Source organism: Numenius arquata, chromosome 1 (genome assembly GCF_964106895.1).
Source record: "Numenius arquata chromosome 1, bNumArq3.hap1.1, whole genome shotgun sequence".
Classification (NCBI taxonomy): Eukaryota; Metazoa; Chordata; class Aves; order Charadriiformes; family Scolopacidae; genus Numenius; species Numenius arquata.
In genome coordinates this window covers 108,994,039-109,060,866 of record NC_133576.1, presented here as the reverse complement: position 1 = coordinate 109,060,866, position 66,828 = coordinate 108,994,039, and the positions used below count along the sequence as shown (strand labels likewise).

The following is a 66,828-nucleotide window of genomic DNA, read 5'->3' as shown; positions in this document are numbered from 1 at the left end:
AATAGAGACACAAGGAGGCCATGCTTTTTCCCACATAAAGAGCAGTCATCAGTAGGAGGCAATATTAACCACAGGAGTGAACCAAGAGAGGGGGTTACTGCATGAGACTTTCACAAAGCTCAGATGCAAACAGTCCACTGGGCTGCCAGGAGCTCTGCCACTAACTATGGGACAGAGGGGTGGCCACCCTTGATCCCTTGATTCTCGAATTTCTTCTGCTGTATTTGTAATGAACAAATTCAAAGTAGTGCAGGACATAATCTATCCCTCATATACCACCCTCCTGGTTTAGAAACAACATGATAGCTTTAGTTGCTGCAAAATACCACCTGAAGAAAGTCTACCTATCTTCAGTGCTCTACTCCTGGAGAGAAAGTTGAAAGCATATTGCAAGATATTACACCAAAGGCAGTCTTTACAAGACATTATAAGGCAGCCTTAGAGACTTCTGTAGAATAAGTTTCAGACTAAATTGCAGAGAAGAGAAAACAAGGACATATTTTACTTATCCGGAGCAACCTTTTATGGAAGGGTTTTAAACTTTGTGGGGTATTAGGGCTGCATATATTCCATGGAATATGCCATATATGTTACATTCAAGCAGAAAATGCTACTTAGAATTATTTAGAATTGCAAACAGCTGCAGGTCTAGAGCAGCAGCAGCCTGAGTGTGGTCCCAAAGGCTGTCATTTCATTTAGAGGCTGGGAGTGGGGAGAATTTCAATCACAGTTTTTATGTTCTGCAACAGCCTTTTTAGCTTCAGCTAAGGCCTGGCACTGCAGCTCGTGCTGTCGTACAGCGACTCATGGGGGGTTGTGTTAAGCCCTCACAAACATTTTCTTGCCAAAAGGGAGAAGGTAGGTTACAGGAGCTCTTTTTTGTACATATTCCTTTTTTCCAAGTATATAGGAAAAGGAAATCCCTCCAATTTCTAAGGGTATGCTTAATAGCAAATAAACGTCTAGAAGAACACCACTTCCAGGGCTGCAGCTCCATGGCTGTTAGGCAGTACTGAGCTCAGACACATCCAGCCACCTGAGGACTGTGAACACAGCGCTTACTAAAAGGAAAACTGAGGTCCATGCATATAACCACAGGTCTCCAGGATCCGTGGCAAGTGGAAAGCAACTCTTGGCAGCAACCCTAATCTTGGTTTACTCATGACTAAAGCAATGATGGTAAGCACCCCAGGAACTGCAAACACCATCCACCAGATGCATCTTGGTGACTTTCCTCCTTCGTATGTGTGCCCCTCCATCCCTTTCACGTTGTGATCCCTGGGGATGCTCTTCCCAGGACATTGCTCTGTGTTAGAGGGGAAAACTCAGGAAAGCATTTGGTATCTGAGGGTTAAAGCACAGCAGAGCACAAATTGCTGCATTAGTTAGTCCTGGTTGCTCTCAGGCATCCTGGGAGTCTGTCTCCCTTTGCCTCTATTAGCAGATCACCTCAATGTCACACAGGCAATGACATCTTGGCCTTTTTGTTCCTTCACGCTTTTCCCTCTCCAGCTCTTTTTGGCTATTTGCCTCTTCCAGGGGGGTGACCTCTGGAAAACACTAATTAAAGTGGGAATGAGAGTCATGCAGAAACATGTCTAATGGGATTGAAATCCAGTGTCCTAACCATGCACACAGCCATTGCGGTTTTAACAGTGAAATTTTTCTGATTTATCTATCAGATACAACATGGACAAGAAAGAGGAGCTGCAGCAAAATTTCCTTCATGGTAACATTTGAAGGCAGAGTTTATAGTACTACATGTTTGTGTCTTCAGAATCTCCTAATACTATTAGGAGAAGGAGGGGATTGACTCTGTGGGGCAGCTCTCACTGTGGCAGTCCAAGGGTGGTGGCTGGCAAGGCGGCAACATGGGACTTCCCTGGGACCAATGAGAGGGACACTGCTGGGGGTGATCTTGGGGGCAAGAGGGGGCCAGGTCCCTCAGGGAAGTCCTCCCATCCCTGGTGCTGACACGCTGCAGGGAGGGAGGGGATGGCTGGGTTTTAGCGTTGGCCAGGTGGACACACAAGCTTGGGTAGCTCCCCAAGGGCTTTTAATTCCCTCTGTGGCCCCAAACCCCAGGCCAAAGCTATGCAGATCTAGTAACCACACCAAGCTGGTTTCAGAGCACTCACTTTGCAGACTGCTTCTTCAGAGCTGCTTAAAAAATTAACAGTAAGAATAGCCATGGTGGACTTAGCCCAACCTACGTTGGGTAGACTGTCAGATGCTGGCCACGTGACTGCACTGCTGCCTCTTTTTGAGGGGATAACTGGTGCCAGGAGATGCAAATACCCACAAAGTCAAGCAGCCAGGACAAATCCAGCCCTATGGTGCACAAGTGTAGGAGCACCCCTGGGCCATCTGACCAGACACCAAGGAGGAGAGGTGACTTCAAGAGGTTCAATGAGGGAGGGGCATGGCTAACACAGAGATAGATCCTGCTGAGTGATGGAGCTGCTGCTCAGACTAAGGAAGGTGGACATGTACCTGTGGGGGTCTCTTGCTTGGGGATTTCTTGTGTTTGATCCAAAGACTGCCTTGAGGGACTTAACAAGGGTAGTTGTTGCGTTCCGAGTGGTGTCACAGCTATACTGCTCTACCATGAACTCCACTATCAAGCTCCAGCAAGCAAAGGGTCTTCTCTTCCATGAGCCGATGCCGATGTGATAACTCATCACCTGTCCTCTCCCCATCATGGCTGGGCTCAGACAAATTTCTTCCTGACCCTAAGATGGTGATGGGTGTCAACCCTGCACAGGCCAGCAAGATCTAAAGATGGATCCTAAGAAACATAAAGGAGTAGCTGCAAAACTGCACTTGGCTGGTTCTTAGAGCCGGGCCACCAGGAGGACTGATGAGCTGCAGCTGCTCTTCCAGGGCTCACACAGATTAAGACATATCAAAAAGTATTTGTTGATGTACATCAAGCGCTTTGTAGCAGCTCAGGTATTGGCATATGTAGGGAGGGAGGCTCCTCGAGAGAGACAGACAGGAAAGGACAGAGAGAAGATGTAATTTGCCCTGAGACTGGGAAGTTGTCAAATTCCTGCTGTACACAAGTGGCTACAACCCTGTGAAGTGAAGCAAGTGATGGCAATGTTAAGCAGCTGAGAGTCTGGGCCAGTCACTTCTTTTTTTTTTTTTTTCTTTTTCTTCCTCTAAAGTCTGTTTATGAGAATTGCTTTTGAATATTTATGTTTGGGTTACTTATTTGGAAGAAGTCACAGCTGCAGCTGCTCCTGCTGAAGTGACAAACAGCCTGTGCTGCTGTCTCCTAGAGACCTTAAGTTCCCACAGTAAAAGAAAGACTTTTTTTTTTTGTTTTTAAATAAGGCTTGATTTGCCACACTGATTAAAAATGGGTATAATTTCAAAGAGCAGTGGGATTTATTACTGGTTTAAAATCCAGTGTAAGAAAACAGTTCATTGGAACCACGAGGAAAGAACACGGGATGATGGAGAAAGGGCTTTTGCCTGTTGTGGTTATGGCTACTGCGGCAGGACCCAGCAGTGGCTGCTGTGAAAAGATCGACTCTGCACAGGTAATACCTCAGTCTTCACGTCAGGATAGAAAAGAACAGAAATGCCACATTTGGGTGAATTGTTGTTGAGCGTCACCATTTCCCATTTGGCTTCCAGAGCTGGAAGAATCAGGAAGACACATTTCATGCAACAACTGGTGCCCCTGGACTTGCATTTCTCACTGACTCCAGGTAACAAGACACAGAATGACAGAATCACAGAATGATATGGGGTTGGAAGGGACCTCTGGAGATCATCTAGTCCAACCCCCCTGCCAAAGCAGGTCCACCTAGAGCAGGTTGCACAGGAATGTGTCCAGGCGGGTTTTGAATGTCTCCAGAGACGGAGACTCCACCACCTTCACCATCTTCATTAGTGAGCACAAGAGAAAAATCTAAAGTTGCTGGCCAGAAGACACTGCATAACTTTTTTTTTTTCCCAGCATATAAAACGCTGCACACAATTCATAATGACAGAAAATTATACGTATGTGTCTTATTGGAGAATTAGATAATCATCCAATTAGAAACTATATGCACTGTATGCAGGTGGGGTGGCTGAAGTTAAGGATACACGGACAGGAAGTTTTCACAGATTCTGATTTTTAAAGCTCTATTACTCTTAAATCGACATACAATTGATAATTGGCTGGACAGAAATAATAAAGTTTACATTTCAGGAACAAAACAAGTCTCCAAGTACAAGTAGCCCCAGACTCCTGGAGCATTTTGGAACTTTTATGGAGAAAACCCCCTTTCCTACTGAACAGAAACATATCAATGTTTCATCTCAGTGTTTCTTCCAAGCTATTTCAACAATGTCACTTCAGTGCTATCAACGTGACACCATCAAACCCTTCAATAAAATGCATTTCTATTGCTGCTCATTATTTGGGAAACACACTTCATCCAGAAAAGCCAACCACATTCTAACAAAATTTGCTGGATCAAACATCATGGTAGCTCAGTATTTCGTCCTGAATATGGATGCAAAGAAATCAGAAAGTTGTATTGCCTTTAATTGTTCCTTGGTAATACAGCTGACTCAACAGGGCTTGTGTTGGTGTGGGTTTTTCTGTTATTAACATATAATAGTCTTTAAAACTCCTCTGAAACACTTATCACTTGCCCACCACGAAAGTCTTCTTTTTATCGGCTTCACTATGAATTGTCTTCCACACTTACTTGACATTTCAGAAGAAGGGGACCCTCCTCTTGAACAGAAATTTTTAACATCGGTATTAATAAAGGATGTCTATGCCTGCACAAAATAAAGGCAAGCACTTTAAAATCTAGGCTGATCGGCTTTTCACATCCAGGAAAACCTCCCTGAATTTTTTTTTTTGTTTTTTTTTTTTTAATTTTTTTTTAACAAAACAAGAGTTTCCTGATGTGCCTGGAGTCGATACGCCGGGACGCAGGCTGGCAGCGCAGAATAGCAATAGAATCCATTAAATCTGCGTCGGGAGCCGGTTACCAGAAATGTTACATAGTAATTACAGCGAGGGTTTTCTATGAAATAAATTCTGGTTTTTCAAATGAGATTCTGAAAAATCACTCACTAACATTTCTGCAGAAATGCTTTACAGCTCGTCCAAATTGTAGAGGACAGCTCATCTTTTCCCACAAAAGCTCACAGAGCTTGTAATTTACTGAGTTGCTGCTGGTTCTAATGACTGTTCGAGGGAACGGGTTGGCATCGCTAAGAGGAGATTAGTTTGTGTATTAACGCAATTCAAAAGTTCACTCCATTTACACAAAGTAATGAAAAGCTTAATTTGAACTCTCAACAATTCCGCTTCCCTCCCCCCCGCAACATCTCAAGTTAGTAACATGGATTTCATCGCGTCTTAGAGAGGCCACTTCATGAACGGGGGAAAAAAAAAAAAACAAAACGATTAAGCAGATGAGAGAAAACGAGTCCCCAACTCGCATCGAGGCTTCACTAATCAGAACTGCATGTCCCGCTTAGGGACCACAAAAGGGGTGCCCGAGCTCCCCGTTACAACAGCTCTCCTCCCCTGGAATGCCACCCTGGAGCCTCCACTCAGACACGTCCTCGGAGAGGGCAGGAGAGAGCGATGGGGCCAGGCAGGTGTTACGGTTTGAGAAACCCACAACAATTTACTGGCGTTTAGACAATTATTCTATCACCTGATGATCCCTCCCCACGCAGGAAGGGAAATCGGGGAAAAAACAAGGAAACCCAAGGACTGAAATATAAACAGATTTAATAGAATAAGACCAGATAACTAACATTAATAACACTAAAGAACCAATATTGATCCCAATACCAACACAGGATGTACAAGGATTATACTCGGCCAATTCTATCAGCAGGAAGCTGTGCACTCCCAGCAGGGAACAGCAAATGCGCTGCTGCTCCAGGAGGAAGGGAAGGGCTCAGGGGTCTGGCGCCAGGGCAAGGAGTTTTCAGGATGACAGCCATCAAGGGAAAGAGAGAACAACTTAGCAAACTTTCTAATTTATATTGAATGTGACCTTGATGGTATAAAATAATCCTGTTGACCAGTTTGGGTCAAGTGCCCTGGTCTCGCTCCTCCTCATCCCTGCACCTGGCAAGGCTTGAAAACACCAAAACCTTGAAGCGCACATACCACAGCTGGCTATAAAGTAAATATTTTCACAAATTCAGACATTAGAGTCTTCTAAAAGTATAGTTTTCCCAGGCATTAATAGAGAAATTAGTCTTGTGTTGCTCAAACCAGAACAGCGGGGTGACATCTGCGACATCTGATGACTGGTCCTCAATTTGGAGGAGGAGGGACCAAAGAACGAAAATGAAAACGAAGCACTTAACAACATCAAAATCCTAATACAAGCAGCCCTTGTCCCTGCAAAAACTTGGCTGAACAAGCGAGGACTGCATGATGGACCCGGGAGATCAGCTCTGTCAGCATAAGGCGACACCTGATATAATGAATTGATTTCTCAAGGCAGTAGGGTTTCCAGAAGCGGGCATGAAGATCATTTTTTGTCAAGCGTGAACATTTAACTAGTCACGCGATGCTCACCCTGTCACTGCTTTAGTTGCCTAAAAAAAAAAAATCCCATACATTCCTAATACTGCCTTTCCAATCCAGAAATCTACATTTGCTGAATTGCTAGACAGATGTTATTTAACCCCCAGCTGCAGAGGAGCGCCCCAAAAAAGGGAAGGACACAACTCGGAAGGTAGAAACCTAGCGAGACACTGCTATATTTAGTGATGGTTTTTAATCAGAGTTAGGTTGATGGTTGGACTAGATGATCTTAAAGGCCCCTTCCAACCTAGACAATTCTATGATTGTATTTGCTATGCTACAAAAAAGCACGAGGCTTGAACAGAAGTCTGTTTTAGGGGAGGAAAAATAAAACAGCCCTCGTATAAACCCTCCTCTCGCCTCAGAGACAAAAGGTTCAGAAACTCAGACGTGATTAAAAAGCCAAACACAACACAAAAGCCGTCCCTCTCACTCCTGAAGGTAGCAGATAAATTACAAATAAAGGCAAAAAAAATTGTCTATTTTTTTTTAAAAAAAGGCGGTATCTAAATATATTGTATGTAAACATTCATTTCCGATACTGAACATTCTCCAAGACTTCTCAGCACGCGGAGGCTGTGCCCTGGGCTCACGCACATGTGCAATAAAATAATAGCAAGTTTTTAGCCATTTGTTTCTGGGGCTCGTTGGGTTCCTGCTCCATTAACAAGAACCAACCCAGACACCGTCTGTAACGGTAGCCTTTTTTCAAATTACAGTGAACCCCGGGGTATTTAATATGCAAAATGTGTCCTTGGGATGCTTCCCCACAAGTTGCCAGCATCTCATATAAAAAATTATTTTCATACGTAGATACTTTCAGTAACTCCTCAAAAAGGATCCCAAACATTACTTGACAGAAAAAGGATGAAAGCACAAGTCTAATTATTTATAAGTAACACAACTCTCCCTTCAACTGCTCCAAACACACACACACAGAGAAGAGTTAAAGAACTCTTAACCATGGATGTAGATTTTTTAAAAATATCAGATTTATTTCCTTTTTGACACCAAAGAGCTGTTCTGCCCTGCAAATTAACTGACAAAAATAAGCTTTATTTTGCTTTGATTTTCACATTGTATTTGCTTAAAAAAGATGGATTTTCTGATTATGAGCCCTGCAAATTGAAACTCAAATTAGATTTTCTCTTCTTGTATACTACCATCTTATAATTAGATCAGCAAATCTTGAGGTTTTATTACTTCTGCTACCACTAGCTCTTTCTGCTATAGTGCAGAGATTATACTGCATACATATAAACCTGTATTTATGTACAGACACAGAATCATAGAAATAAAAGCACTGGGCGACATAAGAGCCGCCAGTTGAGTTTATGCTCCCCAGCAGGAACTCCAGCCACAAAACGTCCTGCCCACGAGTCCAAAGGGAATTTTCCACGGCCTTCAGGTCAGGCTCAGCAAAAAATACCTTAAGCATGGCAGGAGAAGGATGGGAAACTGCCAACTCCATCGCAAGATCAAATCTAGAGCTCCTTAAAATAATACCTATTTAAATTAATTATTTTCATGTCAACTATACTTACATATATAAATGTTTTAAAGTAGCAAATTTATATTATTTCTTTTTTTTTTTTTATACCAGGATTTCCCTTTAACGGTTTAGTTTTAGTACAGATGCTCCTTCCTAGCTGAGTATTTACAGACAAGGAAAAATAGGTAAACATCAGGGTATTTATTTTGCATACAAATATTTACAGAAAAATACTTAAAAAATTAAGTATTCAAAGTTTAATTGACTTCAAAAAAAGCTTCATGCTTTTATGCTATAAAAACATATTGCCTTTACTGTGCTCAAATTTACTATTCAGATCTCTGGATTTTCTTATAAGAGCTTTCTTTTGTGCTTCGTCAAATCGATTGACTTTGAGATCCTGGTCTCGGTCAAATGGCCTTCTTTCTTGAGGTTTGTTCTTTTCTTCGGACGCTTTGCTCTTTAGCTTTTTCTGATGTATGTCCATGAGAGATTCTGACCTCTTTGACTCCTGGAAAAAGAGGAAGAAGGAAGAGGATATAGAAGTATTACAAAATATCAACAACGTACAGAAAATCCAAATGGAAAGATGGGAATTGGGAAGGCTAAAAAACCCAGAAAAAGATGATACTAAGACAGCTTAGTAACTGGAAAATAGAACAATAACTTTAGCATATACAGAGCAGAAAGTGTGTGTAATCTTGTCTACATGGAATAAAATACTAATAATTCACAATTGATGTTAGAGACACCAATAATGTTGTTGAATCTCCGCACACATGAGATTAATCATAAAAATAATGCAAAAGAAATATAAAAGTCGCTCTGCTATTATTAGCAGAGACAAATGAAGACAACAAGTTAAGAGAAATATCTCAAAGTACAGGCCCAGTTTCTTCTACACTTGCCCTAAACATCTGGTTTTGGTCACTGCTAGGGGCAGGGACAAGCCCGTTCAATCTTACTCTCATGCACTACTGTGTTTTTAACGTCTGCTTTTAACTTTTCAGTATTTGAATCATCTGTTGCAAGCCCACGGGACAAAGTCACAGGTTTGAGCTAGAGCATGTTTTGCCAAGTCAAGGCCTTTACTTGTATTTACTGAAGAGCATGATCCAGCCCAAATACAACATAAAACTTTTGCTGATTTCACAGAGCAGCTTTAGTTCTCACAAGATTATGTGGCCCCCCCTTCACCCAGATAAAGTGTATTTCTGTATCCTTAAGTAGTCAACTTCTCAGCCTCTCAAATCATTACAAATCAGCCAAAAGACCAGTCCAAATCAATTCTTTGATCAGAAAGTGCTGCTCTATTTTCTCACGTCTAGCAACACAAGATCTTTATTCTAAAGGTTCATTTTCCTTCACTCCCTGTGGATACGCTTACTTCATCACACACACAAATAATAATTCATACTTGACATAAGAAATGATTCTCATGGAAACCAGAAAATGGACAGTAACTTATTCATGGTGTAACTGCAGCAGGGTTGACAGAATTGCACCAGGGAATGTATATGGCATCAGCACTGAACGAATTAACTCTAAGAAATTATCTTAAGAACTAAAGCTCCCGTTCTATGAAAGTATCCTTGATAAAGGTGTCCTGGTTTGAAGTAAAACCGAACCAATTTTCTGTTCTGTGACTTTACATCCTAGCTAGGCCTCCTCTAACTCTCTGAAATTAATGGCATATTGTGGAGAAAACTCATTCTCAGAATGTTAAGATCAATGTTTGTGCTCCATGCCAAGGAATGGTATGCAGAGAGGCCCTTGCTTATACTTATTGCCATAACAACCAAGGTCAGCCAATTTCATTATTTGCCCTCTTAGAGGGTCGGAAACGGAAAAAACGTAGAGGGGTCACATCTGTAGGGAGGGGCGGACAGGACAGGTGACCCAAACCTGACCAACTGGGGTATTCCATCCCATCTGCCCCATGCTCAGTATAAAGGCTGAGGGATCAAAGGGTCAGCCCCTTCCGCGATGGCCGACGTCCAGAGAGGACTCTGTCTGTTCATCTGCCTTTGATCCCGACCCGTGTGTTCCTGACTCCAGAGCTGGGATCCAGTTCCCATTTGTCACTGACTCCAGTCTGGGACTTCCTCAGTGCCTGCCGGTGATGAGACTCTCATCCTGGGAGCTTGATACGGTTTTGTATATATTGTATCTATTTCATTATTTTCTTTTTTATTTTTATTTTAATATTAATTTTTCATTAAAGTAGTTTAGTTCATTCTAAACTTCTGAATCTCCTTATCTCTTTCTCCTCCTCTCTCCTCTTTTAGGGGGGGAGAAGGTGGGGGGAAGGGCCATCTGTCGGTCTGGTTTTGGTAAATTAGGCCGAAACCATGACAAAAAGGTCAGTGGAGAAAGAAATAGGGAAGAATAGAGGAAAAAAAAAACTTTAAAAGAAAAAAAACAAACTAACCACCTGAAAATTAGAAAAGAGCTGATTTAAAAAAACAACAACCAAACAACAACAAAAAAAAACCCACACAACAAAACAACCCAAGAAACACTGTTATTAAACAAGATGTCTTCTTCAGTTTTTTTTTTTTTTGGAGAACTCCATTAACCTTAGAAACAGTAAAAGGCCAGTATATGTTATATTCTGGCAGTGGTACAGCGCAAAACGCGTAGCTTTACATCACAATTATTTTACTACATTCATAATGACAGTAGAAACAGACAATACAGAAGAAATTTAAGAGAGTACGCTAATAGCTCTGGATTTGGAAGCCTCTAAGAGGGACACGTGATTTAATGATCTACAAATAAATTATTAAAAGTGCCAGATAAACTTCAATTATGTAATATAAGCCAAGGCTGCGATTCTCAAGTCAATTATACTCTCAAGAGACAAGACTGCCTTCCGTAAGACTTCAGGCCATAAATCAGGGAAGAAGTGGAACACACAGCTGTAAGGCAGGCAGCAGTCCGTATGCTCTGGCGGACAGGGACGGCAGACAGAAAAGCGAGGGGGGATTTGACACGGAGTTTGGATTTCTAGTAATCAACATCTGTCTGTGAAAATTATCTCCTTCTGCAGAGATTGAGGAAAACTTAATGTAATAATGCTGTTGTAATGTTAGTGCAGTTAGTGTAATCAATGACATAATGCAATTAATGCATCCATCTGCTTAGCCCACCAAGTTTCTTTTGTATTAATGTGCATGTTGTCCTAAGAGTTAAACCTTACTGTTTTATTCTTGGGATGTTGGTAATTTGGTGAAGCAAGCTAATACTTGGATTAAGGTTGTCTACTCCCAGCAACCATATCTTGATATAAGGATGATTTAAGGAAAATACCACCTAAGATTGAGACAATATATAGAAACCCCAATTCTGTCACATTGTTTTCAGCAGAAGCTTGGGGACCCAATCCTGCTCTTGTTGAAGTCAATGGTGAATGTTCTAATGACTTAATCGGCAGTAGGTTTGGGCACTAAAAGGGAAGACTGTAGTGGCATCACCATGGAAACCAGCAGCACTAGAAATGAGAACCAAAAGAAAAGAGTGAAGAATTAAAGGAAATGCGGGAGGAGGAAGTATTTTGCTTACATTGTATGAAGTCACCTGCTCAACAAGTCTCTTGTCTCTCCCAGATAATACAATTTCTTCATTATCCTTACTGGTTGACTTTTTTGTCTCTTCTCTTTCCTGATGAGTAGAAGCAAATAACATGCTATAGTAATCAGAATGTCTGGAGTAAAAAGTAAGGAAATCTATATTTACTTTAATTAAATCTGAAGAGTTGAGGCCACGATAAAGGCCACCTGGTATTTTTTGCTCAGCTTGATAGAACAAGAAACTGGACACACTGTAATTGGAAATTCAATGAGCTGATACATAGTACCTGACTACTGCAGAAGGGAGAGAGAATAAATGAATATCGATGTTACTTTAAAATCATTATTTCCTTGCCTTTACCTCTAAGCCTGAAAGAATAAGTTCTGGTAACAAAGAAAAATCTGGAAAAGAACCCCTCATTGAACAGCTCAGGGTATCTTTACTTTGTTTCCACACAATATCAACAACATACATGCTGCCTGCAGGTGTACGTGAAAGAATAAATGCTCACCTTGGCTTTTCTCTCTCTGTCAGCTGGAGTATCTGTCCAAATAGATCTATCGCCTGATTTGTCATCAGCTCTTCTCTTGAATGTTCTTGGGCCAAATCCAAAGCTTTTCAATTCAGGTGGAAGCTCTGTCATCCACGACTCCCTGGTAACTTGCTTGGGTGCATCCTTTACAAAAGAAATAAGAGGGTGGAGGGAGAGTGAAAAAAGCGTAATCAAAAACTGCTGCCTGAATCTCTTAGCTTCCTGCAGAACTCATGGATTTTTCTTTGTTTTAACAATTGCAAATACTTAGCACCCCAACTAGAACTGCAACTGGATTCACACAAAAACAGGCAAAGAAAAACACAAATACACTCTGGCAGCAAAACACTAGAAATTAAGAAAACCAACTTACGCTGTCTGCTGAAGTAAGTTTTTCCTTCATTCTCTGAGCTCTGCGTTCAAATTCTTCAGTCACATCAGACTCCACTGGTCCTTTTGCAGGCATTGGGCCTATAAAATCATCTTCTTCCTCACTACTATCCATTACCTTCCAAAAATAAAACATTTCTGTCAACCATAGTGCTAAGACCATCAAGAAACACTTTAGCTTCATAGGATTAGAATGCTTTTGTCTAGAAAAGCATACAAACCTAACACAATGCACCTGCCAGCCAGACAACAAAAACCTGGCTTAAAACTCCAGATTAGACCTCTTCTAGCACTTTAACATGGATACTTAGTCTCTGTGTTTCCAAAAGCAGCATCTCTTCTCTGAGGCAAAACCACTGGTAAACACAGAGGCGATACACAAATTGCGTATCATTACATTGCTCTGCATGCAGCTATAGGTAAAACGGAACCACACAAGCACACATCTTTGATACTTTGGGCTTTGCCATCACCAACATTTGGATGCACCTCTGGAATAAGGATCGCAATTTTGCCCTGCAAGGAGAACCCTCTCAAGCTCAGATTCTGTACGGATGCTGGGAAGATTACCATGCAAGGTAGGGGACAGTGGCATGCATGGTATTATCATAGAATCATAGAATGGTTAGAGTTGGAAGGGACCTTAAAGATCATCGAGTTCCAACCCCCCTGCCATGGGCAGGGACACCTCCACTAGAGCAGGTTGCTCAAAGCCCCATCCAGCCTGGCCTTAAACACTTCCAGGGATGGGGCATCCACAACTTCTCTGGGCAACCTGTTCCAGTGCCTCACCACCCTCACAGTTAAGAATTTCCTCCTAACATCTAATCTAAATCTCCCCTCTTCCAATTTAAAACCATTACCCCTTGTCCTGTCACTACACTTCCTGACAAAGAGTCCCTCTCCGGCTCTCCTGTAGGCTCCCTTCAGATATTGGAAGGCTGCTATGAGGTCTCCCCGGAGCCTTCTCTTCTCCAGGCTGAACAAGCCCAGCTCTCTCGGCCTGTCTTCATAGGGGAGGTGCTCCATCCCTCTGATTACACCCTGTATTACACTCTGTATTACACCCCAAGCTGTATAGCATCTGCCAGGCTGTTCTCATGGTTCTGTCATTCGCTTCTCCGATCCCTTTTGACATTGCATTCTAAGCATTTATTTGGAGAACAGCTCAAAAAAATAAGTTAATAAGAATCTTTGTGGATGCCAAGGGTTGTACAGAAATCTCATGGGTTCCTCCAAGTTAATACAGTACAAATGTGGATGGAGAAAGAACTAGACAGAAAACGGTGATGCCAAAATGCCCTGGAAGCAAAGCCAAGGTGCCCAGTATCTACAGTAGTGAAAAGATTTAGCTACAGCCTGAACATGAGTGACAAAGCAACGGGAGCAGGAAGACAACAAGGCTGCATGTTCAGGAAGCACAGAGCATTACTTGAGAATATAAGGTGGTAGCAAAGAAGTTTCAAATGAAGGATGAAGAAGTCAGGGGGGAATGGCTTGTTTTTGTCATGCCAAACTTTGGTTACCACGCGGACATCCTAGAACCAAGACATGACACCATTGGAGAAGGTAAGGGGTCAAGAGCCATAAGCAGTGGAAAAACAGTATCAGGAGCCTTCTGTGTAAAATAAGGTGTCCAAGGCAGAGGTGACTCAGTGGAGAATACAAGAATAGAGCACAGAACCTCACTATAAGAGTCACCTGAAGGGGGCATGGTGAATGGAGGACGAGTGAAAGGGGGAGGAGAGCACAAAAGGTATCCTGCTACACTGAGTTCAAGCCTAATAACTTCAGGCTATGAGCAGGGGGACGCTGTAGAGGGATTTGGGCTAAGGAAGACAGCAGGTGTGAAATAAGCCACTTTACTCCTATGTGTGCCATTTGCTACAGAAACTGGAGTGATTTAATGACACTGCTCCAAGCTAGCTGAGCCAGCTGGCCCTGTCTGCCTTTAGGAGTCAGCAAAGGTATGACCACCAGGGAAGGCAAGCTTCAGGTAAGAGACAGCAAGAGACACAGCTACGTGTGGCTGTGGAGACCACAACGTGCAAGAAAAGGCTTAGCACATTTAATGGCTACAGGACCAGTTGCACGAAATGGGTCTGAAAGACTGAGGAGAGTGAGAAATAGCTGGTCATTTATAAACACAAACACTGCGATTAGGTAACACCAGTTTCCCTCATCATTTTTCTCAAAAACGTTTACGTAGTCAAGCTTTCACTAATTATCTACCACTGTAAATAGAGAACGGAGTGACTACATTCTCTCTCTCTCTCTTTTAAAGAAGGAGCTGGTGGGGAAAAGGAATAACCATCTTGAGAAACCAAGGTAGTAAACCACTTCCCTCTCTCTGTGTACAAACAAATTGAAAATGCAAAGATATAAGACTTTATTAATAAACTGCAGTGTAAAATAGTTGAGGATGAAAGACAAATTCCACACTGAGTTTTAATTGAAGAAGCATGTCTCATTTCCTTTCTCATTAGTCTTAAGTTCAATTCACTCCATTACCACCTGCCTCAAAGAAGACGAAATTAAACAAACATTAAAAAATACTGCCTTCAAGTTTAAAGGGGAAAATCAATATAAAGTGAAGAATCAGCATGGAATAAGCTGCTGTCAAAAATGTACCAGAGTACAAAATATTTAAATAAATTAAAACAAAATAAACAAAAAAATTACTCATCATATTCAAAGGATTAAAAAAAAGAGAGTATTACTAGGAAGAGGAAAAAAAAAAAAGCAAAGATCTGTAATGGCTGTAACAAAGCTCATGCTAGAAGATCTATTTAGGAGAAAAGAGGTTTTTTTGTTTGTAAAATATATAAGGAGACCAGTTTTGACATCCCTGCCTTGAGAGATTTGTCATTATAATAAATTGCTTAATCGTTATTTGGAGTTGTAAGACGATGAGTATCTTAAAAATGTCAGACAATCACTCTTCATGAAGGATTATGACAACACGCACTGTAGGAGGATGGAGAATGATATACTTCATGACTACTAATCATAAAAGTGAGGTTCCAGGGCAGCCTCTGCCTCATTCCTTCCTAGAATGTCCCATAGTGTCTGAGAGTTAAACTTAAAAATGTAAGTATTTTAGAAACAAACAGAGTAACTGTGGAAACACAACTTAATTCTCACAAGGAATTAATATTTTGTTTATCATAGCATGACAGTGATTCAATTGCCTAAGCTCTGGTATCCAGCACTATTTTTGATGTCTTAGGGTATCCTGGCTGGCTTAAGAGGTGCTGCTCAAGAAGGATGGTTCTCTAGGGTGCTACTCCCTGTCTGCCAGCCCCCTGCAGAACATTCAGATCCCTCAGAATGGTACTAGAGGCCCACATTTAGGGAGCTGAATCTTCCCCATACATCTAGCTGTATTTTGTCACACATCTTATCCCTGGATGTTCTTTCACAGAATCACAGAATCTTCTAGGTTGGAAGGGACCTTCAAGATCATCTTGTCCGATCATCAACCTAACTGACAAAAATAAACACCCACAAAACAACAAAATGCAACACCATCACTAAACCATGTCCCCCAGCACCACGTCAACCTGTCTTTTGAACACTTCCAGGGATGGTGCCTCAACCACCTCCCTGGGCAGCCCATTCCAATGTCTGATAACCCTTTCAGTGAAAAAATTTTTCCTAATATCCAGCCTGAACCTCCCCTGGCGCAATTTGAGGCCGTTTCCTCTAGTCCTGTCGCCTGTGACTTGGGAGAAGAGACCGACCCCCACCTCCCTACACCCTCCTTTCAGGCAGTTGTAGAGAGCGAGAAGGTCTCCCCTCAGCCTCCTTTTCTCCAGGCTGAATAACCCTAGTTCCCTCAGCCTCTCCTCATAAGACTTGTGCTCCAGACCCCTCACCAGCCTTGTTGCTCTTCTCTGGACCCATTCCAGCACCTCGATGTCTTTTTTGTGGTAGGGGGCCCAAAACTGGACACAGTACTCGAGGTGGGGCCTCACCAGTGCTGAGTACAGGGGGACGATCACCTCTCGAGTCCTACTCGCCACGCTGTTCCTGATACAGGCCAGGATGCTGTTGGCCTTCTTGGCCACCTGGGCACACTGCTGGCTCATGTTCAGCCGGCTGTCCACCAACACCCCCAGGTCCTTTTCTGCCAGGCAGCTCTCCAGCCACTCTGCCCCAAGCCTGTAGAGCTGCCTGGGGTTGTTGTGACCCAAGTGGAGGACCCGGCACTTCGCCTTGTTGAACCTCATCCTGTTGGTCTCAGCCCATCGATCCAACCTGTCCAGATCCCTCTGCAAAGCCTTTCTACTCTCCAACAGGTCGACCTGCCACCCAACTTAAGTGTCGTCTGCGGACTTACTGAGGGTGCGCTCAATCCCCTTGTCCAGATCATTGATAAGGATGTTAAAGAGAACGGGTCCCAGTACCGAGCCCTGGGAGACACCACTCGTGACCGGACGCCAACTGGATTTAACACCATTCACCACCACTCTCTGGGCCCGGCCCTCCAGCCAGTTTTTAACCCAGCGGAGGGTACTCCCATCCAAGCCATGGGCAGCCAGTTTCTCCAGGAGGATACTGTGGGAGATTGTATCAAAGGCTTTACTAAAGTCCAGGTAAACAACATCCACAGCCTTTCCCTCATCCACCAAGCGGGTCACTTTGTCACAGAAGGAGATCAGGTTTGTCAAGCAGGACCTGCCCCTCATGAACCCGTGCTGGCTGGGCCTGATCACCTGGGCATCCTTCATGCGCTGCATAATGGCACGCAGGATGATCTGTTCCACGACCTTCCCAGGCACCGAGGTCAGACTGACAGGCCTGTAGTTCCCCAGATCATCCTTCCAACCCTTCTTGTGGATTGGCATCACATTTGCTAGATGCCAGTCAGCTGGGACCTCCCCAGTTTGCCAGGACTGCTGGCAAATGATGGAGAGTGGCTCCGCAAGCACTTCCGCCAGCTCCCTCAGTACCCTCAGGTGGATCTCACTGGTCCCATAGACCTGTTTGTATCTAGGTGTTGGAGCAGGTCCCTCACCACCTCCCTTTGGATTATGGGGGCTTCATTCTGCTCCCCGCCCCTGTCTGCTAGTTCAGGGGTCTGGAGACTTAGGGAACCCCCTACTCTACTACTAAAGACTGAGGCAAAGAAGGCATTCAGGACTTCAGCCTTCTCCTCATCCTTTGTCACTACATTACCTCCCTTATCCAATAGAGGATGGAGGCTCTCCCGAGTCCTCTTCTTGCTATTAATATATTTATAGAAGTTCTTTTTATTGTTTTTAACATCCAAGGCCAGGTTGAGTTCTAGCTGGGCTTTGGCCTTTCTAATCTTTTCCCTACATAACTTTACTATACCTTTGTAATCTTCCTGAGTGGCCTGCCCCTTTTTCCAAAGGCCATAAACTCTCCTTTTTTCCCTAAGTTGTGACCCTATCTCTTTGTTCAGCCGGGCTGGACTTTTCCCCCGACAGCTCGCTTTACAGCGCATAGGGACGGCCTGCGCCTGGGCTTTTAAGACTTCCTCCTTGAAGAACACCCAGCCTTCCTGAACATCTTTGCCCTTCAGGGCTGCCTCCCATGGGACTTTTCCAACCAGTGATCTGAAAAGGCTAAAGTCCGCCCTCCAGAAGTCCAAGGTGGAAGTTTTGCTGACCTCCTTCCTTACCTCTCTAATAATTGAAAACTTGACTTTAGTAGTATATGCGTTATTTTGCGGCTAGGGATTAAATTATAGGACTTCTAGCTAGACTTTACCTAACCTGACGAGAGCAGTCAAAAAACACGAACCAAAAAATTGTGTCAGTGTCACTGTCCTGCTCCACCTTACTCCCAGTTACAGGTATCATCTTGCTATTGATAAGAACAATTAGTGAACACTGTAGCGTCATTCTTGATTGCATTATTTTGGATAAACCTATTTAACGCATCCACTAATAAATATTTTTAACGAGGGGAAGATATGTGAAATACTCAATCATTTGCTCCCCCATCAGCAAAGGAGTAAAAGCTTGAATTATAAGTAAATATTTTCATTCTAACAGGTTGCATTACTTCTTTAGTGTCTTTCAAAATTTGAACTTTGCCAAGATGTTCACTTGTGAAGGACGTCACACCAAAAGAAAGAACGGAAAAACATTAGGAAGAATTACCATGACTGCAGCTTAGGGTGCCTAGATCTCTTGTGTTCAGTGAGTGCATCATCCGTCTAACAGCAAAATCACAACAAACAAGACCAGCCTTTTCCTTTTTTAAGGCTTATTTATGTTAAAGTATTTGACTCAGGCAAAAATATGCCAGACACTTTCTGGTCTAAAATTAAACCGTCAGGCTAACAAGTACGTCTAGTAGACTTTTTCAGGCTCCTACTTGTTTAAGCATTTCAGATAGCTTGTACTAAAACAAAAGGCTTCTGTTTTCACAAACCTGGGTATGGAATTCTGATGAAACAGACGGTCCTATGGAACATCTGCTATTCCCAGTATCCTGCGAAGGTTTCCTAAAGCCAGGCGGTAATGCAGGACCTATAATGGGCCTTGAGGGGGGGGAAAAAAAAAAAAAATCTCCTGGTTTTCAGTTGAGGGGAAAAAAAGGCAGTAACATAACCAACATGGACAGTACATTAAATGACAGCCTTCCACTGTTTGCTGCAGGAAAAAAATGTAACAGATTAATATAAAAATAAAAACCAAATGTTGATGAGAAGCGATTCTGGTTCCTCTCATGCCAAGTGTGCCCCCTATGCACACACCATAGAAATAACTGAGTAAGTTTCTCGGTTTTCCAGGAGGACCTCTGCAGAGAGCTGGGATACAAGAAAATCAGGAAAGTTGCAGCACACAGCCAAGGAAATCCACTTTTTCCTTCCCTAGCTTCCTTCACCAGATTCAAGAGCAATGAAAGGTAGGAGGTCAAATACATGCTACTCTCTCTCTAGCAACAAAGCCAATTTTGCTTGTTCTTGCCCTGCACCACAGTTTCACTGTCCTTCAATAAACAGAATCAGTGAACTCCTCTGATTTTAAGTTTATTTTCCCTCGGAGTGGGGATGAGATAATAAAAGCTTTGTGATGCCAGGTAACTTCACTAATTTTTTTTTCACATAGCAACTCTGCAAGCAGTATAATTCAACTGTCTCCAGGAGCATAGAAAGAAAGGTGAGAATCTCTTTTCAGTGGTGAAAACAGTTCAAAGCAAAACAAACTGTGCTTTCAGTACTGAAAAGACTTCTGTATAAGAGTTCCTCTTAATAGTTCACCATCACATTCTTTAAAGCTTATAAAAACTAATTAAAACCCCAAACAATTATCACCTAAAGAAATATCCAAGTGACAGTATGCTCACAATGTATCAGCAGAGACTTTGTTTATTATAATCTTCAGTTTCTGAGCTTTAGGGCAATCAAACGTAACACAACACGAATTGAATTATGCTAATTACGGTCTTCTACCAAATCCCATGTAATCTAATCAGCACAGCCCTGCTGTAGTGATATTATTGTCAGGATTTGAAAAGGGGAAATAGCAGGAAATCCTGCCAGAAAGCCAACCACAGATAAAAAGACACAAGCAATAAATGTGAGCTCAGGCCAGGACAAGGGCACTGGTGCAGTTTCAAACACAGGCAGTGTGTTCGAAGTTCCACTCCCACCTAGCTGCTGCAAAGAAGAAACAGCTTTTCTTTTCCTCTGTTCCGTTCTCACTGCTTTCTTGTTAAGGCCATATTTTAAATTCCCAATGTAAGTTACAGAGACTGAATTTAAACCTATATAGGTATGGTCAAAATAATCTTTTATTTTTGTACACAACTACCTTTGATTTAACTGTCTATCCATGCAAAATAAGCTATAAAAAAAGCTTTCTACTAAAATACATAAGAACATCTATGTTGTGGGCCGTATCCGTGCAACTTGTGAAAAAGAGCAGATCTCAAATACACTGCCTTGCTTCTGCCACAGCTCAAAGGCTGTGGCAGAACAGCCAAGGAACAGAAAAATGGTTCCCATATTCATCCTTCCCACGCTTTCCATTTCTATGCTTTTTTTTTTCTGCACATGAATAACCCTGTTGCTCAGGCCTTTCCTCAGCAGCACACACTCAACGTGATTCTTGACAGTTTCCTGGATGTCCAAAGGCTCTCTGAACAGGTGAAGTGAATCTAAATAAAACTCTGTTAAACACATTTTGCTGCTGTTGGCAGCTTCGGTACCTATCTATACACATTCAAAAAAACACCCCAAGCTTATCATGAGTTAAGCTTTCATTTAAGGAATATTGGATTTCATATATGGCAAAGAATGCTTTCCTGTTCTTGGACTTGGAGTCCTTGCTAATACATGTTTCAAGATGAGCATTTCAGCATTCTTCTGATGTACAATATAAAATTTTTTTTAAGATAACCTTTGCTCTTTACCTCGATGCGTGAATACTTCGGGAATATTTGCTAGTGCTGCACTTCTGTCTAACATTGATAAACAGCAATAGCCTTTCCAAAGGTGAAGGAAATCTGTTCATATATATATTTTATGCTGGAACGAATCAAACAATTTCTAATAAGCTTCAAATTGCCACATGAGCTGCTCCTAATCACAAATATGTTGCTTTGACAAGTCTGGAAAATATGCGACAGAACAAAAGCTTTTCTAAAAGAAAGAGTATGTCACACAGAGCTAATAAACAGTATGCCCGTACACTGAAACAAACAGCCTGCATTTGTTTCAATTATTCATGGCTAGATTGTCAGCTGCCAATCTGCTCAACGCTAAGGGCAATGCAGCACGGAGACAGTTAACAGCATTGTGTCTACACCCTGCGCAGTGTGTCAGCACAACCAGACTGCCAGGTGTACGGGGGTGGAAGATAGACAAGGCTCTTCCCACACATCACACCTTTCCCACCTATTCAGGGAATCGGGCTGGGTGGAAAACAGCTCCTCTCAATCTGCTTTCTTGGTGTGTGCTAGGAGCAGTTGTAGGGTGAGCTAGAACAAAAAAAAAATCCCCCAAAAAACTAGGAAGTGCTTTTTACTGCTTTCATCTCTCATACTCGCAGGCACAGAGCAGATTCTTGCCCTCTGAATGTAAATGCAAGTTACCCACCATAAACTGCTAAGTGAAAATAAAAGTTGGGTGAAGATATAAAAGACTAAGATTGTATGATGGGTGACCATCTGCAATACTGTTCGTCTCTCTAACCTTCAAACTATAAGTTGCCTCTTACTCTTTTCCTTTTTTTACACTTTGACATAACATTTTACCAGAGGAGTATTCACGTCAAAAATCAAGAAAGCTACCTCCACTGATGTTAAAAGCCACAAGCATTTATTTGCTTTATTAGAGATCACATTATTTTTAGTGACTTCCTAAATTTTGTAATTAAAATAACACGATGTATATGAAAATAAAAAAAAAAAAAAAGAAAGTATGTTACTCTTGGGATCACCAAAGCACCAAATGAGCCCACTGAGAATTATATCCACAATTACAAAAGAGTTTGTTGATTACAATAAAGCATAACCAAACAGATAAAGAGAATTCTTCCAAATAGCCTTAAGTTACATAAATTCTTGCTTTCCTAACTGCTGCCAAGCACCATAAAAATTTATCCAAACTAAAAAAAAAATTCAACTTTGAAATTTCCTTTGAGATGGTAGACCGCATACGCAGCTTGACAACAAAATGAGTCACTTCCCTAGAACTGAAAACTTATACCTGACAGGTAAGTATTGATTTATTTTATCTACCAGCTCCCTGTTGCTCTAAGGAAGATAAGTAGTGATCAAGGGACTCTCTTGTACTTTTCATCAATAAGTGTCCCCTTGGAAGTACCAGTTTCACTATGGATTGTCATCCATGGTTAAATTCTGCATAGAAAATCCATAAATAGTTTTTTTTGGCAAGTATTTTATAATTGCGTGCAATCAAATGGAAAGATTCCTGATAGAGGCTATAAATAATGCTTATTTGCTTAGACCTGACAGCTTGCTCTCTAGAAACCTACACTGTTCAGATCATTACTTAGGTGTCTCCAGGTAGAAAACTAATCCTTGGTGCATTACCAAATGACAATTCCAATAGTCTGCATTGTACCACACCACACAAAAGCTAACTGCCCTTCTCCCTTCACAGCCCACCATAAACTACAGAATTACGGGCCCTTGTACCTGTAATTTGTCTCTTCTGCGCTGATCTGAGACCCATCATAAGAAATGGAAGAAATCTGACATTCAAAATGTAACTCAGTTCACATTTTCTCTTTTTCTCTCCAGCTTTCCAACCAGAACCAGGAGGACCGTGTGTTCTGTTTCAAGAGAATGCTGTTCCTGTTCTCAGAATGTGGAGGAAGCAATTCTAATCATCTGAATCTGAAGTGCACAATTGAAGTGTTCTGTAATAGCACCACAAAATATTTTATCTAAAATAATTGTGTTTTAAGGAAAAGAATCTGAACCTAATTCCATTTTAATTACCTCTCTGGAGAATCATCCTGTTTTTTAAATCCAGGAGGAAGAGCGGGCCCAAAAAAGCCATCATCATCATCTTCTTCCTGAATTCTTTTTGGCTTTCTGAAAATACAAAGATTTCACTTAATAATTACCTTGACATGCATAGCAATTATCTACGTTTTAAAAAGGAAAAAAATACATAAAATTATTTCAGACAGTCTTATGTACTAAATATCCTGCTGTTACCAAGGAAACAGTGCAAAAGGACCCAAAATAATTCGAAGCAATTAAAAAATTTGGAGCATAAGCTTCACTCCAAAAACGCTCTGACATTTAAAAAAAACATTAAGAATGCTTTTGCTGTAGAAAGAAGAGTAGTAAAATGTTGAAATACCATTTTCTAGTCAGAAAGTAATTTTAAATTCAGCACACTTCTTTCTCCATGTTTTTTTTTTCCACACTGTCTGCATTTTGACTAGTATATTTCCCAGTTCAATTCTACTGAACTGAAAAACTGTTGAATAAGATAACAGGAGAAAAGTGAGCAATAATTACTCCAACACTCATTAATATGGCATAATGCCCTTCAAGTCCTTTATACAAGGCCTAGCACAACACAAATGTCTTAACACAGCAATTGTGAGTAACCAACCCAACGAAATGAGAGTATGTGCAGAATCCTCTTATTTGCTAAATAATTCAATTTTTTTCATTAGAGGTGACTTAATTGAATGCATAAACTCATGCCCATAAATATTTCTTATGACCTCTCAATGACAGGTAGTATACCAGAAACACGGCAGAACTCAAGTACCAAATACTTACATACATGATAAGTGGTGTCTGTCCTTAGTATAAACAAGAAAAACATTAAGGACTTTATCACTTCAGTTGCAGAACTAAAATAAAACCCGTACATACAGAGATCTGATTGCCCTAAATGACTTAATTCCACCCAAGGGTGTCAAACGGGTCAGCTAAACATTCTTGACTGCAAAGAACATGCAGAACAAGTCATCAGGTTTTACATAGGTACAGGGTTTACCTTGTTATTGATATAATACTGTGGCTTTGTCATAATTTATGCAGACACATTTCATTTGCAATACAATGGAAATATACAAATAGCCTAAGAACGCACTCACTTGGGTGCTGGATCTCCTTCTGTCTCCTCTTCAGAATCTCTGTTTGTGTCTCTGGTTGCAGGAAGAGATTCCGAGTCACCATCACTGTCAGGAGGTTCTGAGCTACAGCTGCTTTTATAGCCTGGAGGCAGCGCTGGTCCTGCAACTGAACATCCAGAGTTACGTGGGATACTTATTAAACATTCCAAACGAGTATGATCTATCTTGGTATCCCCAAAACACATATCTATCTGGAATTAAGTCTATTCAATCATTGCTCCGTCTAGTATTTAGAGGAGGCATCTAAACAAGCTTCTAGAAGTTACTTTTTTCAGCACTGTATTTCAATTAACAACCCCCCTCCCGAATTAAATTAGGACATTACTAATCCATTATTACACGAGTGTCATCTGGAACAAGACTAGAAAGCCCTGCTTTATCTAACAACTGATTTACAATGCATATAGTATAAACTGGTACATTTAAAAGAAACTAGCACTTTAATAAAGCATTAGAAGCTTATTAGTGAGGAATCACATCTTTTGTACATAGACAGAATGGGAGACTATAGATTAGTGGAATTTAATTGCCAGCCTGCTTTAGGAATGCTTCAACGATTAAGGTTATTCCCAGTTCAGCTAAATGTGAAGAGCAGGCACAGACTTAAGTACTCCGCTGAAAAAGGGATGATTTAGGCATTCCGACTTCAAAGAATCATTGCTGTCAGAAGGCTGGGGCAGTGCATGGAGCTCTCTTGCTCCAGTCAACCCTTCACCCTCTGGGGTAATGAGAAGGGGGGCAATATCCCAGCAAAGGAAAAATTCAGACGCTAGCAGTGCTAATGGGCCTGAGCATTTTCTGGTACTGTCCCCACCAGAAGAACAGTTTGTGATAGACTTATTTGGATATAGTACCATGTACAATGGATCCAAAAGTAGCTTAGCCGCTGATCCTAACAGCAAATACCCCCCTAAAAGAGACACCCTCACATGCTCCATCAACACAGAGCCAGCTGGAGTAAGCAAAGACCAGCAATGGTGCCCAGACGCAGGGCAGCGCAGGCAGGGCCAGCACCACTTTACACACACAGCACGAATACCCATCTGATATAATGGAGATTTGATCCTACTGATTTAGCATCCTGAAATACAGACACTATCCCTCCTTTTAATATTTCAAGTATTGAGTCCGAGGCCGACAGGACAGAAAGATATTTTGGTGGGGAAAGGGCATTGTTAGCTTTATGAATGGTCAAGGGTTAGATGAAAAGATGAGGTGCAATAAAACCACATAGATGAAGGGTACCAGGAAATTACATCTCCAGTTAAAGAACTACACTTTTTGATAGCGCAATATAAAACCTGATACAGATTATGGTGCCATTGTTACCTGACAATGGCTAGGCAGAAATTGAGTCCTTCAAGTGAGCTTCATAAAGCTTTTATTCATCTTCAGCACAAGACACAGAACGAGGACAGTCTACCAGCTACAAAGCATCCAGACACATCTGCCACTTTTTTTTTGTTTTCCGTTTTAATGGGAGAGACTTCGACCAGGACATACAAATCCATTTCAGCACTAAGAAAATAAAAAACCACAATACCTCAGCCTATAAAGGTAAAGTAAGTTCAAGATGAGAGGGAACTAACAGATGAATGATAAATAGGAATAAAGACTGCTATCAAGAAGTTTCCCTTCTTGGTATAAGAAACACCACTGGATAAAAAGCACCTAAAAAGCAGACAAATCCCACGCAACAGCTTTCTCCAGCCACCGGATGCCCTGATATCATGAAAGCAGAGCTTCATCTACTCTGAATGCAGATAGATAAGAGAAAAGACTTAGAGCGAAAGGAGCAAACTGAGCTGCAGCCTGCAGCTGATACTGCAGAGAAAGAGACAAATTGCGAGCAGCTTTGTGAGCTGGAAAGAAGATGTAAACCCAAACTATTTAAGGAAGGAGACTGGTCTCACTGACATGTTGTCCAATATCAGGGCTAACAAACACGCTTCCTATCCCAATTCCTCTCCTGTCATGGTGGCACAACTGTTTGTTTGCATGGGCTATGCAATAAACTGGATCAGGGAACTTAAGATGCATAAAAATAACACTGCAAAACCCAGCACTCCCCTGGAAGAACTGTTTGTTTGTAGAACCGCAGCCTAAGAAGGCCAACCAGAAACAAAATAGAGACAGAGGCTGATTCACAAAGGGAAAATGGCATTTAAAGCCTGGGGAAGGAAAAGTCATTGGACACGGTGAAAGAAGTGGAGGAGAAAGAGACTTGGGAGAATGGGGATTAAAAATTAATACGGTCATGGTACTGACTGAGATGAATAATCAGCACAGGCAAGAATACAGCTATGGATCGGGGTGAAGTGGGGAGCTGCAGGAAGGAGTAGAGAGGAAGAAATAGGAATTGGTAAGCACAGATTGGGGGAGCAAAGAAAGGAAAGGGTAAGGAGGGAGGCCAAGACCTAATGAGAATTCTGTGAATGAAACAGAGGAGAGCTCAGAGTGTCAGGAAACTAAAACCAATGACATAAGGAAGAGGAATGGATGTAGCAATGGCAGAACACGAAAAGCAAGGAAGTAACCAGAAGTCAGAACAACTCAGAGCAGGACAGTGGGATAAGAAAGCACGAGAAGAAAATTTTGAGGATGGAGAAGAGAGAAACAGAGCCAAGGATACATCTCAAGTCAGAGCAAAGTGAATGATTCACAGCTGCTAGAAGTAGCCATCTGAAGTTGCTCTGAGGTGACCTCTGCATTGAGCTGGCTCTGGTGACTATCCGCCTGAAAATTAAGGCAATTCAATTCAGAAACCAAATTAAAAACTGTTTTTTGTTGTTTCTGCTAGGTTAATTTCTGCTGTATTTGGTGATCCTAAGCAATCTACCATGCCATCAGACAGGCACTGGGAACCTCGCAAGGACAGACAGGAGTAGGCCCTTTCACCTTTAGCGACGGTGATAGATCAACTCAGACACATCACATCAATGCATCTGTACTTTAGCAAATGCGGCCTCGATGCTGAAATAGACAAAACCCCCTCCTGCATCTCTGGCTATTTTTAGCCATTCCCCAGCATTTCTCTCCTGCTGGTACAAGGACAGCACAGAAGCAGGGACGAACGGGGCCAGAGGAATTATGATTCTTCCAGCAGGAAAACATTCAGGCAAGCTTTCAAGAATCATCATGAAATGAAGAATCAGGAGATGAGTGTGTCCCATGGGTTGGGCAGCGATAAGCTGAAGAAGGAAAGGTAAAGGATTTACCAGGGATGAGCTTTTGAGTCTGTCCAACTACTTTTTGCTCCCATCCTGGTCCTGATTAAGGGACACACTGTTTGAGTAGTGTCAGTTCTCTGACTCCAACAGATGTTGGCATCTCCTGGCAAAGTCCATTTCGGCTCCCCCTGTGCTGACCTAAAAGCAGAGCAGCAACTGACACTTTACCTTAGTTACTCCCTCATCTTCTGAGGCAGAGGTGCACATAGAAACAAACAACCAAGCTGTTAATTCTGCTCATGTTTCACAATGGCAAACACCACATGCTAAAATTAATATGATTACACAAGCTACATTTACTACATCTCCAGTTTTAATTCATTAAAAAAAAAAGGCAAGAATTTGCATGCTAAGTTACAACTATTAACACAGCTGTTATGTCAGGTGCTGGAACTAAATGATCTTTAAATGTCCCTTTCAACCCAAACCATTCCGTGATTCTGTTATCCATATAAAAATGAAAGAAATGCAAATTTAGGAATAGCTCAAGAGACATTTATTTTGTTCACTACATCTAGCATGACAATGTCATATCGCAGACAGAAGGCAAACGCTTATCTGGCAGCCGAGCAGGCAAACTGCATCCTGGGGTATATCAAACACACATAACCAGCCGGTCAAAAGAGGCGATTATCCCACTGTATTCAGCGTTGGTGAACAGTGAAGGAGATTTAGACTGGGCATTAGGAAGCATTTCCTTAACCAAGAGGGTGGTCAAACGCTGGATTGGCCTCCTGGAGAGGTGGTCAATGCCCCAAGCCTGTCAGTGTTTAAGAGGCATTTGGATAATGTCCTTCACAATGTGCTTTAACTTTTTGTCAGCCCTGAACTGTTTGTTTGAATTGATTGAATTTTGTTTGGTTTTATTTAAAGGCAAATAAATTCCTTCATCCATTTCACAAAGAAATCCCCAAGCAGATTTGTCAGTGTAACTGTACTACTACGGAATTGATGTACACTGGGACAAAAGCAGACAAACTAGGCTAAATAACCCAGATTAGATACTGCCAAAACACTTGGTATCACAAAACCTGATGATAAGCTTAACTTATTTCGTTCAGTGGGTTCATACACACTATAGGTACTTGCAACATGTATCAGTACGTTGATAGAAAGAAAGCGAATAAGCCGTCAACACACAGATATATAGGAGAGGCTGCTTCAGCTCAAACAAGTGTAAAGTCAGAGCTTCAGTACAAAGCCAAGCTACGGACTCGGAGCTTAATGTTGCTATTGTGTCAGCTAAGGCAGCAGCTTTATTCTTTCTTCCCACTGCTCCCTCTCCTGGATTAAAAAATGAGAAGAGCAGACAACCACAGCAAACCTTTCCCATGGGAACTGTTTTGATTGGAATAACAGAGCCATGTTTGAAACACTGCCAGAAACTGAATATATGTAACACTAGTCATCTGAACTTCGATTAAAGAGAGGGAGTACTAAGGCTCAAACTGCTACTTCCAGAGCTATTATTGATACAGAACATGTAAGAGTTTAAATGGGGGGAACTGAGCTCTGCTACAGAAGAGCCAGCCTGGCAGTCCGCTGGTCTCGGAGAGATCCCACTTCTCAGCACCCGAGGCCCTGGCAGGGGAGGCACCACAGCCTCACCCATCACAGGCCAGTTCCACATCCCAAGGAAAGCTGTCTGGAAAAATGATACTTTCATCAAGTGTTTTGATTGGAAAAAGGAAGGCATGCTGTGAAGACCTCACCACTGCCTTTTTTTCCTGGCCACTAACTTCACACTCGGAGCTACTGAAGAACGCAGGCCTAAAAGCACATATGGGATTTGAGCTGGCAAATAATCACCAAATCAACGCAGTAGCTTTGTTAAAAATAAGTTTAAACCCATTGCATATCTGTAGAACCCCACAACCTACGATTTTTTTTTTTTTTCCTGAAAAAGTCGCTATAAAAACCACACACGAAGGTTAGCTCCAGCGGGGCACCGCAAACCGAGCTGCCAAACGCTGGCTGCCAGGGCTGCCTTACTGCTCCACCACAGCACCCTTCCCCTACCCGAGGCCCCCGTGGGGCCACACTCGCCCGCAGTGGGGACACACGACATCCCGGGGGGAACAAGGACGACACCCGGGGGTGGAGGGACGACAGAGACACGCCATTCCCGTGTTCCGCGGTGGAGCAAGCAGCCGGCCCCCGAAGCCTCGCCCGGCTGCCGGGCCCGGAGCGGGGAGAGGCCGCCTGAGGCGGGCAGGCAGCCACGGAGCCGTTGGGGCCTTCGCGCCTCACCCTGGCTGAAGTCCTCATCCGGGTCCGCCTCGGGGTGGCGCGGGAAGCCGGGCGGCAGTGCAGGGCCGATGAGCTCGCGGGTCATGGCGGCGGAGGAGCGGGCTCGGCTCCAGGAGCCCCTCGTTCCCCGGTCCCAGTCCCACTCCACTTCCCCACCCTGCCGCCACCACTGTCGCACTTCCGGCGCAGACGAATGACGTAACCACACCCACCCCACCCCCCTCTCGTCTCCGGCCACCATCCAGAAGGTTTACCCCACCCTTAGGCGAGCGGCTAAGCCCCGGAAGTGACGCGTTTTGTGGCGGCCGGCGGTGTGGCCCCCACGAGGCGGTGGAAGCGGATCCTGGAGCAGCGGCTGCATCGGGCCCGACATGAACCCTTTCGCCTGGTACCCGCCGCCCCCGCCCGGCCTCCCCCCGCCGGGGCTCCCCCCGCCTTTCTTCTGCCCGCCGCCCCCCTGGGAGCCCGGCTTCTGGGCTCCCCCCGGGCCCTACCCGCCGCCCGGCCCCTACCCTCCTCCTGGCGGCTGCGCGCCCGCCGACGGCTACTCGCACCCCGGCGGCGGCCCGCCCGCCGAGGGCTCCTCGCAGCCCACCGAGAGCTGCCCGCCCGCCGAGGGCTCCTCACAGCCCGCCGAAAGCTCCCCACCCGCCGCCGGCTACTCCCAGCCTGCCAAGAGCTACTTGCCCGCCGAGGACTCCTCGCAGCCCATTGAGGGCTCCTCACAGCCCGCCGAGGGCTCCTCGCAGCCCGCTGAGAGCTCCTCACCTGCGGGCAGCTCGTCCCAGCCAGCCAAGAGCTGCCTGCCCGCTGAGAGCTATTCGCAGCCCGAGAGCTACCTGCCTGCTGAGAACTACCCACAGCCCAACAGTTACCCGCTGCCCGCCAACAGCTACGCGCCCTCCGACTGTTACCCACCCTCCATCTACAGCTACCCACCGCCCACCAACGGCTACCTGCCCGCCGATAGCTACCCGCCCGCCAACAGCTACCTGCCGCCTGACGGCTACAGGCCACCCGCTGCCTGGTACCCGCCAGCCTACAGAGAGGGACCGCAGGGCCCACGTGCTGGTGAGAGGCGTGGGGGAAGTTGTTTCTCGGGCCCATGGACTCCTTCCTATCCTTCAGTGGTGGGAACCCTGGGGCTGTCCCTAACCCTTGGGGCCAGAGGAGGCCCCATGCCTCCAAGGATGTGCTCTGCTGTCTCTGCTGGTTTTGCAGCCCTGTCTTGTCTCTCCCCACTGTAGCAGGCCCACAGAAGTAGCAGGGGGTGTGTTTTACCAGCTGTATGTATAACTGGCTTTTTTTTTTTCCTTTCTTTTTTGAAGGTGGAAATGGCAATTTTTCCCAAAAATGGCAGCGTGAGCAAGCGCCTGGGTTTAGTAAACGCTTTCCAGCTGAAAATAACAAGCCAAAGGTATGGATTGGGATTCTCCGCACAAGAAATATATAGACCTGTTGGAGTGGGTCCAGAGGAGGGCCACAAAAGTGGTCAGAGGGCTGGAGCACCTCTCCTATGAGGATGGGCTGAGAGAACTGAGGTTGTTCAGCCTGGACAAGAGAAGGCTCCAGGGAGACCATATTGTGACCTATCAGTACTTAAAGGGGGCTTAGAAGAAAGATGGGGACAGACTTTTCAGTAGGCCCTGTAGCGATAGGAGGAGAGATAACAGTTTTAAACAAAAAGAGGGTAGCTTTAGATTGGACATAAGAAGAAATCTTTTACAATGATGAGCGATCACAATTACGGTGATGAGACACTGGTACAGACTGTCCAGAGAGGTTGTGGATGCCCCATCATTGGAAGCGTTCAAGGTCAGGTTGGATGGGGCTTTGAGCAACCTGATCTGGTGAAAGATGTTCCTGCCTATGGCAGGGGTCTTGGACTGGTTGATCTTTGAAGGTCCTTTCCAACCATTCTGTCGTTCTGTCATGGTGGCAGTCATGTGGGACTACAGAGACCCCGTACTCTTGTCTAACTTGCCTGCCTCTACAAGAGGGCAAATGTGTGACAATTAGTCTGCAAATCCTGAGCCTGTTGAAGGAAAGATACATTTCAACCAAATTCTAATACAGGTTTACTTTAGAAAAGCTGTTACTGTGGTGATGCCTGAGTGCCTAAACTACATTAGAGTTATGTTGTATTATCAGGACCGGACAGCCAGATCACCCTGATGTGTGTAGTGGGAGAAGGAAGGATCTCTGCTGCTCTCCGAGCTCTTACATGTCATGCATGGCCTGATTTGATAGGGAGGAGACTCAGGGCTGTAGCCTAGCTCTCCTCCCAGCCCTTGATAAATCTGTGCCAGCCTGGTATGTCTGCAGAAACGATAACGGATATAAAGGTGGTAGTGGAAAGAACTGAGTGCAGGACGCTTCAGAGGATCAGTGATTTGAACTTCACTTTCATGTTGTGTTAGCTTATCTCTGAAACTTTCGAAACGTGTTTTAATTGATGGGTTTATTATAAAACTCATGAAAGTGTTTCACACGTAATTAAAAATAGCAATACCTCGTAATCTTGTAACTGCAATCTTGAGATGATTTTTTTTTTTTTTTCCCCTGCAGGCCAAAAAGAAAAAAGAGCCAGTTTTCTCTCATTATTGTGATACCTGTGACCGTGGGTATAAAAACCAGGAGACGTATGACGAACATATTTCACAACATAAAAAGGTTGATGAGTTTGGCTTGTTTTATTTACACTTTGATTTTCAACTTTGTGCCTGTTAAGTAGTTAGCTGTAGTCATTCGTTCAATGGAAGACTTAACAAAGAGATTCCGCAGCTACAAGAAGTGTTAGTAGGGGATTTTTTCTGAATGCTGTGTGTAGGGGAGTTCTTAGTTGTATTTTTGGTTTTATTCCTGAAGTCATTTTAATGTCTTTCTTGTGAAGTATTGCTAAGTCACCCCAGTGGTAGGAATTAATTCATGGGCATCAGCGTAGAATGTAAAATTGTTGTGTGAAAAGACTATATGTGGAAATCATATTTTAAAAATCCACTCCTTTATTGCAAGGAAGTATCAAAATTTGAAATTGGAGAGTCTTGTACATCTTTCTCTGAAGTTAACTTTACGTTATCTCCAGTACCAGTTATGTTGGCTTCACGGGTTATTCTAAAATCTGATGAAATTTAAAAGTACATTATCTCTTCTTACTCTTTTTACAATCACATTTGTTTTGAAACTGGGTAGCTTAAAAGTTCTCTGTAACTAACTGTACAGGCATCTGGCACTGAGTTTGTTTGAAGTGTGCTTGAATGCTTGTTTATAATTTCTTTGTGTGACTTGGTGTGTCTTAAGTTCACCCCATTATCTTGCAGTGCACAGAAGAAGGTTGCGATTTCAGCGCACATGAGAAGATAGTTCAGATACACTGGAAGAACGTAGGTATCCCCCTGAGCCCAAAATATGGATCTATGTGATCTTTACTGTAGTCCCTTTCCTCATTCTTCAGAGGCTTGCTTTCATCCTTCCGGAAGGAAAACTTACCACCTCTGAGTAGAATGTCATGTAAGACAGTGTTGTGGATGAAAATATGTTGAATGCTAAATTGTTTTTTTTTTAATAGGTTCAGTTTGTAATCGCTATGTGCAGTCTCACCACTTTTGGAGATGAAAACAATGTGATGCTGCTATAGTTGTCAGAATGATGCTTTTTTTTTTTTCTTGTGTTTTTTTTTTTTTCCTTCCCCTTTTAAACACCTATGAAATACTTTTTCCTTAGGCACATGCACCTGGTGCTAAAAGAATAAAATTAGATAGTCCAGAAGAGATCGCTAAATGGAGAGAAGAAAGGAAAAAGTGAGTAAGACTTGTGACCTATGATTTTGGTTTACTGTGTTTCCCCTGTGTGATCATTAGCGGACAGCTGAAAGGCAGTAGCAGCACGTGCTTGCTGCTGCTGTTCCTCTGACTCCGCAAAACTGCTGCGGTAGCGGTCTGTGTCAGAATGCCTGAGCCAGGAGGGTATGAGCTGCCGAGACTATTATCATTTGGGTGATTGTAACAGAAGGCAAGATATCAACTGAGAAGGAAGTAGCTTTCCCAGATGTTTGATTTGATACCTACCCCAGGTTAGGTGAATGACTCATTCCTTTTAGCCTCGTCACTGCAACATTTTAGATCAGAAATGTGTGTGCGTTCCCTTGGTGTTTTTTTAAGAGCTAAGAAGTCTGGAACTATTGTACTGACTGTAATTGTAATACATCCTGCTGTGTGCAAATTTCCATAGCTTAAGTTGTCCTACTAGACCCCAACAGGGAGTTTTCCTAATTGTTAAGAACTTTCTGCGTTGCTTGACACTTTTCTACTGAAAGAGAATAGAATCCATGAATGATGCTGTCTCAGGTAGTCTGTTGTACCTATAGTGCAAGGTAAAGTTCCCATTAGGTAACATTTCTCATTGTTTGTCATTCTGCGGTGTGAGGTGGTACAGCTTTTTTCTGTTGACCAGCACTGAAGTGTTCGAAAATTCACACTGTACTTCCACAGACAGTATCCCGCTGATTTTTTTTTTTTTTTTTCTTTCTCAGAGCTGAACAGATTAAAATCTACCCTTTTCCAGCAGGTGAAAGATGCTGTGGGCTTTCCTCACTTCTTTTCTTGACTCAGAATATAGTCTTGCGAGTGGTCAGTACATGGATTTTGTTTCCGTGAGCAAGACAGATCAGTATGCAGAGTCAGAAGTGATACAAGTTTAATTGCAAGATCGCTGGTGATGAGCTAGAGCAGTGAACTAGTCACCTGTTTGTTTTGTTGTTTTTATATAAATGAAAATAAACACAGTTGTCTGATGAAATCTTACTGATGAGTACAGCTTGCATTTATGTCAGAAGGCAATGTTAATGCATTCTGGCTTTGAACCTGACTTCCCTTACTAAGTTCTTACACAGTGGCTTTGTAAAAGAGACAAATGAGTGGAATGTATGATAGAAGATTTTTTTTTTTTTTTTTTTTTCATTGCCTCCCATCACTTTTTGCTGTATTGAGGAGCAAAATTTCTCCCTGTATAAGCTAATCCCTGCAGGTTTTAACTTTACTTTGGACATGGTTTCAGCTGTTTCTACAAATTTCAAAAAGGCAAAGAGAAGTCAGCACAGCAGTCATCTGTTGCACCTGCTGTTCATTTTTCACACGTGAAGATAATCTGTAGGTTCCTCTTTTGTTAAAAACAGCTCTTGTTGATACAGAAACAAGCATTTATTCTCTCCCATGTTTAAAATGCCATAGTTAACTAGACAAAAAAAGCTTGTGATCTGTGCAAGTATAAGTTTGGTATTGGGTTAGTTTTGGTTCCAAGGTTTCGTTTTATTTAAAAGATGCTTGAGGCCTTGGTTTTTATTTTCTTTCAGTCTAGGTATTGTTGTCCTTTTTTCCCCAATAGTGATAGTTACCACGTCTTTATTACTTGCAATGTGAAGTGTTAACAGGGTTAGCAAAACCCCAAATGTCTTTAGATTTGTCTGTCTGGTGGCCTACACTTTAATTTTCTAGGAGAAGCTCCAAGGAAAGACATTGATACTTGCGTGCAGAGTCTTTGCTACTCATTTTCAACTTTTCATACACTTTTCTGTTTTGGGAGGTGGTTTGGGAGAGTTCCTGTCTAGTGGAAGATGCTAAGGTTTAAGTGTTGAAATGATGTTTCAGGTGTGTGTGTCAGCACGTGTTCTACCGTATACTAGAACATTAGGGAAGCAGGAACTTAATGTACAATCATGTTTTAGATACTCTTTGCTTGAGAAGCGGGTGCTGTGAGTCAAAGGAACATTTATCTACACTTAATTGTAAGGATGATGATGCTCTGCCTGAGACTGTTTTTGCCGAGTTTCTAGAGAATCTCATGGTAGATACTGTTGGTTTTTTACAGATGAATACAATTTGGTGGTGATACAACATTGCTGAAAGCCTTTGTTCGCTGCAGCCCAGTAAAATCAATGGAAATAAAGTCTTGTAATCAAGACCACCAACCAAAACAGGAGATATGGGATTAGGACCTTCTTAGTCAAGGCCACTAGATGGAGTAGTGCTGTGATTTATTGTGGTACTTCAGTGCTTCTGTGGGCATCTTGTTTAGCTGTAACAGATGGGTGTAGAATGACTACCTGGGTGGCTTTTGTTACTCTTTGTACAGCAAGGAAGCTGTATTAATATCTATCTTTTTTTTTTTTTAATCTAATTAATTCTTTATTTATTTTTTTTTAAAGAGAGAATCCTAGCTGAAACTTCTGTGAAGCATTAATTGGGTCACCAGCAAAGCATCAGTTTAGTACTGAAGGTCTGTTGTTGAGTCACAGTAAACATTGCATGGTACAGAAAATAAGGACACAAGAGGGAGTCTGAGCTATTAGGCAGTCTTGTTTTATGGGTGCCAGGAAAAAGCCTTTTTCTTTCTAGACGCTCCAGTCAGAGCTAAGAATGAATCTTTTTAGGTCATTAGCAGTTTATTTCTAATTAGGTTGCAGTGATTTAACACGTGTGTTTCCATGATGCATCCCTAACATTCCTGTCTTGTTTCTTCTTTCAGCCGTTATAAATAATTACTTACAGAGTTGAGATTTTTCTTCTTAATTAGCTGCTGCATTGTTCAGTTGTGTATCCTGCCTAAAATCTTTTAGAAAGAGCCTGTGTTTAAAGTGCAGCCTTTCTTACGTAGGGGAAAGAGAAGGGGGAGAGCTGGTAAGGAGCGAGTATCTCTGGAAGAAGTATGCTGGGTCAGAATGCCAGTTTCATGTCTGATTCTGTACAATGCCCTGCTCGTTGGTGCAGGGCACCAACAATGCTGCAGCCTTCACATCTCTGCTTACCTAAAAAATGCTTTAACAATTTGTGGCCCCTTGAACCTGCTGAGCCAGGCAATCTAATTAAGTGAACAGCAATAGAGATGAAGTTCCACAGGATCTCAGGGTTTTCCCATATTTTGCAGACAGATGGTTGTGAAGTCTGACATCGACTTTGGTGATTACAATTACTTTTCTCATTTTGATTTGTCCTGTCTCTTCCAAGTGTTGAGAAATATGCTGGTTTCACGTGCTTAAAGGGAATTATCTACAGCAAATTTCCTTAATGTGTCAGAATGCTGTCTTCCCTTCTTCCCAAGTAAGATCTGGGTCCTGCCAGTCCATCTGTTTCTAACCAACTCTTCTTGAGCAAAGGTTATTAGAAAGAATGTGACAAGGCTGCTCTGGTGTTAAAGGGAATAGTTAAACTTTTGCTTAGGTCCTAATAGAACACTAGAGGATTTTCTTGATCTTGTGTGTTTCTTGTAAATTATCTCTCTCCTCCCCCCATTTCTATAATCTGTTGGGGATTTTTTTGTTGAGTTAGTTGACGGCTTTATTTCCTTGCAATATATCTCATAGGCCAAGCACGTGCCTAATGAATAAGGCCACTACTGTCAAGCACAGAACTTCTAGTTAATTTGTGGTTGTCTAGTTGAATAATGATAATCCTGGAGTAGCTTGGAATCCTCCCTGGTGTTGCATTCATAGTAATTAAATATAAAATAAGGAAATTAATTTCTTAGTGCCTGGTAAAAGTAGAGAAGATGAAGCAAAGTAGAAAGAATGTGTTGGTAGATCAAAGTAAACACTGATACAATAAAGTTTACTCTGAACTTCAGGGATGGATTAGCAATAAAACTGCCTCAGGTAACATATGGTAAAATCACACTAGAGATGCAATGCTTGATCAAATGCCTGGGAGTCTTAAACTAAGATTTTATCAGCTCTCTGTTGGGCTGTCTTTGTTCCCTTTGGGCTATCTTTCTCCCATTTGCTGTTGGTTGCGAGTACACAATCAAGACCAGCTCAAGAAATTGAGGCAATTTGATCATAGTGCTGTTCCTGTAAAGATAAACTTGTATAACTCTCGACTCCCATTCATTGTACTATAGAAACAGGTCTTTTTTCTGTTAGACACTGGCAAAGCTCTGTTTTTCCACTGCTTGCTAAGAAGTAGTTTACTCTAATGTTTATGTAGATAAGTACATATACAAGTATACAAGATAGAGTACACTGGCCTATAAAACATTTATGACTCTGGTTAGTGCATTCATTTATTGAAAAAATAATAATAAATCTATTCACTAGGGCACACATGTTAGTGATTACGCTCATGTCACCATTCCCTGTCTCTGGAAGCTTAAAGTATCCTTTACCTGCATGTCACTTTGTTGGTGTATATGTAATCATAGAATCATAGAATGGTTAGAGTTGGAAAGGACCTTAAAGATCATCGAGTTCCAACCCCCCTGCCATGGGCAGGGACACCTCCACTAGAGCAGGTTGCTCAAAGCCCCATCCAGCCTGGCCTTAAATACTTCCAGGGATGGGGCATCCACAACCTCCCTATACTCATCTTAGCCTGAAAAGCAGTTTTCTGCTGTTACCCTGACAATTTATACTGAAAAAAATCCAGTTTGAAGTGTCTATGGTTGGAAACTGCAGCTGCCATGAAATGGGGCTGCCTTCTCAGGCAGTACCGGCTCCTTCATGAAATCTACCATGCCAGACCATCACAACCGGGTTTAACTCCCTCTTTTACAGTAAGATGCTTAGGTTCATAAAGTCTTTGTGGTGACTGATGAAGCTGACTGTATTCAAGCTCCAGCAAGTTGTTTGCAGGACCTAAGTGCTAGGCTACTTCTTCTACTTCAGTGGTGTTTGTAGGTAACATTTTTAAGAACCTGATTTTGTTAGGGGAGGAGGAGGGCGTGCCTTCTGAGAAGGATTCAAACCCAGGGCAACTCATCGAATTTTAACATATGGCCTTTTATGTGGAGAGATTCAGTACGGGCTCTTCCTTTGGAGGGGTTACACCTCTGTTCAGGAGCAGTCTTCCTAAGTTTAGCCTTCTTGAAGAAGAATTCTGTGTGTCAAAAAAAAATTAAATTCTTCTCTCTTTGATTTCTTTGACCTCTCTTGAGTACTTTGAGGCTCAAGACCATAGCGTTTCCATTGTAGGCCTCTGCTTCCACTTAGGGTCCAGTTGAATTCTGCCTCCATGGGTAGATCTAGCTAATGCTAGGAGGTGCACAGGCTTCTTTGAGCTGTGGCTGTGGCACCTGATGAGTTGTGGAGTTGCACTGGGGCTAGTACCTTGAGGTGGATGGGTAACTTTCATCCATACCTCTTTGGTCCACTTGCTCCTTGCAGGGACAGTTGGGGTTGACTTGGCTAGGTCCCACCAGGACCCACTGGTGGGTTTAGCCCAGCCTCGTTGTTGCACAGCAAAGCACCTGGGGAGGAGTGAACCCTAGAGCTTACTGCCCACTGTGTCCTTAGATGGAGGAATAAACTAGCAGATGCTCATTTGCTCTTTGTGAATGAAATGAAGCACTGCATGTGTGCTGTCAAAATAGGTACATTTTCTGCACAAGGTAAAGGCAGGGAGTAAAATGCTATTCACCATTGGAGAAGAGCTGGAGAAAATAAACACAGCCGCTACGGGTGCCCTCAGATGTGCTTTTACTGGCATACTTGGACTTAGGGCTTGAGCTCTCTTTAGCTGTTAGTTACTGCCTGTGTCAACTGGAAGGGTGGTTTAGGAGAAATCTGTCTGTCTTGGCAATGAATTGAAATGCAGGCATTTGTGGAGTCCACGGTGGCTCGGTGGAGGGAGTGGTAACTCATCGGAATGAAAGTGGGAGGCAGTCATGTCTCAAATCATGTTGTGAGAGCGTGTCTGAATATGTCCTTAATCAACATAACTACAGGAGTACTTTGAAGACTCCTTTGCTCCAGGATTAAGGGTCTTCCCTTATGTCTTTTAAAAAAAAATAAAAATTCTAAGATAAGCTTGGAGCTCTTTTGAGCATAACTACTTATTTTATAGCTCTTTTTCTTCCTTCAAGCCTTACTCCTGTGAAGGAAAGCGCCTTATCCTAAAACTGTGAAGAGGTGCCAAGCACCGGGGTCTTTGTCAGTGCGAAGCTCTTGAGACTAAATAATTCATTGCACGCTTGCTGCGTGCTGGGAGTGTTACAACATGGATGAACAGATATAGCTAACAGGGAAAAGCGTAGATAAAACATCATATCCCTATGCTCGCTTGAGCTGTATGGTGGATTTCTGGGAGAAATCCAATGAAAATAGAAGTTGACAGCTCGTGTTCAAATCATCTTAAAGGAGACGTGTCTCGTGTTTAGGTGTGTCTCGTAGGAAATGCTTCTCATCTTCTTTGCTTGGTATGTGGTTGAAGCTGTCCTGCATCAGTGTGGCACTTAACATTCGTGTTGTAAAACGGGGAAGATGCATGGGAGAAGATTAAATATTTAAGGGAAGATATGTGTCCTTTTTGATAGCTATATATAGTGAGTAGCTGTTCTAAGTTTCTCGTTACTCCATTTTAATAGACTTATCAAATATTTACACTTTGCGTTTCTATCCAGAAGCTGGTGGGGGTGTGCGTGTGGTTCTCATTTACCACCTTTATCTCAAAGCGCTGGGATTTAGCTAACTAATGTTTACAGAGCAACTAGCGTAGCCATTTTGGGGCTTTGACGGTAATTTGCAGCAGGCTTTGCATGTTAAAACCAGCATGTTCATCCGTCGGGACGGAATGGAAGAGAGGAATGGTTTGGAAGATGGTTATAATAGTAGATTTGTTTTGATCTGCATGACTTAGCAATTTTTCTTGAAGCTGGAATTAAAGAGGGTCAGTAATTTTGGTGAACTAGAGGTCAGCGTGCAAGCACAATGCTGAATATTGCTCGAGAGGAAACTTGTGTGCTCTTCTCTAACTGTCGCATTAAAGGGATCTTGTGCGCCCAGAAGCTGTTTTTTCGGTATTACAAGAACTCAGCAGTTGGTTTGCTAAAGGCATGTTGGACCCCTTAAGATCATTCAAATACTCCAGTTGAAGCACCATAAAAATAAAATCACAGGACTAAATTGTGCTGTTATGTTTTGGGGCAGGCGGAGGGTTCATAACTGAACTGTTTGTCTGTACCTTGTTTGGTGGTTTGGTAAATCTGATCATACCAATTTGGTAGGGTGTTTTTTTTTTTGTTTGGGGTTGTTTGGGGTTTTTTTGCATCTGAGTACATAAACATAAATGCATTCAAGTTTCTTGTCCTCACCAATGCCTTTCTAAGAAGGAAACAGTCTGTTAAACTTCCATGAAATGTTATTAAAAATCTATTATGCTTATAGAGGATGCTGGTTTGGTAAAGGGGAGTTGATAAAGTACAGTGAATCATTTAAGAGCCAGTGAATTATTTTTTTTCCTTCTAGAAATTTTCCTACGTTGGCAAACATTGAAAAGAAGAAGGCGATGCAGATGCAGAAGGAAGAAAGGGGAGAAGTGCTGACTACCCAGCAGTTTGGGTAAGTGTTTTGAAACAAGCTTGTTACTTTCTTCCTTGTGAGTTCAGAAGTATGCTGTTTTAGTGTAGTCTCCCAGCGCTTACTGCTCCCACTGTACACGCAATCCAGCTGCCCTTTAAGAGAGGAGAGGTCATTTGACAAACAGCAGTTGTAAGGTTATTTTATTTACAGTGCTTCATAGTCCACTTCAGTTAAATTAAACAATAGTTGTATTAGAAATCTGATGTTCTTGCTGAATTCTGCGCTCTGCCTTGTTTGAGAAAACTGCATTCTAGTGGCCGCTCATTAGATCAGCATAACCTGTGTCTCTAAAAAAGAAATAACGGGGAAGGAAATCATGCAACATAATGAATTCACATGGTCTGATCCTTTAATGCCTGAAAATGGCCAAGAGAGACTTTTATGAGCGGATTTGGCTTCTTACCGTCTCCTTTCAGATGGTAAATCAATAATCAAGTGAAAAAGGGAGGAAGATGTAACTTTATTTTCATAGATAAAGTAGTGCTACTTCTTTCTTCTACCCTTTATCTGTCCGCTACCTTTGCTTGGAGCCTAATGCTTACTCCTCTTGGATTTTTATCTGTTCTCTCCCTTATGTGTTACTTTCCAGTATGGTCTTTGTTTTTTTGTCTTCCCCTCAGTGTCAGTGTTATGTGGAACCAGCTAACTTTTTAAAAAATTGTTATAATGATCCATACTCTGAAGAATATCACTTGTTTAAACTCGAACAACCGAACTGGAAGGCAGAAGCGGACTCAGTTCTAAGGGGCTCTTGCTAAATACCATTTGCTGCTGCATGGCAGTGAAGCTGGAGCTTGCCTGGTTTGTTTTGGTGTTGTTTTTTATAGGGCTGACACCAAACAAAATAAAGCTTGCAGCGTGTTAAAGCAGTTGAACTAGCACAGAATAGGGTTCATGTCAGGCAAGTATAATTTGTTAAATGGTGACAATGCAGAGCACCTTGGTGCAGCATGTGCTTCAGAAAACCCAACACTTACCCATCCCCTCCAACTGGTTGCCTTTCATGACTTTGGAAGGAGAGGTCTATAAAAGACTGAAATAAAACTTCCTTCAAAGGATATAAAGTTGCAGAAGTACTTTGGACCCAAGGAACCAAACCTAGGCATTTGAGATTAAAGGCGCAAACATATGTAATACTACGTTTGGAGATTTTTACGTGCAAATATAAGTTTTGCTTGTCACAGTAGCAAACTGTTTTGTGTCTACAGTTTTATTTGGTAACTCTTGTGACTGTGGGTCAGATGCATTATATAGTTTTAAATGTACATCAGCAATTCTATGCTATCAACATTCGTTAGTAACTCTATATCTGGAAAATTGTTTGGAAAAAATGCCCTCAAAATTATAGGTTGTTTGCTTTCGCTGTCACCTTTAACTCTGGTTGATTTTAGAAATCTCTTCTTTTTTCCCCTCCCTTCCCTGAGCTGCTAGCACTATGGACTTGATGAACTGTCCAAAAATCTGTTGTTTGTGCTTTGTATATCAACAGTAAAGATTCTGGAATTGGTGCTTATCTGGCAAATTTACTGATGCATGAGGCAAAAATAGAATAGAGCTTGTTCTCTGCAACCTGTACTATTAAAGCAAATACCTAAGTAAGATTTAGAAAGGATTAGATACTTAACACTTCTACAGCACTTTCCATTTGTGGTTGTCTGAAGTGCTTTACAACTGCTAATTCTCAGCATCCCCGCGTGTGAGATTAGAGATGCAGAAGGACCACTTTGGTAGCCTGCCTGGTGTCTTGCAACAGCTGATTAATAGTGCATGGCTCTTTATCCCCTCTGAACGGGAAGAGAAGAGTAGTATATCTTTCATGAGGGGAAGGCAGAAGGCAGATGCCAGGCTGCCTGACATTTGCTGGGATGTGTTTGTGACCTTGGGGTTTCTTTCTGGGTGTTTGAGGCCCCAGGGAAATCAGAATGTTGTTTTTAACCCTTGGTCAAGGACAACACATCTAATTGAGCCTGTATTTGCTCACTATCTTCTAGGTTATACAACAACATCCTGAATTTAGAGCCCGACTCTACAAATTCAGAAATGCAGTTCTCTGTCTAGGTGGAATTGAATTATGGGAGCTAATATTAGCCTCCTTTTGTGGATGAGAGACTGATGCACAGGAAGGTGGTGGCTTGCCTCTTGTGCCATGGGAGCACTATGGTGGATGATTCTATCAGGGCTGAGCAATCGGTGTTAGACACTGTCATGAAATGACTGGAGAATGCAAATGAAATGAAATATGTTTTGTTGTCATATAAAGCCTTTTTGAATGCTATGGCAGGCCCTGTTCTCCTCTCAAGAAGGACTTCATTAGGCTGAAAAGGTTATGGAGGCTGTATGATGGAGGTCTAGAGAAATTGCATAGGTGGGAAAAGGTGAATAGAATGCAGTTATACACCGTTTCTTGTACCTTGAGAAGAATGGGGGTATGAAATGATCATTTTAGACATCAGAATGAAGAAAAACCAGAAGAAGTCCTTTTTCACAAGATATTAACACCTTGCTGCAAGATTTCAGTATGCCAGACGTTCACCCAGCATCCCACAGATGCAAACCCCTCAGTGTCTTCGGAGCATCTGTAGTCAGAGAGGGTCTCTAAATGGTACACCATGGAAAAGTAGGTGAAGAGAAAGGTGTCCATTCACCCTGCTTTTATGCTCTTTTTTTCTTTCCTCGTGTGTTCCACCGGCTGCTTATCAATGACAAGATACCAGGTTAGAAATACACTTATGAGACTCTGCTTGCAGGTGCATGACTCTAGACCCAGGGAGAAGTTTCAGGAAGAAGCTCTTGCCCAAGTATGGTATTACACAGTTGACTAGGGATAACAGGACCTCTGCCATGCTGTAGGGGAGGCTGAGGGAGAGAATACAGAGCAGAATGAACCATGTGGCTTGTTCAGGATGGTAGATCTTGTATGTCTGCTGTGGTTGAAATGTGCTGATGAATGGCTGAAGTCTTGTTTTGTTCAATTAAGTTTCTGTTGCTTGAAAATAAGTATTTTCAGGTTATTACATTGTCCCTTCTAGATTTGTTTTTTGAAGTCACACCTATTCTTGTTTCTATAGACTTTGATGAGAGTTTGTTGAGCTCTTCAGGTATCTTCCTATAAAGGTGTTTTGTGTTTATACGATAACCTGGAAGATTGTGGAACCATGGAAGATAAGTGGAACCAGCATGCTGTGCCCTTCCCATATTTTAGGGCTTGTTATTTTGTTTCAGGTTTTAAAAAATCCATTGTCCTGATAGAACTTTCTTTTATTCTTTTTCCATCGGAATGAAAAAGATGAATGGCATGTTAGTTGGAGGCGGGAGTAGGTCTCCAACTGGTGGTGTCAAATGGCTGAGCAAGATCCTTCTCTGAGCTGTAACTGGAAAAAGGAAACTTCAACAGTGGAAGTATTCTAATAGTAGATGCTTCCCTTTTAATTCCACGTCCCCCCTCTTCTGAATGATTTAATTGCTTAAGTGAAGGCAATATTTATTGACTTCGTAATATGAAATGAAAACACTATGTCCTCACACTGTAGGTGATCGAGGAACTTGCTCAGCCTGTGTTCCCTTTGCCTTATTAAAAGATAAAAGTCACGAACTTCAAACTCTTCATTTAGGTTCCAGTTTTGTCACGTTGCCCTGCCAGTGAGATGAGCTGTGACTGCCTGTCTGGTCTGTCACCACATGTTAGCTGAGCTGGAGTAAGTCCTGGCGTCATGCTGTGCTGCTGAACCTTAAATGTGGGCCTGAGGTGTTTGGTTACGTCAATTGATTTTATTCTCATAGCTTTGTCATTTGAGCTTGCGTTTCTATTCCCCAGCAAAATGAAGGGGATGTGGAAACCACCGGAAAACGAAGAGGGGCTTGGGCAGCAAGGAAGACAGAGGAGAAGACAAAGGCGCCCGTTCTGGAAGAAATTTAGGAAAAATGGTGGCAATTCTAATGTACACAGTACTCAAATTGAAGCCAATGGACCAGAAAACAGCACGTGTGAAAAGGAACATGAAAAGCAGTGTGACTTGGCAGCTCAGCCATACATGAAGGATGTGGACCCTCTCAGTCTTCTGGCAAACGGTGACGTTGGTAAGATGAAGGAACTTAGAGAACTGTTATTTTGAGAAGTACTACTGAAGTGATTACTGACCTTTTATGTAACTAGCAACTTCTGGGGAGAGCTGGGGATTTCCAAAAACATGTGAACTCTGTCCTTGATTGAAAGAGGGCTAAGTGTACGTGTTTAAAAAGGGGAAAATTCTCTCTTAGTTGGATGCATTGATGAAAGGCCTTATAGTATGCTTGGAGAAAATACTGGGGAGCCTGTTGTCGTACTTATCTTTGTTACTAACAAAAAAGCCCAGGATTGCTGTGTTGTGGCTAGAATAGTGCCAGGGCCAACAGGGTCACATGAGCTTGAAGGTAGTCCAACATCCCTGTGCCTGAAACTTGCACTTAAAACTTCCTTTTAAATGGAAGTTTCTGTAGAGAGATAATCCTGATTCAGAACATGGTCTAAGAAAATTCCCAGTGTGATTCTTGAGTGAATCAGTGCTTTATCTAAAGTAAATGTGGTAAATCTTGCATTTTGGGGAGCTTCTGCCCTAATAGGCTTGACCTGTTATGGAAGAAGAAGCCAACTCAGTATTCTAGAGGTCTTTGAGATGCACGCATGTATCTTGCTGAATTCATGTCCACATGTGCTGGTAGGAGGAGCTAAAAGTAGTAGATTTGGCTGAGATACATTTTGCAAAGGAGCTGTAATACAAAGTCAGTGAAGGTGAGGAAGACTTCTGGTTTGGAAAGGCTGATGCAAGAGTGTTTAAGATACTACCAGCGTTAAGCACTTCTACATAAATTTCCTTGCAAGGCAATTTGATTGAGGGTGGTGAGGCACTGGAACAGGTTGCCCAGAGAAGTTGTGGATGCCCCATCCCTGGAAGTGTTTAAGGCCAGGCTGGACGGGGCTTTAGCAGCCTGGTCTAGTGGGAGGTGTCCCTGCCCATGTCAGGGAGGTTGGAAATAGATGATCTTTAGGGTCCCTTCCAACCCAAACCATTCTATGATTCTATAATTGTATTATAAACACACAGGGAAAATCTAGCCAGAATACTTCTATGTCTTTCTGATTTTTCTGTGAGAATTAGGAAGCTTTAAATTGTATTCTGATCACAAAATGCCTAATCTGAAGGGGAGAAGATATTGGGAGACAGGATGTAGGTGTGTCTTGGATTTGAAAAATAACTGCGCTGGATACTGATTTATCGTAGCTTTGTATGTTTTAAAAATACATTGCCAGCTTTAAATCAATATTTAGCTAACAAACTAAATAGGGTGTCGGGGCTCTTAATGGAGCACCTCAATTCTATCTTTGTTTTAACAAGTACTTTAACATAATAATCTCATTTTACCTGTAATCTCCTGATTAGGAATGTTTTTTTGTTCGAAACACTTAGCTGGGAGAGGCAGCAAAAGGAAAGTGGTTCAGGCCACAGGGAAATGATGCTGCAGTAACTTCAGGAAGGAGAGGAAAAGAAATAGCGGTTTTTAGTTGGGATGCTGAAACTTTTTCTTGCTAGTCAGGGTTTTGCTGCCATAAAGTTTGTGTGCAGTATTAAACCTCCTGACGTAAATACTTTACAATAGTTCAAGGACATGCACCGACTTAGTTGCTAAACTAATGTGTAAAATAAGAAAATCTTTATAAAGCCAGAATAAGAATAAAGTACTTCAACAATTGAATTGTTTTTTAAAGACTATTAAATATCCCTTCGTGGTTTTGAAAATAACAGTATTTATAATGTGGAAACAAATGGATTTCCTTGTATGAGTTAAGCGAATTACTTAAAATGTCAGGATTTTTCTTCTAATTCTGGTTTTTGCTGTATTGTCTAATTTACTCTTGATACTCTCCATATGCGTGCGTTCTCTGAAGTATTGCTGCTTAGTTGTTGGTTTTTTTTGGTGAGCATGTCTTGTTTCCACATGCTGGCAGCAATATAAACTCTCCAGATAAAACTATTTATAATATAGTCAGCAGTGATGCAGTACTCTCAGAATATGGCATGTAAGCTGATTTATACTCTAGCTATTTTTAGCAACAAGGCTAGAAGGCATCCCCTGGAAAGACGTCTGATACAGAGTTTTTCCTCTTGAAAACGTAATCTTCAGTTAGGGGGAACAAGAACACAGCATCCCTATGCAATTTGTTTATTCCACTGATCTCTGCGTGTTGGGAAACTTCAGTATGCTGAAATATAACTGTATTTCCCCACAGCATCTGTGTTGTACTTAATGATAAAAAGTCTAAGTACAGCTAGTAAATTCTGTTATAGCAGGTAGAAAAGGAATGTGTCACGTGTTTATTACACGTTGTTAAAGCCAGTTGCAGGTTTTTATACTATTGAGAAATTTAACAAATAATAACAAACACAATATAATTAAGTATAATTTTAAAAGAAGTCATACAACTGAAGTCCATGATTTTACTGTATAGGTACATTTTGTGAAGTATTTAAACCTTTCTAACACCAATAGCCTTTTCTCTGGAGGGAATGTATTTTTTGCATAATGCATTCACTTAAGTTCTGTTTAATGGCTAATTCCTTCAAAGCCAAAAAATTGAATGGCAGATGAGAAAACAGAATTTTCCTCTTGATTTATAAGCAGAAACAAAGTAAGATGATGAGCCTATCTGGTGTAAAATCTTGAGCGATCTCACCAGAAACAGTCAGTGGTATTCAGGAGCGCATAACGCTTCTTCCGAACACGTTACTCACAAAGAAAAAAATGTATTCCAGTAAATGTGTTTTCCTAATTTGCTATATTAAAAGTAATTCTTTAAAATTAAAAGAAAATAAAAAGAAAAGGCACCCAACCACAGTATGCGCTCAACATTTTGGATGAGATAGAAAAAAACAGCTATGAATCAAAATAACCTGAAGTAAATGCTATTTTTGTAATTGCCTAAGTATATGCAGATGCTGTGTATTCTTCATTAGAAAAAATGCATGCCGTTTAGCATGAGCTTCCAGTGTAATTGCAATTCAGCATGTTTACTTCATCAGTGAGAATATACCTGTCTCAGAAAGAGCTCAAAGTAAAAAAGAGGCAGTTTAGATGAATTAGTTTAGAGGTAGTTTAGATGAATACTTATGTGTTTATCTAAAAGCTGTTTTACCAAACAACATGAGCTCTAATGAATCAAATTGCCAATTGTTAATTATGTATTAGAAGAGAATGGAGAAACATTTGTGACTTCAAAATAAAGATCTCATAAGTATTTATTTCAGTAAAATCTTGTTACGGAGTGTGAGGCAGCTTTCCTGTGGGACAGGCTTAGACAGACAGGGGATTGGGAGAGGGCAAAACTCTTTTTCTTTGTGAAAATAAGATTGCAACCTGTCTCTAGAAGTCCCAACAGGCTAGTTTCTCAAAATGTTTCTAGTAGTGGGGTGTGTGTGTGTGTGTATATGAAATCTGTATGCAGGTGTACCACTGCAAAACATTTTCTAATTTTCCTCCTAATTAGCACTGTTCACCTGAGAGTCTTTCCAAGATTTCAGTGCATATAGATCCTTTGTTTCAAACAAAAGCCATCACAATTTTGCGTCTTTATTTTTAGGAATCTTTTTCTAGGAGTGCTCTGTTTACCTAGTGTCTTCAATTTCAGCGTTTTTGGCCCACTTGCCCCCTGTCTTCCCAGTTATTCTCTTTTGGGGCGGTTTGAGACTATAATACTTTGCATACTTGCATGTATCCATAATACTCTGTGGGGATTTAAGTATCAAGTGATCTGAAGTACTGCTAAAAAAAAAATCTAATTTGTAGCCTTGGTTTTCAGTGTCCCTTATGATGAACTTTTTTCACTATCCAAAAATTCCTTTGCTCTTAAATTCTCACTTTGAATGAGCATTATTCTCCTTTTTTTTTTTTTTTTTTTTCCCCCCCTGACTGGCTTTTGAATCCTTCTCCCCCACCCCCCGCCTCCACAGGACTATATCCAGTGAGATTTCAAAACATATTATGAAATCCTCTCTCTCTCTTTACCTACACTTGACAATAAAACCTATAATTACATTTGGTATGTGAAGAAAGAACCAGAAAGCCCAAGCTCTAGTTCAGGATATGGGGTTTTTTTGTTGTTTTTTTTTTTTCTTTTTTTTTTTTTTTACTTCTGTAGCTTTGCTGGCAGGACTGAAAACCAGTGGTGAGATAACTTTGCCACTGAGTGTCTGTAGAGGGTAGGCAAATGTGGGGTTTTGTATCAGCCCATGGTGTTCAGCAGTGATGTTCAACATCAGTCTCGCGTAGTGGTGAGATGGGGATGTAACAGTAAGGTAGGAGTATTGGAAAAAATCCCCCTTGGCTTTTCTCTCCCTGCAGAATCCGACAAGGACGAAGCAGCAGCTGAAGATGGGAGGCAGGAATTGACTATTGTTCCCAAGCAGGTCACCTCCGCCCTGAGTTCGTTGGCGGCCAACTACGGTAGTGCGTCTGACAGTGAGCCCGAAGGTGTGTAAGAGTGTGTTCCTCTGCCCTTCTCCTACGTCACTGTGCTGGTGTGGACTGCAAGCAATGACGAGATCTGATCACAAATTACCATTCTTTGGGAAGGGTGGAGGGCATTTGGTCCTTTTCCAGCTCCCATCCATTTGTCCAGGTCCCATTTTTTTAATAAATGCAGCATTTGTAGGAGTGGTAGCTCAGTGGTAGCTCTTCATGGCTGCATCCCCAGCTGCTGAAAGCTCCAGATTATCGGTGCCAGACAGAACCTACATGGTACTTAAAATTTCTTGAGAAAAAGCTTTTCAGAGAAATCAAAGGTGTTGCAGCAGAAAATACAACATGTAAGCTGTGGCTAATACTTAGCAAGGATGTTAATATAATGCCAGTTCAGTGGCTGTATTTCCAAAACACTTGGCTGTGGAAATGCCTTTAGATTTCTCGCCTGTCTACAAGTGATGTAATTCTGAGCTCTCTTGTACCTGTTGATTTTCAGGCTTGTACAAGTAAAGAGACAAGCTTGTAAAAGGTTGTGCACAGGGATGTTTTTGCGGGCTGTGTACAGATTCTTTCCAGTTTGCTTTCAGTGACAGTGCGTACTGGTACTGGTGTAAGCCACGCATAAAGACAGGCTGGGAGGAGTAAAAGGGTATGCCGTTATTCTTCTCCTCTTGTTTCCCCGTTCCTCCCTCCCTCCCAGTTCTGAGCACTAACTGGGGTTACTGGGTGAGCCATCACTTTTTTCCAGTAAGGCGATAGCTCCCAGTCTCAGAGAAGCACCTGGACAGAACACAGCGTTTGTGCAGACAACGAGTGCACAGGGATGGCTTTGTCCACTTGGCCTGTGCCACATCTAATGCCTTTTTTTTTTTTTTTTTTAATCCTCCCCTAGCCTTACGCCATATTTTAGAAAACCTTAAACAGAGTTTCCTGAAAGATTGAGTGTTTTTTCCCCTCCCCTCTTTGCTTGCCTTTTCTCAGCAGCATGTCTTGGGTTGAAGGTGGGCCATGAAATGTCTTCGGTTAAGGTGTGTGTCATCGAATTTCCCAAGCGTTTTTTCCCCTAGTTGCGGGGGGCGGGGGGGGAAGCAGCTTGTCTTCAGTCTCACTCAAATCATGTTTGAATAGTGCCAGAAAAAAAGCTGTTATGCTCACCCCATGAACTAGTTTGCGTGTCCTTAAGGGCTTTTTCCATAGAAAGCTTCTGGGTGTTGCAGTAAGACCTGAACTCTGTTGTACTTGCATTTTGCGCTTCTCTGAGTGTATGCTTCGAGGTATGGTAGAGGACTGCTGCTGCTGCTCCATGTTTTTGTAGATAGTTACTGCAAAACTTACTTGCCCTTGATGACCTACGCAAAATTACAGAGAGCATTTGGAAGGCAGGGAATTGAACTTGGGCACCCTCTGCCCTAATAGTATGATTTTCTCAGCAGTCAAATTTGCAGCAAGCTACGTTGTGAAGCAGAAGCAGTGTACTTTCTAAGTGATAACAAGGCAGAGGCTTGAAAATCTTGTTCAACTCTTACTACTTCTATTTTTTCTTTTTGTATTGCAGGATTTAAGTATCTTGTTTTCCTTTCTGTGAGTGTTTAGAGATTATTCTTTGTATTTTACAAGAAAAACCAAACCAAACAAAACCCTTCCTTCCTCCAAGTAAATTTTCACATCGGGTTGTGTGAGCAAGAATAGTACTAATGAACTGTCGGTGCATGGGGATATAAGCATGTTAAAAAGAGGCTTTTAAGTTTGAGATGAAAGTGTGTTCTTTTTCTTTAAGAAATCCCTGTCAAGACTGCAACAAAAGCTGAGAAAGACAAGGCTGCGCTCAGAGATACGCCTCAAACTACTTATGTTCCTTCGAGTCAAAACCTGAATCAAAAACATCCAGAACACGCAGGCACGGCATTAAGAAGCTCGAATTCAAATACACGTCACCCCAGAGGGCCTGATAACTGGGGCAAGAAAACATTACCTCTCCTTCCGAAGCGCCGTCCAACTCTGCTGGAAATGGTAAGCCTTGGTGCTAAAATAATGCCTCCTGTACAAGAGTCGCATCATTTGTGAGTGGTTCTCCCCTTCCCTGTGGGAAGTTGGAGCAGTCTGTTAGCAAAGGTCCCCCTGTCTTAAAAATAGCACAGTGAGCATTTCACTTGGAGAAATTGTAGATGCTTAAATAGACAAATAGAAGTTCTCTGGTGTGCATTCAGGTAATGACTGACTTTGGTGAGCAGGAGATGACAACTTAATCATGTACCTAAAATCAGCTGCACAAAGAACAAAACCTTATTCCTCTCTCTCTCTTTCCTGGGGTAGTATCTGGTAGGTTTTTTTGTGCGTGATCCCACCAGCTTTATTTTGAGCTTCCTTCCTTTTCTCCCTTTTTTTGCTATTGCTTTGCCTTCTCTTGATCGAGAAGCGCACAGTTTTTTTGGATGCAGTCAAAGGGATTTTCTTGATAAGGTTGTGTTGGTGACTTAAACTGTATGTAGAGTGGTGTTTAGCTGCAACCTGCATGTCTTCTCTGTAGGCATGTTTAGGTCAATCTGAGGAAGTGACAGCACTGGTATCTTGAAAAGGTACCACGTTGGTGTCTCAGAAGGGTTAAAAGAGGTTTATGGGGTGAGTCCAAGGTGTTCTCAGTAACAGTGCAAAGCATCCTATTTGGAAGCTGGATGGCTCTCTTTAGTATAAACAAAACTATGAAGCTCTTACTGCATTTAGTATTCAAAAGCACTATCAGATAGGTAGACTACCCTTGTGATTCTGTAAATAGCCAGCATAAAGCTCCCCCCCCCGCCCCCATCAAAGGAAAACTTACTGTGGGCAGAACACAGGAGAAAGCAGGGTTCCACTGGCATAAGGGCTGTGAAACAGCACGGGATGTTTAGGCAAGAGATACCTGATAAGACACATCTCGAGCTGCAGATGTGGAAGAAATCACTTGATAGTCATTTTAGCACATCCTACCGTGGCTGCCAAGAATTAAAACTCCTAGTGACTGAAAAGGAAGTGTTTGCCCTTTGTGTAGCTCCCTGAGCATGCAGTCGTCTTTATCTCTTGCTCTTCAAAGTTGTTGGTGATCAAAGCAGTGAGGACTCTGGAAAAAAATAAAAGCCATATGAAGTCCCACATGCTGACAGAAGCTGGCAGAATATTGGAAGCCTAAATTGTAGCTTGCCAGTATAATCCATTAAAAAAAATATGTATTTTCGTAGGGTTGTTTGCCTTTTAATGTTGCTCAAAACTGTTATTAAAGGATGTGTACTGGGGCTGTGAATCAGAGGAGTGCCTGAGATTCACAGGTAGGCTTCCACTGCCAGAAATGGTCAGTGTATAAAAACCTCAAGGAAGGAAAATTGAAATTTTAGTGAGTCACTGCTGAGAGTTTATCCAAAAAGTAAGGAAATGGGATTGCTAAGAAAAGCATGTTGTATCAGTGAGGCTTTTAAAAAAAAAAAAAAAAAATAAAAGTGGAGGAAGGAGAATAGCTGCAGATGGCTATTGGCAGTCATTCGGCACTGAGTTTGGACACTACTAAAAGGTGTTTATTGTAGCCATGTGAACAGTAGTGTGTATTTAGACATTCTGTATGCTGATAAAATAAAAAACTTATGTAGCATCACTCCACCGATACCCACCCCTGCATTAAAGAAATCTAATACAAAGATACAGTCTTTGATAGGGTGATGGTACATCCCATCTGTGTCTTTACTTGGCCATTTGGGAATTCAGCAGTTTCTTCCAGTCCAGCAAAGAGAACATAACTATCCCTTCTCTGCCCTCGCCTGCATCCCTTAGTTCAGGCCGGAGATTTTAGGTGTCAGCTGCTTCTAACACCTCTTAGTAACTAGTTGAAACAGAAACATGCACACTTTAAAGTGGCTGGTTAAACCACCAGAAGTTGAAACTTCTAACAACAACAACAAAAGCTTCTCTGTGACATTACAAGCCAAACTTAGCTAGGATGTGAAATACAGATCTCCTGCACGTGATCAGGTAGTTACAGATTTAGCCACTTGCTTTAAACTTGTTGTTTGTCAGAGTTCAGCTGACACTCGCAATGACAAAAGGTCCTTCAACCTTCTGGATAATTTTTTTTTTAATTCCTAATACCAAAATGAACTTTAGTGAGGTTAAAGGAGATGAAGGAGGCCTCTAGCACTTTGATTAAGCTATAAGACTTAGGTTGGTGGATTATAGCCCAAACCAGTTATTGCTATGTAAATCCATAGTCTAGTACCTGATGAAACATGCCCTTTTCTTGTATTTATAACTGTCTTTTACTCACAGGGGGTTTCGAATAAAAAATGCATGGGATATTAAATTACAGATACAGTATAACCTAGAAAGTGTAAAAGATTCTGATAGAGTTGCTATCGTTTTGTACTGAGACACATGGCCTGGAATCTGTTATTTGTTTCATGTGTTAGATATAGTTCATGATATGAGAACGTCATCATCTGGGTCTACAGTCAGATAACAGGGGGGGAAGTTCCTGGTATTTAGATATATTCTATGACATTCTATACCACCTGAGCAAACTAAGACTGACAACTTAATCCAAATGATACCATCAGATTTGTCAGCTTGTACTACCTGCCTTAGTGCATTAATGGTACTAAATGAGCAGTGCTTAAACATGTGCGCTTTGGGCACATGAGTGTTTTTGTTCCTTTTCAGTGGTAGTCATGTGCCAGTGCCATAGTGAATTGTGGCCATTATGAGCCTCTGTCACTAGAAATGGTGTTAGGCCAACAACCTGCACTGCTTTAGTAGCCTGCTGCTGCCCAGAAGGGCAGCTCCCTCCCTACTGCCTCCTCTCCAGATGCCTGCTCCCACCTCTTTTTCTCCGCTATGCTGGGTTTTTTGCTGACCCTCTTCATTTTTTGATACCCCACCCCCCAAAAAAAACCCTCCAAACAAGCAAACAAAAAACCCCAGAATGCTCCACTACTTGCTGCTAATTGCCAGGTTCATTTTCTCCTGGCTGGTGAGTTGAACTGATGCAGTATGGGGTCTGAGCGGCATGAGCTGCTGTGAGGGAGGGGACAGCAAGTCAGTCAGTGGGAAAGCACCCAACATGGGAATATGTGGCTTTCCTGTGCTGCGTCTGGTAAGGCAGGCTCCTGCTCCAGGTGTCCAGGACTCGTGTGAGGGAGCCTATTTGAACTTAAATTTGGGGATGTTCAAAATTACTGAGTAGAGCTGTACCTCTTGCTAGGCTTGTAGCAGCTGCAGAGGGAAATGTGCATCACCTTCTCTTCTTTCTTTCCAGTTACTGGCCCAGGACATCCGGCATGAAAGGAATGTGGTTTTGCAGTGTGTTCGATACCTCATCCGGAATAACGTGTTTGGACTTCATTTTAAAACAGAACCACAAGCTGAAACAGAGACTGAACAGTCCTCTACAACTGCAGCAGAGTCTTTGACGGACAAACTCGGTGAATCTAATTGTTCTTGTAGCTCTAACCCTCAGTTAGCGGGAGGAGAAGATGATGCATTATTAATAGCCCAGGGTGAGAAAGCACCTGTGGATCAGACTTCACAGATGGATCACTTTGCAGATGAGGACACGTGGGAAACTCCGTCAATTCAGTGTGAAGAAGCACTGTAGAGGACGTCTGTTGTGGACAGTAAAGCAAAGGCTCACGTTTTCTACCTGACTGATGCTTTTTGAAAGACATCAGTGTAACAAAATAATCATTAAAGTACATACTGAGAGCTGTTAAAACCACTTTTCTGATCTGTTCTGCCCGAGGTGGCCATTTCCTTGTGAAAACAGCGTCTGTGTTGAGTAATTGCGTTTCCCCGTGGCAGAAGGCAGCAGTGGCACAGAGTGTGATCTTCCCTAGAGTAGGTGTGGATCCCCACTTTTGAGCTTCAGAGCTCTGAATGTTTTACCTCGTTACGAAATGTATGTCAGTCCATCACCAGAGCCAAGTAGTGTTGAGGTAGGATGGACCTTTCTCATGTGAAATCACGGTCTGGTGTGTCTGAGTGTCCGGAAGTATTTCAGTGTACTTTTGAAATGGTAATTCAGTGCGTATTTTTTTCCCCAGCTGTTATTTGATGTAATACATCCAATATAAATGTAATATATCCAGTATAAAATGAAGAAATGAAATGGAAGATATAACTGACCTGGCTCTATAAGTACCGCTTGCACGAGGAGTCCCATCCTCTCTGAACTAATTCGTTAATTGAGCAGAGAAATGGAAATGAGGGTGCAGACTGATGCAAGAAGCCTTTTTTAAAAAACTAAATAAATAAAGATACAAAACTGCCAACTGCTTGCATCAGTGCTAGGTTGCTGGTTGACCTCAGGTACCCAACATTAAGCCTTGGGCCTTAACAGTCATTGCCTGACAAATCTAACTCTTGAAGCAAACTCCTAGTATTTAAGAATATTATCAAAGTTTAAAAAGCTTACCAAGAGTTACTGGTTTGTCCCTTTTTAATATGCATTAGGAATTTTTTAGTTGACCTTCTGGAAGAATGTCTTCCTTGGTACATTGTTACAATGCTCCTGCAGCATCCAGTGATGCTTTTTGTCGATTTGTGCGTACATCCATAGTATTGTGAGCACTAAAAAAGCATCAGCCGAGGTTTAGAAATAAGTTTAGTCTTTTGATTACATTGTGCATTTGTTTATCAGAATCCTTCTTGTCAAGGGCAGGTGTTAGTTTGTCACACTGACACTGAAAACACACCATGAAAATAGTCTATTATCAAAACCTCCACTTCAGAATATTTCTCTGCTCTTTGTCTTTTAGTCGTGGTTAAATGCTGGAGTTAAATCTCAGGGACTGATTTTATTTCTTCGTTCTTCGGTAGAAGTCTAGCCTTCCATTCCACCATCTGAAATATGGAGACTCACATGGGGTTTTTTTTGTTGCCTAATTAACTGTGTTTTCTTTCCTCTGGTTCCTTAACTTGTGCCATACGTCTCATTTCTGGTGCATAGGAAACAAGAAATAGTTGAAAATTCTATCCCACTGCTCTGCTATTTATAGCTACGACTGCATATTGTGTTTGTAATGCACTGTCTAAATTTATGGAATTATATAAATATCAACACCCTTGTAAAAGTTGTGTGTCTCAAGAATATATGTGCAGAATAGAAACAGTGATCATAAACATTTATATTTCCAAGGCAGATGATTCATTCTTCCCATGATGGTCCCACGAGCCATCTCAGTCTCGCTGACTTGCTTATGGCTCTTGGAGTTTTACTGCGATGAAAATACCAGCAAAGGATTCTAAGCCACGGAGAGCTGGTGTTGGGGCAGAACCTGGTTTTGGAGCGGAGTGGTGCCAGTGCTGTTGAAAGCATGGGTAACAGCTGCAGGAAAAGAAATGGATGTCTTAGGAATGCTACTAAAATGCACTTTAATCAACCCTTAACATGCTTCTGTCCCTATCAGGCTGGTGGCAGAGCTTGCTTTGACTGTACACTCTGGAACACCCCAACAAAAAACCTTTATTCTGAATTCTTTATACTGTTGTCATTATGAGCTTAAGAATATTAAACTTTCACACAAAACCAAAAGCTTTGTCAGAAGAAAATCTTTTTAAAGTCTCTCATGTAGATAGGAAGGGGTGGGTCTCTTTTGGGGAAGATCTGTACAAGGCCAGCATGGCATAAATCAGGAGTTTTAACCTTGGACTTGTTGCGTACACGCAGAATTCCTGTTGTTCTGGTAGTGAACCATTTCTGCCAACTCATGTAGCAGAGACGTGGAGACACACACTGCAGTGACGTCAAACCCTGAACTGCAGTCTTGGACAAGGAGTGGAAGGTCTCTGTCCCTTCCTCTCCACCACTTTTCTTTTCCTGTTCTTCCAGGCCATGTTCAGACTTCATGTACCCCTCCTGCTATTCAAGAATGTGCTTTCTTAGTGCTTTGGATTCAGCCTTTGCATAGGAAAACTGCCAAAATTACCTTTTTTTTTGGTACTGGCAGATGCCTATAGGATTCTCCGGTCCCTGCGCCTTTCTCATTTTGGGTTAAGAGGGGTGGGTGTTATTTACTCCTTTCTAATAAGATGCCTCTCTGTGTCTGTGTAAGAAGAATCTGTTGCTTCTGACATGCTACAGGAACCAGTGTCTTGATTAATCTTGGTGTAGCTTTTAACTCATTGTTTTGGTGTCAAGTAGTGGTTTTATGATGTTTGGGTGGGTTTTTTTAAGATTTTTTTGCAGTGTTATTAGGAAAAAAATAAAATCCTACTTCTCAGGCTTTTGTGACTCACTTCAGATAAAAATATTCCACTGACAACCTTCACACTTCTGAATTTTTATTTTTATCTTCCTTCTTTTCTAACTTAGCGACTGAAAATGTAATTGTGGGTGTCTATAGTTTAATTCAGAACCTTTGGGCTTTGGTGGTTTTTTGTTTGTTTTAAATCCATTTCACCTACTGAGCTAGAACAGTTGAGAGAGGGAGGGGGGGAATAAAAATCAGACTTTACTCAGTTGTGGTGGTGCAGCTTATCTATTTATTTATTACTATTTATTTATTTTCTATTATCACAGCAATCTCAGCTTTGCTGTGAACAAAGTCACTTATCACGGAATTGTCAGGGTTGGAAGGGACCTCTAGAGATCATCTAGTCTAACTCCCCTGCCAAAGCAGGATTGCCTAGAGCATATTACTCAGGACTGCATCAAGGCGGGTCTTGATCTCCAGGGAAGGGGACTCCACAACCTCCCTGGGCAGCCTGTTCCAGGGCTCTGTCACCCTCACCCTAAAGAAGTTTCTCCTCATATTTAAATGGAACTTCCTGTGTTCCAGCTTGTGCCCGTTGCCCCTCATCCTCTCACTGGGAACCACTGAAAAGAGTCCAGCTCTATCATCCTTCAACCCACCCTTTAGGTACTTGTAAGCATAGATAAGGTCTCCCCTCAGCCTTCTCTTCTCCAGGCTAAAGAGTCCCAGCTCTCAGCCTTTCCTCATAAGGGAGATGCTCCAATCCCTTAATCATTTTAGTTGCCCTAGGTTGGACTCTCTCCAGTAGTTCCCTGTCTCTCTTGAACTGGAGAGCCCAGAACTGGATGAAGTATTCCAGTTGTGGCCTCACCAGTGTGGAGTAGAGGGGGAGAATGACTTCCCTCAACCTACTGGCCACACTCTTCCCTATGCAGCCCAGGATCCCATTGGCCCTCTTAGCAACAAGGGCACCTTGCTGGCTCATGGATAATTGACTATCTACCAGGACCCCCAGATCTTCTCCTCAGAAGTGCTTTCCAGCAGGTCCACCCCTAACCTATATTGGTGCCCGGGGTTCTTCCTCCTCAGGTGCAGGACCCTAATGCTACAGGACTGTAATGCAGGACCCCACTTACGCTACAGCACAGCTGCTCCTGAGATGAAGGTAAGGGAAACAAGTGTTGTGTGTTTCTAATCACTATGACTACTTGATCAGTGAGGGCTTTTTCAACTCATTTTAGGTGTTGATGTTGGAGTCCTTGCATCGAGAGCACAGGAGGTGGGGTGGTTTCATCAGCTCTGCTCCTAAGGGAGGTGCTGTCCCTGCTGTCAGGGCTCTGATCCTCTGCCTCGGCCCCTTACAACTGGGTGTCCCTCTGCTTCCCCTTGCTCCTGGAACCGCTAATCCAAGTCATGCAGTGCAGTCGTTATTTAGGAACGACAGTCATACAGTCCTTGCAGATCTTAAGACATTTTTAAAGGTGTTGAGGAACACGTACAAACCCTTTGGGTAGGTCATTCTGTCAAAGGTAGAAGTCTGGGCTGGAGCATGGCATTCCCCAAGCTATCTAGATGTAACTATCTGGCATACTATGGACAATGTCATTGTGAGACCACTTTGAATATCTTTAAAAGCACAAGAAAATTGGAGAAAGTTGCTGAGGACTGGAAGGAAAGCAAATATCACTTCAGCAGGATCTGAGGACCTACAGGCTCATCAGCTTCCCTTGACCCCAGGGAAGGTGGTGGAGCAGATGAGCCTGAAACCATTTCCAGGCACAGTAAGGACAAGAAGGTGTTTGGGTCTAGTCAGTGTGGATTTACGAAGGAGAAATGCTTGATCAACTGGGTGGTCTTTGACAATGAGATTATTCACTTAAGTAATTGCTTAAGGTGTTGCTTTGATGCTGTCTCCCATAAAATCCTCATTGATGGATTATGAGCTAGATAAGTGGATGCTGAGGTTGATTGAACACTGGCTGAAGTGCCAGGCTCAAAGGGTTGTGATCGGTCACCAGTAGGTTGAGGGAGTTTGTCCTTTCTCTCTGTTCAGCGCTAGTGAGATGCATCTGGAGTGCTAGGTAAGTGCTGGGCTCCCCAGTACAGGAGAGACATGGACGTACTGGAGCAAGTCCAGTGCAGGGCCACAAAGATGATGAAGGGACTGGAGCATCTTTGATGTGGGGAGAGGCTGAGAGAGCCTGGAGAAGAGAAGGTTCAGGGGGATCCTATGCATGGAGATAGATACGTGATGGGGGAAGTAAAGAAGATGGAGCCAGGCTCTTCTCAGTGATGTCCAGGGACAATACATGAGGCAAGGGACACTAACCAAGATACAGGAAATTTCTTTTAAATACAGGAAGAAACCTTTTTACTTTGTGTGCCAGTCAAACACTGGCACAGGGTGCCCAGAGAAGTTGTGGTATCTCCATCCTTGGGGATATTAAAAACCCGACAGGATGGAGCCCTGATCAGCCAGCTGTGGCTGACCCTGCTGTGAGCGAGAGGTTGGGCTGGGTGATGTCCAGAGGTGCCCACCAGCCTCAGCAGCGCTGGAAGCCCATGGGCTGAAGTGGATGCACTGCTCGAAATTACATCTTGAGGTAAAACATCTGCTCTGGAAGCTCTGCCCCTACTGAAATGACAGAGAAGGCAAACCCTGGACACGACTCCGTGGCCTACATTTATCCCTGACGTCTGCCTTTGCACAGTCTTGGACTGGTATCAGTCTGTTTAGAGGGATGCTAAATTTACCACTTTATCTCTCCTTGCGATGCGGTTTTGAGACAGATGAATGAAAAATGCTGCGTAAGCGTTGGGTTTTGCTGTTACTTGGTGAGGTGAGAGAGAGCTGTGTCAGTCTGGGTATGGACTGATGCAGTCCGGGAGCGCTCCATACCTGAAAGAAACTCCCACTCTCCCTGCTCTTCATTACTCTTCCGGCATATGTTGTGTGACTGTTTTCCTAAATTGTCCTCTAATTTCGAAATATACCCTTCGGGCAGCGGCTCTTGTTTGGTAAGACAGCTTTCTTGGCATGGTATGATTTTTCTATCTTTTTATTGTGTGCGTAAAGGAAGCTGTATAGGCACGGGCTCTCGTATAAAAGCAATACCAGCTCAGTAAAATAAAGCTTGCCTTGAGGAATATCTCACGCGTCGAAACCCCTAAGTGGTCACAGGAGCAGTTGTTGTTTTGGGTGAGAGGAAATCCAGTACGGGTCCCAGCTGAACATTTTCTTCCAGGTTAACTAAAATCATCGTGAAGACACCGATCTGGGTACTTGTCGTGGAAAACGAGACAAGAAATTGGAACAAATGCAATACAAAGCCAAAGGAAAATAGTAAATTTGTGTTCTATTGGCCACAGCAAGCCAGATACCGAGAATGTTAAACCCGCCTCCCCCACTCCAGTCTCACCACTTTCTAAACATGGGGTGATCTGCATGAATAGTGGAAGTGCAACCTTGGCTTTGGGGAGGCTGAAGCAAAATTGCCACCATCAGTATTTTCCTGTGCTGACCTGCTGCTCTCATGACCAGTGGTCACCTGCTCAGACCAGGGTGCCTTTTAAACTTTGCTTCCTTGGCAAAGAGTTGGGGCAAAATAACCAGATTTCCCATTGGATTGACTTACAGATAGGTCTGGGCAAGTGGGATTTTTTTTTTTTTGCAGTTCCAGAGATGGCCTGAAACTTCCCAAAGTATCCCCGTTTGTAATAATTTCAGAGAAGATTTCTTTGTAATGTCTGACCAGAGTATAACATTTTTGAGGCATGAGTTTCAGATTGGTGAAACCTTTCTTTTCTCTTGGGACAAAAGCTTTCCCTTTCCATTTTAATGGAAGTGAGGAAGCCAGACCAGCTCCTCCTCAGTGTGGGAGAAGGTGGACCCCATGCCCAGGCTCCCGGGAGAGTGGTGCTTGGAGCAGCACCTTGGGGCGTGTGGGGCCAGATGATCCCATCTCCTGCCTCCCCACAACTCTGCTTGGTCCAAAGTGCTTCCCTCCCAGTGGAGAAGGAACCAGACTGCTTTTCTGAGGGGTTGCATCTCTCACCTGGGAGGCTGGACTCTGCGAAATGGAATTAAAATTTTTAAAAAAGCCAGAGGATGCTGGAGAGAAGGGATGTGATGCTTGGAGTATTCCTGGGCAGGGAAACATGGGGGTTGGCATCCTTGGGATGACCCCCTCCTGAGCAAGTGCTTTTGCTGACTCGCCTGCTAATTAAAGCTATCTGCTTCCTCCTCCTCCTCTGCCTGGGTTGGGGAGTCTGGTCCAGCCTCTCTCGTTTACTGGAGCTATTAAGTAAATTCAACCTGAATTTGAAAATAGCAGTGGGATTACTTAAACCACATTTCTTAGCAAGTTCGCTGTTGCTAAAACTCTTCATCCTGCTGTAGTTAAATCTAAACCCTCCTCTTTATTTTCCTTTGGTCTCTTAGCCAAGAGATTTTGACTTTCGAGGGCAAGATGTCAGTATTGTACCAGGCAATGTTGGAGGGAAGGTGATTGCATCATATAGCGACAAAACGTTACTGCAGCTTTCCAAAAGTGGAGGCTGTTTCTCAACCTTTCTTCTAAAGCCAAATCATTCTGAATTTTGGTGTCTGTCTTGTCTTTTGTGCTATTAGGTGATACTCTTGATACAGATTTTCTCACAAGAGATAATGGAAATTTGTCTGCCCTTACACCGTGGAGAGAAAGCACCAATAACACAGGAAAAAGATTCTTTTTTTTATTGCCCTTTGGTTTCATGACCAGGAGCACGTTTTCCATCTCGGTTTCAGATGACCCTTTCTGAGAATCTGGTGTCTGTTAGCCCTCGACCTCCATCCATGCACGGGAGGTTGTAGCTGGTGTCTGAGCTCCTGTGACACCCTCTGAGAAAACCCCAAGATGACCAGAATCAACGCGCCTTGTGCTTTCCAAGGTGGTGTGCACACAAGGTGGTGTGGAGGGAGCAGCATTTTGTTTATGTATGTATTTATTTTTAAAATGGATTTAAAAAAATGCTTGGACATTATATTTGAATATAGATCATAGAATCATAGAATGGTTAGAGTTGGAAGGGACCTTAAAGACCATCTGGTTCCAACCCCCCTGCCATGGGCAGGGACACCTCCCACTAGAGCAGGTTGCTCAAAGCCCCATCCAGCCTGGCCTTGAACACTTCCAGGGACGGAACATCCACAACTTCTCTGGGCAACCTGTTCCAGCGCTTCACCACCCTCACAGTTAAGAATTTCCTCCTAATATCTAATCTAAATCTCCCCTCTTCCAATTTAAAACCATTACCCCTTGTCCTGTCACTACACTTCCTGACAAAGAGTTCCTCTCCGGCTCTCCTGTAGGCTCCCTTCAGATATTGGTAGGCTGATATTAGATGGTGGTAAAATGTCTGTCTTCAAACTGGAAGAGAGTAGATTTAGATATCAGGAAGAAATTTTTCACTATGAGGGTGGTGAGACACTGGAACAGGTTGCCCAGAGAAGTTGTGGATGCCCCATCCCTGGAGGTGTTCAAGGCCAGGCTGGATGGGGCTTTGAACAACTTTGTCTAGTGGGAGGTGTCCCTGCCCGTGGTCGGGGGGTTGGAACTAGATGATCTTTAAGGTCCCTTCCAACCTAAACCATTCTATGAAAATAATGTAAATCTCCAAGATTTATGAGATTAATAACGTCATGTTGGTTGTTCTGGGGCCATGCCAGGCAGGTACCCTATCCCCTGTGCCTGTGGCAGGGTTCCTCACCTTCTGGCATGGAAAGTATCTGGGGGGCCCCCGGCATAAACATCTTGCTGAAGCCTCTGCTACACAGTCAGATGTGGCGTAAGAGAAGCAGTAATGTGAAAAGTGACTCTCTTCTTTTGGAAACAACTGAATCATTGTCGTCGTCGAAGTTAGAGGCAACGTGGAGCACAGGCTGTTCTCAGTGGAGGATTAGGAGATTCAGTTGGGATTTAGGGACGGAAATGCATGCGGGATTTCCTTTCAAAAATCCTGTGCTTAAGTAGCTGTTTTGTTCCTATGCTAAAAACTAAAAATCTCAGGCTGGTGGGCCACTTTCTGAATTTTGGGGGGCATTTTGGCTTACCCAGCAGCGTGACATACCAGTGTGCTGTGCCATGTGCTAGCAATGCTGCTCTGTAGTGGAGTTTCTTGCTGAGGGTGCTGCAATGACCTCCTTAATTGAAAAAACAGAGTACGTGCAGATAAAGAGGTGGGGGCAAGTCACCTGTGGGGAGTAACACCAGGTGCCGATACCTGCCTCCTACCCCTGGCTGAGCACAGGCAGCTTGAGGTTTCGGTGTGAGTGTGGATGACGATGCTCCACCCCATTAAGCCAAGGAGGCCAAGACATCAGCCCACTGACACGTCTGGGTCGCAAGGCCAAGGCGACATCCCTGTGACCCACTTTGAATTTACCACTTAATTCATCTTCTCCAGCGCTATAAATAATTCAGCCCGAGGCAGTTCAATGGTGATAAATAGGACAATAAACCTCATACTGCAGCGAAGGCTACAAAGAGAGCGGTGCTTTTTAATTGACTGTTGCGCGGTGACGAGGAAAAGCAGAGAAAACTCACTCAAAGCACTGCACACAAACGTCACCGAGCACAAATTCTTTGATGGCTTTGAAGTTTCCTAGAGTAATTCAGCCCTTATCAAAGGACTGTGTCTCACATAATGTTGGAGGTTTGAACCAGAAGATTATTTGTGATCCCGAAGTCTTTGCACAAGCTAATTTAACCTCATGGGACCACTGTGAAGGTCCCGTTTGATATCTGGTAGGGCCTCTCATCGGTCTCCTTCATCCATCCTGCCTCCATAAGAGCCTGGCAAAACCTGAAGGCTGTAGGTGGGGGGAGCCGTAGCTCTTGACACCAAGCCTTGTGCTCAGCCCACTATGCAACACCAGTTTCAGTAGAAAGAGGTTTTCTTGGCACTTGACACCCAGCATTGTTAGTTGGGTGACCTTACTGCCCAGCTGTGGGCCAAATGCAGGAGTGACAGCAGTGGCTTCGCAGGGTTGGACCAAGAGGTTGTCCCAGTGAGGGGTATCAGCTATTTAAAAGCTGTCCCAGTCTGCCAGTCCTGCTCACGACCGATTGCCACCAACACCCCTGGTCTCGAGGGAAGTACAGCAGGAGTGAGCTGCAGGAGGCTGGAAAGGGTAGCACATCCCTGGGCTGCCGTGTGAGCTCGTGTGTGTCTGAGCGTGGAAAATAACCAGGCGTGCAGGAGGCTGGGATTTTTGGCAGCGGAGCGGAGGCACAGCATTCCTCCCTGTGGTACTGGGGAGATCTGGTTAAAGCTTTCCAGCTCACTAGAGCTGCAGTTGCATCATCTGAAGAACATCCCATGTGCTACGATATTCTGCTCCCTGATGAATTAGGCTCAGAGCTTTAGAATTACCTGTTTTGTGATGCGTGCCTATATTTAGCTTTATTTTTAATGATCTGCTAGCCTTCTCTGTAGTCAGCTAATGAGGTCTTGTTCAATAGGTTACTGTGCTATATCCGTGCCCGCTTTGACTTGCAGCTATGAGAAAACTGGGACCAGGGAGTCTCGGAGCCTGCATTTGTGCTCTTATTCTGCGCTACTCCAGGAGCAGATGTGCCTCTGCTCTTTCCCCTGATCCCATCCAAGCATGGAGTCCCAGGGTGGCCCGTGGGAATGGCCCATTTAATTTTATAAGCCTGGGATTTCTGCTCAGGGTCATGGGTGGTGGGGATGTAACCGGAGAAGAGCTGAGATCCGGCAAAACCACTTCTCGGCTGTTAAAGGCTCCAGGGAGTAATGATAGAAAAGGCTTCTCCAGCCTGCGTCTCGTGCTCCCCTGAGAGCTGGGATTGCTGAGTAGCCTGAAATTTGGTCTGCTTCAGCAGGATCTTGGCCACCACTAAGGGAGGCGCGATGCAAGAGAGGAGGGGAGGGAAGAGGGGGATACGGTTCAGTCTCCAAAGCGAGCCCAGGTCTGATAGATGGCTTTGGAAATGCATTGCCCTATTAAGGGCAAGAAAATGAGAGGGTGCTGACTTATAAATACCTGCAGTTTCTTGTGAGAAAAGACCCAAGAGACAGATGGGCAACCAGCCATGGATTTCTGGACTCAAGAAGATGCTGTTTATACCAGCAGCCAATGACAGTATCTAAATATGCATTTAAATCTATAACTCCAGGAGTAAGCATCAAAAGGGTTAACTATAATAAAAAACTAGCATGGTGTTGTGTCTTTTCACTGAGCATCACTGAAGTAGAGATTTTCATTCTGACCCATGTAGTTGAGCTCCAATCACTTGAAGGTCTTCTTAAATTCAGGCCAGCATCCCCCCTGAGACTGCACTACTGTTTTCTTATAGCTCTTTCAAATTCATACTAAAAATGCTATACCTGAAGTCATTTTGATCAACTGATACTTGCTGTGTTCCAAATGAGAGAGCAAGGTCACATCCCACCACCTGATCTTGGTAAAAAGTGAGACAGTTTTGCTCATGGGCTTTTCTTTTTTGCTTTTTTTTTTTTTTAATGGTTTTAACTGCACCGCCAGGAAAAACTCCAGCATTGCCTTCAGCTTCATGTAGCAATATATCAGAGAAGGAGCACAAATTCAGCAGGCTAACGGGGACAAAGGGTCATGGGAGTAGACCTTGGCAGATAAGCTGATGCGCGGAGCCTGGTTGGTACCTGGGTGGGTAATATATCACTGCTGCTGCAGGGCGAGAGGCCACCTTCTATTGCAGCTGAAATGGAAACCCCTGCAGTAACGGAGGTGGGGTTTCTCAGATGGGTGGTAGTGGGGTGAGGTGGATATGGGAGGGGGAGTTGTGGGCACTTATGAGTGCATGGGTGGGAGAGGCAATGCCTCTGTTATTTTCACTCAGGTGAGTCTAATCCCTACAATTTCCTCCTGATCTCAACTAGAGATGCTAAATTAAGTATTAATCTTCAAACAATTTCCTCTCCTCAATGGATAAGCTCTGGCCTCCAGAAGTAGGACCTGTTCCCCTTTGGGGCAGGAAGTTCCAATATAAGAAGCCAAACCCCTGAAAGAAGCCATTACCCTGATCTTTCTCCTTGATGAAGCAAACACCTCTCACTTTGCCTTTTCTGTGGGAGGTGTGCGCAACCTGGAT

At 42.8% G+C, this 66,828-nt stretch overlaps 2 protein-coding genes across 3 annotated transcripts; one reads left to right on the top strand and one right to left on the bottom strand.

The window, feature by feature from the left end:
• Positions 1-7,551: 7,551 nt before the first annotated feature.
• Positions 7,552-29,828, bottom strand: GPALPP1 (GPALPP motifs containing 1). Of its 2 annotated transcripts, none has more exons than XM_074151905.1 (8): positions 29,648-29,828; positions 24,129-24,273; positions 23,008-23,103; positions 18,967-19,075; positions 12,542-12,676; positions 12,148-12,312; positions 11,628-11,726; positions 7,552-8,574 (listed from the first exon to the last, which is right to left on the bottom strand). In XM_074151905.1, exons 1-8 carry the CDS (start codon positions 29,730-29,732, stop codon positions 8,356-8,358), a joined length of 1,053 nt encoding a protein of 350 aa, XP_074008006.1. In that variant the 5' UTR covers positions 29,733-29,828; the 3' UTR covers positions 7,552-8,355. The 2 variants fall into 2 exon arrangements, with proteins under 2 accessions (XP_074008006.1, XP_074008016.1); XM_074151915.1 differs by having other exon boundaries at positions 7,558-8,574; positions 18,991-19,075; positions 29,648-29,732.
• A 125-nt stretch (positions 29,829-29,953) lies between these two features.
• Positions 29,954-57,029, top strand: NUFIP1 (nuclear FMR1 interacting protein 1). The gene is made up of 10 exons (XM_074155368.1): positions 29,954-30,718; positions 30,976-31,064; positions 32,216-32,320; positions 32,968-33,030; positions 33,371-33,447; positions 40,878-40,970; positions 44,806-45,068; positions 49,365-49,493; positions 51,262-51,494; positions 54,760-57,029. The coding sequence occupies exons 1-10, from the start codon at positions 30,019-30,021 to the stop codon at positions 55,096-55,098; spliced, it is 2,091 nt and encodes a 696-aa protein (XP_074011469.1). The 5' UTR covers positions 29,954-30,018; the 3' UTR covers positions 55,099-57,029.
• The last annotated feature ends 9,799 nt before the right edge of the window (positions 57,030-66,828 follow it).

What these genes read in the sequence shown, in the direction of transcription:
- NUFIP1 (XM_074155368.1), top strand. Translation starts at nt 30,019, where the DNA reads ATGAACCCTTTCGCCTGGTACCCGCCGCCCCCGCCCGGCCTCCCCCCG. An exon ending in CTGAAAATAACAAGCCAAAG is followed by an intron (nt 31,065 to 32,215) that starts GTATGGATTGGG and finishes TTTCCCCTGCAG; the next exon opens with GCCAAAAAGAAAAAAGAGCC. An exon ending in ATATTTCACAACATAAAAAG is followed by an intron (nt 32,321 to 32,967) that starts GTTGATGAGTTT and finishes ATTATCTTGCAG; the next exon opens with TGCACAGAAGAAGGTTGCGA.
- GPALPP1 (XM_074151905.1), bottom strand. Translation starts at nt 29,732, where the DNA reads ATGACCCGCGAGCTCATCGGCCCTGCACTGCCGCCCGGCTTCCCGCGC. An exon ending in GGATGAGGACTTCAGCCAGG is followed by an intron (nt 24,274 to 29,647) that starts GTGAGGCGCGAA and finishes CTGGATGTTCAG; the next exon opens with TTGCAGGACCAGCGCTGCCT. An exon ending in AACTTACTTCAGCAGACAGC is followed by an intron (nt 12,313 to 12,541) that starts GTAAGTTGGTTT and finishes TCTTTTGTAAAG; the next exon opens with GATGCACCCAAGCAAGTTAC.